This window comes from Lutjanus erythropterus, chromosome 21 (assembly GCF_056507025.1).
Source record: "Lutjanus erythropterus isolate fLutEry1 chromosome 21, fLutEry1.hap2, whole genome shotgun sequence".
In the NCBI taxonomy this organism is placed as follows: Eukaryota; Metazoa; Chordata; class Actinopteri; order Lutjaniformes; family Lutjanidae; genus Lutjanus; species Lutjanus erythropterus.
This window is the reverse complement of record NC_139337.1, coordinates 13,196,234-13,257,189: the sequence shown is the minus strand read 5'-3', so window position 1 is coordinate 13,257,189 and position 60,956 is coordinate 13,196,234. Positions and strand designations below refer to the sequence as shown.

At 39.0% G+C, this 60,956-nt stretch overlaps 1 protein-coding gene across 5 annotated transcripts; it reads right to left on the bottom strand.

Annotated features, from left to right (window-relative positions):
* Positions 1 to 2,912: 2,912 nt before the first annotated feature.
* phldb2b (pleckstrin homology-like domain, family B, member 2b) lies at positions 2,913 to 55,162 on the bottom strand. 5 transcript variants are annotated; one of them, XM_084746837.1, is made up of 25 exons: positions 55,112 to 55,162; positions 43,946 to 44,002; positions 43,605 to 43,728; positions 41,591 to 41,689; positions 40,738 to 40,821; positions 31,733 to 31,852; positions 28,356 to 28,540; positions 26,702 to 27,928; positions 21,370 to 21,747; positions 20,201 to 20,362; positions 19,917 to 20,054; positions 17,629 to 17,757; positions 15,576 to 15,731; positions 15,232 to 15,342; positions 15,034 to 15,108; positions 14,764 to 14,904; positions 13,493 to 13,648; positions 12,696 to 12,839; positions 12,341 to 12,440; positions 10,513 to 10,660; positions 6,605 to 6,695; positions 6,169 to 6,315; positions 5,558 to 5,777; positions 5,272 to 5,357; positions 2,913 to 4,631 (listed from the first exon to the last, which is right to left on the bottom strand). In XM_084746837.1, exons 1-25 carry the CDS (start codon positions 55,142 to 55,144, stop codon positions 4,491 to 4,493), a joined length of 4,452 nt encoding a protein of 1,483 aa, XP_084602963.1. In that variant the 5' UTR covers positions 55,145 to 55,162; the 3' UTR covers positions 2,913 to 4,490. The 5 variants fall into 5 exon arrangements, with proteins under 5 accessions (XP_084602963.1, XP_084602959.1, XP_084602961.1 ...); XM_084746833.1 differs by lacking the exon at positions 14,764 to 14,904; XM_084746835.1 differs by lacking the exons at positions 13,493 to 13,648; positions 14,764 to 14,904.
* Between the last annotated feature and the right edge of the window lie 5,794 nt (positions 55,163 to 60,956).

The following is a 60,956-nucleotide window of genomic DNA, read 5'->3' as shown; positions in this document are numbered from 1 at the left end:
ATCCCACCAGGCCCTTATTAACGTCTGTTACACATAATCAACATAGCATATGAAAACAGATACGTGCAGCATAATAATATCAATAAGATTGTGTTTCACTGTAAAAGAAGTGTAAGTTTTTCCCCTTGTACTCTTAACTTTAACTTCTTCACTAGTAGAAATCATTAACTTTGATTCGAGCATGAGTTAACAAACATCTGCCTTTAACACAAAGCCAACTTTTTGAGGTAAATGTCAGCAAAAGAGGCTCTTAATTTTACTTGAAAACATTTCCCACATTATGACTGAACATCGCCAACTTCAGCCACCCAAGTGAGACAACACCATCACCCTTTGGTCAAACAAAATATCAGGTGACTTTGGGGTACACATATGCCATTGTTGCCTGTTAAAATTTGACTTAGGCTCTCAAGTTTAGTGATTTGGTGGACAATTAAAATGTCAAGAATAATGTATCAAGGGTAAGTGTGATAAGCTCAGGGTTACATCGTTTTGTTTAGTGTAACATGCTTTGATTTGATTTATTTGCATGTGTATTTGAGTCTTAAGTTGCAAAATGATTAAATTAAACCAAGCTAAACTAAACTGGACGAGAGTTGTAAAATAGGCTGATTGCACATTTAGTTTTACTCAAAGCACACACATACACTTACACTTTAAAGATAAGATAAGATAAGATAAGATAAGATAAGATAAGATAAGATAAAATAAGATAAGATAAGATAAGATAAGATAAGATAAGATAAGATAAGATAAGATGATAGATGAAGATAGAATAACAATTTCAGTAATAAGATAAGATGATACATTAAATAAAAATGTAAGGTAAAATTGAAAAGCAGTATTGGCAGTGACAGTTAAAATATTGGCAGTGATATGAAAAAGTAATAAAATAATATTGTACATGTGAATGATAATAAAAAGCAATATTGTACTTTTTCAAAATAAAAGCATACTGTAAATGATCATGCCACATATTGTGAAAATGAATTGTCACAGTGAGCCTAACATGATGAAAAGGCTAGTCGAGGCCGACAGTGAGAGAGGGTTGAGTAACAGGAGTACTGTAACTGTCTGTAGCATTCATTTGGAACCCCACTGCCATCGGACCAACCAATAGTTTAACACTAAAACAAAAGCTATATAAAGGACTTTATGGACACATAAAGTTAAGTCAGGGTTTATGTTAATAAGTGTGTCTTTAGTGTGCCATAGCGGTCTGGAACGGTCTGTGTGATTGGCAATTATACTCGAACATCTTGCATCCGTATTTAACTCTCTAAATTCTTCGCCTTTCTGTCCTGTTTTGTACTCGCGTTGCATTCTGGGTAAAAGCAACACTCTGAGGACGTATCAAAGTAGAAACGCAAACGGTGCGTTCATGACTAATTAATGAGGTCAGCTGCTGAGGTAGCTGAGGTCAGTCATGAAATCAGTCGTGAAAGATGTACCCCCTCTTGTTCACATTTCCCCCTTCAAATGACTATTTTTATTTACTAAAACCGCAGGGCATTATGGGAGTCAGAATATGTGCAGGGCAGGGCATAATGGGAGTCCGCCCCATACAAGGAAGGATAACAAGTATTTTAATGACGCGTCTTTGTCATTCGTTTGATTGTAACACCGTATCTATTCATTACATTTCATAACAATATGTGTGGTCTGACTGCAGTGATTGTATCTGAGGAGGCTGTTTCAGTACCGACTTCTGCCACACAGCGGCGCTCCACCTTCATGTTACTCACACCAACTGACTGGACAGTTTGCATCTGTACTGTGGTCCTTTCAAAACACCCAACAAGCATATTATTCCAAATAATAAATAAAATTTAATATTACATATTAGACTTTCTTGTCAATATTGCATTGTGCTCTGGCAAAAATGGGTGAGATTTGATTCAGTCTGCTGATAAAACAAAGAAACAGTTCTTGATCAGTGCAGACTGTCAAAAATAAGTACTAAGTATTGCAAAAATTACAATATTACTAACATAATTCATGGAGAAAACATGCTTTTTGTTGCCTTTTGATGTTGGTCAAATTGGTTAATGTTGCTTTTTTTTTGCTTTGAGAACTTTTTAGTGTTTTTTTAAGTTGTTTTCTTTGTTACTCATGAAAGTTGCATCATCTAGTGTTACACATTGAACACAATAGTTAAAATGTAACAACCACCTCATTGTGGTATCACCTGGGGGTTGTGGTTTGAGAGCGTGTGATAGAATCAGGGTTCCTGCAACTTTTCCAAGGTCAAATTCAAGCACTTTTCAAGCATCTTGCAGCTGTTGTAAATCACATTTTTATATATGCAAAATGACCATTTTACTTCTTCATCACAGTAAACCAGGTGTTATTGTGCTACATATAAAAAGCAGTTTGTTGGAAAAGTAATGCATTTACAAATCTTAGTAATTCCAAGCACTATATTAAAGTGTTTTCAAGGATTTCCGACACCCATAAGAACCTTATAAAATGGACTCAACAGGTAACTTTTGTATTATTCTAAATCTCTCATTTCATTGATGTAATTATCAAATCATAACCATTATAAAAGGTAAAATATATAATTTTTATTATTCATAGTGGAAATACAAAATTAAGATACATGCATTGATAATGGCATAAATACAGTAGGATCAACATAAACATTTTAAAAAGTTAAGCCCATGGAAACTGTAACAGCTCCTGTAGTTGGTGGATTACAACCATGTGCTTGGCAAGTAAAAAAATCTTATCTTACTGTACTGAATGAAGAGAAGTCAAAGCAAAGAAACCACATATACATTATACCACATAAACATGTACTTTGGTCAATAAAACAAAAAACAATGCCAAGAGGCAAGGTGAAAAAAATGCACTGATCAGTGGACTGTATGTGATAAACCATATAAAAGCAGCTTTAGTGATAGTTTAATTAAAACATTGAATTAGTGGTAACAAAAGCAACGCATTGAAAGCTTGTGGACCAAAGCAGCACAATAATCAGTCAGTTTTCATGACTAAAGGCCTCTTAAATGAGTGTGTGTACCATAGTTGATAACTTAATCCTACAAGGATTCTTTCTCACAAAACCACTCAGGACCATATTTCCACATTTGTGTTTTCTCACCACAGACAGTTTGGTATTTAGTTAATAGATACATGTAGCTTTTACAAATATAGATAATATACAGTATATGACAAAATACTATCACACAAAATATAATAAAAAAAAGGCACAGGCAGAAGTCTTGAGTTGATAATGGACCATAACTGTCATAACTACTTTAAAACTAGCTTCGACTTAAAATCAAAATGTACAAATATCAAAGTTCTGTGCCTTTACTTAGTATTCCTCAGGCTTACTTAACTCCTTTTATTGAAAATAAGTCACCTGACAGTAACTACATTTTAACAGTTGTTTGCGTTTCATTTCTGAGCCTGTGGTGACACTATAGTAAACCCAGAACAGTAATCCTTTATAAAAATGACTGATAATCCCCACATGGGGTGTATAATTACACCTCAAATTAACTGTATTACATGAGGGGTGTGACTTGGCTTATTAGTGTCATCAATAGCACCTTGGAGCTACATTAGAAGCTCATAGTACATACAGTATGCACACAGAACAGGCACTTCTTTAGCACATATGTGAACAAATTCACACACGATCATAGGATGCATGTATGCACAAACACGCAGACACAGTTAAGACCTGAGAATGATACATTAATAATACAAGAAATTAAATCAACATGAAAAAGGAGAAAATTAAAATGCATTTGCTCAAACTATCTTTACTAAATGAATATGCATTATTTATTCTTTACATATGAAATGGTCTAAAAGTTATTAAACCCATAGCAAAACTGACCACAACATCCATGATATGTTGAAACTGTTCAGGCTTCGTATGCCACTTAACATTTCTAAAAACTGCCAACTGCCTATTAACTTGTGTATCTCTAATTAATGTTAATTAAACATCAATAGAACTCAAATGATGTTTTATCCACCAAAAAAAATGTTGTGAAAAGCTTGTTAAGGCTAAAAGGGGGCTGTTGAATCATTGTCTGCTCCTCTCTGAACAAAATGTGTTGCAATAAGGTCTTATAAAAGTCAAGTAAACATTTTTTTTTATTGCAATGTCCTTGAGGTGTTTCTGAGCTCACTCCATGGCACACTAGTGCATCATAGCACAGTTAAGATCTCCTGAACTTCATTATTTCTCTAGGATTGAACCAGTTTACCTAAAAACATTCAAATTATTAATTTGTCTCTGTCAATAAATTCACATGACTGCTCCACATGGTAATGCTAATGTTACAATATTATCTAGAGTAACTCCAGGCTGTTGTCGTTACGTAACAGAAACCATGTGCATTCTTCAGCATAGATGACAAAAACGTCCATCCAGACACTTAGAAAAGTCCAAGGAAAAAAACAAAAGGATAGAAAACGTAGTCTTTAGAGGCACAAAGAGTCGACATTTGGAAAATCCTGCCCCTTCACTACACCATGAACTGGGTGTATCCCTCAGCACCTGTGACGATCACATCCATCCAGATCCTCATGGCCTCAGGAGAAGGAGCCACCATGTAGTAGACCCTGTCATGAGTCTTTACACTGAAGGTGAGGGAGGGGTTTGGGCTCTGAGGGAGAGACGGGAAGGAGAGAGGAGGCAAGAGAAGAGAGAATAATTTTTACAGATGAGGATATTAAGTTAGCAGATACTACACCACAGTCTGCATGAATACGTACCAATGGCTCTGCGGGGTGTGAATTAACTCCTGACTAAACTCCTAACTACTGAGTAACACTGAGAGAATTAAGTGCATGATCCTCTGAACACTACAGATGTAAGAATTATTCAAATATCACAATAAAAATGCCGTACCGGACTGTGACAGTATCTTCTGATATTACAAGGTTAATTATTTTATTTTATAAAAGCACTGCTGTCAAATTATATTTACTGTTAATCAGCTGTACACAGTAAATCTTTCTAGCATTAATGTTAGTTAACAGCTAATAGCTGAGCAAACAATTCTATGAGCTGAGCAGACTGGTAGTATCTCCTGTTGCTAAGTCATAACTAAGTTGGTTCTATTCACTCCATCATGTGAACCTTATGGTAATGACTGTAACAGTTATTAGTCAAACCCTGAGGTGATACTAAGGAAATTTTGAAAAACTTCAGAATATAAAAGTTTAGACTTTGATTGCAAAACAAATGAAAATATAAATGAATGGTCTTCAGTTTTTGACAATGGCACACATGTGGACACATACCTTATGTGCATTCTTCAAGTGGTCATAATACACTTCTTCAATAGCTTGGAAGTAGATGACTCCTTTTAGCTTGGCTTCATGCTTATCTGCAGGAGATATAAGAGTAGCTATGAGTACAAATGTGTGTGAATATACTGCAGTATCTTCACTTTTTCTTCATAAACTCAAACATTTATGTAAAATTCCTCTGTGTGTACCACGATCTATGTATGTGGATGCTGTGTACACATATGCCATGTTTTCTGTGTATTTGTATCAGTCATGTGACAGTTTTCTTCTTCCCTACCTGCATAGTAGGAGAGTGTGCGTCGGTTGCGGTCGAAGACGAACCAACGTTTTTTCCAGGTTTTGATTTTGCCTCCCATTTTGACCAAGTAGCCACGGCACGTCTTTTCAGAGATGGACAAGTGGAAGCACGTGTCTGCACTGTGGCCCGCTGACTCAATGTGAGCCCGCAGGTCAAAGTCGTCCTTTCGCACCGGCAGGTACCGCGTCAGCGGCCGGGACTGTAGAGAGAAAAAAATGAATGGGTTCAATGAAAAAGAAAGGGAATGTGTTAATAATTTCTTCTATGTGGATATAATCATGCAGCTGTACATCATATGTTAAAATAGACTAAAGATTCTTTCTTCTGCTGCCAGATGTTCAAGGTCAAGGCAAGAGAACAAAAGATGATGGATGAAGCTTGTACTATGAACTGTCAGCACAGACATGATTGAAACCATGCATAAAGAAGGAAGTATGCATGAAATGTACAAAATTTAGCTATAGAAACAAGATGGTTCAAAAAAGGAAAAGGGTGATTCCCTAAAAAGGCGACATGGTCTTTTATATAAATATTACACCATAACAAATCATTCTCAATGTTGAGAGAAATCTTTTGTTTTTGTTTCCTACCTGTGCTCTCTGTTTTTCTCGCAGTTTCACCTCCCGCTCAATGAGTTTCTGGCGTCTGCTGGTCTCCTCTTGTAGCCTTTTCTCCAGGTCCTCCCTTCTTCTTCGCTCCTCCTCCAGCGCCTGCTTTCGCATGTCCATCTCTCGCTCCTGAGGAGTCATTTCAATTGTTACAAAGTTTTAAAACACACAAACACACACTCATAGAAATGTGTCTTGCCAGTTGCCAATGTCAGTTTTATCAGGTAAAGTTGTGTCTGTGTCTTTAAGCTTGGAGCAAATCACAAGACATCATTCATACTTTTATACATTTCACACTAGACTCTTCCATTGAGGGAATCTCACTTCAAATATTGCAAACTATCCCTTTAACAGACTGTAAAACCCTGAAAACAAAAGGAAGAAATCGTTGTGACGGTTATTATAATCTCATAGTGACCTTGTGTTCGAGGAGGGTTCTCTTCTCTGCCTGGGCTTCTCTCAGCAGACGCTCCATCTCCTCCAGCTTGGCCATATTTGAAGTACTGGCACTGCAGCACACAAACAAACATACAACATACATCAGAGGAAAAAAGAAGAAACAACTTTTTTTTCTATGCAATGAACCACCTGGCAGTCACAAGAAAACAAACAGTAGATCAACTGTCATGTGTCTGAACCTGAAACACACTGAAGATGTAATGAAAGTGAGCAGCTGCCAAGTTAATCAATTAAACCTGCTGCACCAGCAGCAAGCGTGACGAACTGAATCCATTCAGAGTTTTACATGTGTTTTCTGGTGTTTTCGTCACTGCCACGGTGTTAGACGTACAGACATATTTAATCTTGTATTAAAACTTTTTCAGGGTTTCGACAGGCTTCAACAAGTTAAATTTAAGATCTTTTAAGACCATTATGAATACAATTTAGGGTTGATTTCATGTACATACTGTCAAAAAAAATCTGAAGCATATGAAGGAAAATTAGAGCCCCAGAATTACAACATTCAGCTGAACATGACAACACAGAACTGTGTGTATGCAAGAGTAATGGGTTCTGGTTTCATGTTGGTTTCATTTTGTGGTTTAATTTTGAAGGCTCCTGCGGTAGCGTTCCCACAAAATAGAAAGAAAAAAATTATTTGAAGAAAAATGTCCTCATGTTTGTTTGAACTAGCTGATGTACAACTCACTGTAACTTCACCTTTGAAAATACAGACACAGGCTGTTTCATCTGAATTCAAGGACAATCCAACCTGGTGGCATCCATTAAGAATAACTATATAGAACTAGCCAATTTTCTAGTAAATGGTCTTTTTAACTAATGTAGGTCATATAGAGGCATAAGTAATAAATTGATTGTTTTATAACCAGTTAAAAACTCCTTGTTGTAGCTTTAATGCAACTTAACAACCAATATTAACTTCATAATTCAATTTTTGATTTGTTAAGGACCTGTGGAAACCCTGATATTGTCTTAACTCAGGACTGAGCGTACTCCATGTTTGAGAAAGTTAGTGCACACAGAGAAGATATGCACACAGTCATGGTTTAAAGCACTCTGTTTAGCATTCCTATAAAAAGGCTACACTCTCCTGAGGATTCTCCTGATTATACACTGTTTATGCGTGTGTGTGTGTGTGTGTGTGTGTGTGTGTGTGTGTGTGTGTGTGTGTGTGTGTGTGTGTGTGTGTGTGTGTGTGTGTGTGTGTGTATGTAGGGGGGTGTTGAATCAAAGAGGAAATGCATTAGGAAAGGAAGCCAATCTAAGGATCTGACCATCTCTTTCCTCTGTAAGACTTTCTAACTCTCTGCCTTGTCCTGCTTCAGGTCTCCCAGACTGCAGATGATCTAAACATGATATGCATTCTTGACTGACATCACAGGGAAGGGGTTTGTGTATGTTTGTCATGTTAAACAGCATTTTTCTCTCCCTCTCATTTTCTCTCTCTCTGCCATGCACACTAACACACACACACAAACGAACAAATTCTCTCTTATCTGGAGCCAGAAGGAAATGGATACCCAGCATTGATCTGTGATGATGTCACAACATTAAGATGAATGGTACACATTAGACTCAGTCTAAACAAATGAGAATGAAAGGGAGGGCGTGCGAGAGAAAAGTAGGGTACCCCAACAAGTAATTGAAAAGAAAAAAAAAATATTGGGAGGGAGGGTATGAAGAGATGAAAAACCAAGAGAAAGCAGAGAAAGGAAAATGCTTTCCCGCTCCACTATTTTTTCAAAGCCATTTGATAGTTTGTATGTAAAATCATCACTACAGCTGTCCCTCTGTATTCTCCCATCATTTTAACTGAATACGACCAATTTATTAGTGATGTATGAATGTGAATATTAATGCAAGTTTGTGATTGTTAAACAGGCAGTTAGTGTGTTCATCATCATCATTCACTTTCAACTACAAAAACAAGGCAGAGATTACCATTCATCATTCAATCATTAAGATGATTAAAATGTTTCATCACAATTTCTCAGAGCCCAAAGTGACATCCTCTTTGTCTTTGGTCCAACAAACAATCCAAAACCCAAAGGCTACTCATTTACTGTGATAAATGACAAAAAAGAGCAGCAAATCTTTAGTTTTAATAAGCTGGAACCAGCAAATATTTAACATTCTTCAGACTTGACTAAAATGATTAATCTATTATCAAAATATTTGGCAATTAAGTTTCTTTCATTTAACTAATCGATTATTCAACTATCATTGCAGCTATACATTATATTCCATATTTTAGTTTAGTGCTTGCACTTAGATTCCAACTAATCTCACCTCACGTTTCCCTGTCATTACTCACAGACACGATTCCAGCCTAGCTCCAACCTCACGATAACATCCATCCTTTCCTCTCTTCCTCCCATTCCCGCCTTGCCATTCCCTTACCTCAGTCGATGAGAGGGAATCGCACTCATCGTCATCGTTCAGTTCAAATCTATTTATTCAGGTAGGTGGATTACTTGAGAAGAATTTCATTTATCTTGCTCCAACAGTTGTATCTCCAGAATACAGGACACATCACTGACAGGATGACAAAAAATCCAGTTCTACTGTAAAACTGCTTTTGTCCAGCAGTGATCCATGTTCCACCGCACATATCTTCCAATCCAATCTGAGCTGGAACAACACAATCCTGCTGGATCCATGCTGAGGATTACAGAGGCAGCCTGTTCCAGGAAGACCTGCACTACAGAGAGGTCAATCTGCAAATGGTTTGGGACTGTGCAAAATCATTCTGCAGGAACAAGACCATACCATTCAGAGAAACAAGAAGAGGGGAGACAAAAGACAGATGCAACCACTGTAAGAAGGGGAGAAGGCAAGCTAGCACACATGGTTTTAGTCCAGACTGAGGGTGGACCCCCAAATGTACCTCCATGCTCAGACTCAGTTCATCTGAACCTGAGGGGGTTGACTGTGCACGCGCACACACACACCTTCCGTAACCTGACCCTTAGAACACTAATCAAGAGTCCCCCTTAACTCATATAACACACACAGTTCTACACATCTTATTCTCCAAGGAGGGACCATGAAAGGCGGGAAACCTCTGCGTTGCAGCTCCACACACTTTTCACATTAACTCACTTTCAACTCTCTTTGTTACCCCGTCCACGTCCCCTTCCTACAGTCCACGTTTCATATTATGAACACAAAGAGACATTTGTGTGTTTTGAAGTTTTTAAGTCTCTGTGTGTTGTTCCGTTTCCACTTTTCATCCTTTCTCTTGGTCTGTCACTTTTCTTTCTGTTTTTTTTTTTCATATCATTCTGAGGGAGTGATCAAAGACGCACTGAGCAATGTTCATCAGCACATACTTCACACAGAAATAACTCAAGCTAAGCCAACATTGCACTTCTAGTGGGCATACTTTGATGGTTCACAGTTGGCTATAAGGATTGCACTGCAGTCTGTTTCACTGCTGCAGCTGTCTTCCTCAATACTGGACCAATTTCAAAGATTGTTGTCACTTAAGCCCATTTAAAATATGGACAAAAAAAACACTAACACACATGATCATCTGACCTCTCCAGCTTGTTTTTTGTCAAGCAAACAAGCAAACATGAAACAGTAAAATAAAGCAGATACCTGAATGCACAGGGACACAGTAGAGAAAATAAACTTCAAACCACAGAGCTTCAGTTAGAAGCTACAAAAGTACAGAGAGCTGAACACACAGACTTTTAAGCAGACTTTCATATACATGCTGTTTTAAGGTAAAAACAGTATAAGACACAAAAACATAGGGTCCAGGTTGAAAAATACAGAAGTTAGACTTCAAGTCAGAAACACCTGAAACTGACATATGCGTATGTACATGCACAAACAGCACACACTGGTGATGCTTACCTGGAAACATTGTCAGGTGAACAAGCAGAGACACTGGTTTCAATAGAGTCGGTGCTATCCACACTCATCGTGTCAAAGGCCTGGTCACGGTACCCGAAGGCATCGAGGTAGACGTTTGTCTGGGAAGCTGCTCGTGAGCCTGGCTGACCTAAAAACACACAAACACAGAAAGAGAAAATTACTTCAATATCGACCAACATTACTTATTCTTCTTACCCATGTGCAACACACTTGTGTTGTACCTGTTTGTGTCACCGCATCTGGGACAACAGTTTGCCCAGATGGCTTCAGTTTTGGATCACAAAGCCCCGCCACCGTGAAACACTATTATACGATCAGTGAAAAATAAATCCACAGCTGTAACTGCTCTGAATAAAAGGGTTCTCGAACAAACAAAAACAGTGGTCAAAATGAGTACATGCAGGACAAAAAAGTAGTTTAACCAGTCCAGAGATGTCCTCAGAAGTAGAAAGAGGAATGTTGACAAAATTACAGTGCAGATACTTAACAGAGAGCCTAGCTGAGCTTCTGGGTACAGGAAGAAACACACACAAACACCTGATAGCATCTGCCCCATGCTGCAGACCCACCCATCTGATGAGCCAGATCAAGGGACCAAAGGGACTAAGGGACCAGATACACGTGCCAGTGTCTGCAAAAACAGCAGCACTATTACAACACAAGGCAAACCAGAGAATATAGAACAAATATGCGTTTTTTTTTTGGGGGGGGGGGGGGGTACCTGTCACGTAAAAGTGCAGCAATTCATTTATTCTACATGAAATATCAAAAGTAGTTGATGCACATAAATGCACACTTTTATTCAAAAAACTAACACCATATAAGATACCAAAACTGACATGGAAAAAAGGCACAGCATCCTTGAGGTGACAGACCATTCTTCATCTTTCAGCAGCTAAATGTGTGTTCAAAACCACATGTCAGCAAACACCCGAACAGAGGGCAAAGGGATTACAAAGTCTGTGGTGAGTGAACAGCAGGTTTTCTTAATGATGGGAAATGACTGGTTGATGTTGGCAGGAAGATGAAAAAATCTACCTCTAAGCAGCTTCTTTGGTAACAAGACACAACAACACAACACAACAAACACAGTGCAGCACATCTGCTAAATATTCACACACACCAACACACACATGAACAATACAGCACTCCACAGCACTTGATGGTGCAGCCTCCTCCACTTACATTCTTGCACGATCACCACACTCTGATAAACAAATAAGAAACTTTGCAGGGTGTCTACATCTATTATCAAGTTCAATCTAGGACTTTTAAAGACTTCTTAATACCACTGTATGATTAAAATTTAAGGCCGATTTTGCAATACAGCTTACTGTCAGACATGACAATAAAGACGTACTATTCTGAGTAAATACATCTATTGTCAGTTCAAAATTACAGGTATGGAAAAATGACAATAACTAGTTTTATTTAGAGAGCATTTGTCCTAATGCATTCATGGATTTTAAATAAATAGGAAGATGCCATCCTGTCTCATTTAACATACAGACAATCATAATGAGGATCTAGTCAGCTTCCTCTTGCAGACTGGACTAATGATAGCTCCACTTGGAGTGAATTTTAGACCATGCTTATATCATTCACTAAATAAATATCAAGGACCTTTCCAAACAGAATGTAAGACAATGTAATACTTTTAAAGACTTTTTAAGGACCTGTAGCCACACTGCTTTATAATCCAACAAAACACATTGAGGTGTCCACATACAAAAACCTTAATGATACTAGATGTTACCATAATGTGATTTTCGTGTCGAAAAACAGAAATTAGTGTGTTTGTTTGTACCTTTATGCAGACGTCGGGATTCAGTTTCCTTGTTGGATAAAGAGAGGATTCTTGGAAGAATGCTACCACAACTTGTGCTCTGTACCAGCGGCTGATGTGACTGTAAATGACCAACAAGGGACAAATCGTTTTAATCCCATGTTTCAGTAATTGAAAATAAATAAATAAATAAATAAATAAATAAACTTTCCTCTTCAAAATTACACAATATAGCGAGCATTTCTAATAAACAATAGAACTGAACATCAAATGCAAGAAAATAAGCCACAGATAGACAAGATAAAAGCATGAAAATAAATAATTTGTATTGATTTGTGTCACTGATTCATACATGACCATGTACATGTGTGCGTACCTTGTTAGGGAAGCTGCGTCCCAGCGTTGCACATGTGAACTGGGGCATCATGGTGGGTGTGGTTTTCTTCCTGGGTAATGTGTCACTTAAATGGGAGCCACTTTCTTTCTCAGACCTCTTCCTCTCTTCCAGCAAACGGAAATGCTGAACAAACACACACACACAAACGGCAACAGAGGGAAGGGATGTACATGGTTAATTGATTACCGGTTATTCATCGACTTAAAGTCTCTACTTTTCCTTTTTTCTTACTCATTATAAAAATAAGACACTGCAGCAAACAATATGAATAAACACTCATTTATTTATGCGGGTGATATCTGTTTTTTATTACAAACATCCATCAATCAAAGCAATTGTGTAAAATGAACACCTGGATTCTACACAATGTGTTTGTCGCTTAGAAATACACAGACAAACACACACACACACACACACATTACCTGCCTGTGTCGGTGATGGTGATTTTTGACAGGAAGGGGAGGTGGGGGAGAGTCAGGGAGGGGGGAGGGGTCTCGATATGACACCATGTTCTCTGGCCAATGCACAGAGGGTGTTTTGGGGAGAGGGCGGGGATTTACATGAGAAGACGAAGAAGAGGAGGAAGAGGAGTGACAGTCGGCAGGTGAGGAAGAATGACAGAGCTTTGAAAAGAAAAAAGGAACATTGTCAAAAAATTGAAATAGTACAAAAAGAAGGAGGGAAACTGGGGAAAATAACACTCACACACCCACATACTTTGCATCATGTCTGAGTGCTAAACCACACACGTAATCCCTTGACACCACTACACACACCTCATCCTCCTCTGGTGGTTTGGGGGTGTCGCCATCAGGGGAGGGGTTTGCCTCGGACTCAGGAGAGGCATTGGCCAGAACGGGGTGAGGGACGGGTTTAGGGTCTCCCCCAAGCTGTGAGTAAAGCTCATTGATTTCACTGACTGTGACATAGCCCTGGAAAGCAGCATGTGGAGAAACGAGGGAGAGAGATTGGGTGAGGCATAGCATGAAGTGAGTCAGCCATATTAAGTTGTTATGACAAACTTGAGCATAAGTTGTTAGAATGATGCAGAATCTGGTGATTTTAGTAATTTCAAAGCAAAAAAGTCATTTCAAAACAAGTTACAGTGTATTGAGTGGAATACACAAGACAACAGACATTCGTACAAGACCTCAGTGTTAATATACATCAGGGTAAGCAATGCACGGAATTAATGAATTAAAAGGATAGTTTGGATTATTTTAGTGAGGTTGTGTGAGGTACTTATCCATAGTCAGTGTATGATCTACCTTGGATTGTGGTCTGCACACCCCCACTTTGTAAAAGCAGCAGGAGTACCACTGTAGGAAGCTAAGCAATGCACTGTCGTGGACAGGGTCAGCAGCAAAATGTATTTTAGCCACCTAACAAAGTCAATCTCAGTTTAAATGCACACTATATTTAGAATATTTTCACCGCCATCACATAGCCTTTTCTGACAGGAAACCGCCGCTGTATCACTCTCTCCCAACTAACAAAACTACAAACTCGGTAATCCTACCTTGTAGAACATGGGAGCTTCTGTTGTCTGAATCTGTAAGAGTTTTGTCTTACTGTGTGACACTGATGTTTTAAAGGTTAGCTGGGATTCACTGAAGTCACACAATAACACAAACAAAGACAGACAGATTGAGGCAGCAGTAGACCAGCAACTGCCATGTTCTGTGAGATAAAATTACTGATTTTGCAAAAGGAGTCTGGTTTAGTGAGAAAGAGTAATATTTGAAATATGTTACACACACAGCAGTACATTGCTTATTTTCCATGCTGGATCTCTTTGTTTCTCTGAACTGGGGTGTGTGTAAACCACCATCTACTGATGAGTACCTCATATAACTCCAATTCAAATAATCCAACCTATCGCCTTAAAATCTCTGCTCAAATTCCTGTAAATTCTTCCTCTCATGCAATTGCAGCAATTGGCATTCACAACAAAAAACTAAGAAGTATTAAACAAAGGACAGTAAGGAGACAATAAGGATTAAATGGATTTAAACAAACTGTCTGGACAAAGGACAGAGAAAAGTACCTCAGAATTCTTGAGGAAAACAGAGGAAAGGAGGGAGGAGAGGGTGCATAAGTTGACTGCAGGAGGAGAAATTGTGGCAGGGGTGGAGTCACGGGAAAGGTCGCTAAAAGACTGACACACATCAGCCAGAGAGGCTGTGTCCTAGTAAGCAGAGAAGGAAACCCCAACGATTAAGAAATATGAGGGTGCTGCCCACTTTAAGAGTTTTAAGGAGTTCAAAGTGAAGGACAGTTCTCATGTTCTTGCCTGACAGCTGTCGATCAAACCTACCTCCCTCAGAGTGAAACCGCGGCCGCCGGTGAGGTCAGCATATTTTCTTTCCAGCATGGTGAGGTTTTCTTTCTCCTAGCACACAGAAAAAGAAAAAAAATGTTAAAACCACTCTTCATGATGAGTTTATCTTTACATCCACACAAAGAAGTAAGGTTTGTGGCATGCATACACATATAAACATGGATAACCACATACCCGTTGCAGCATTGCCTCGAGGTTGCTCCTCTCCTTCAAGAAGCTCTCCTTCTCTCGCTGAGCCTGCTGGTTAATCTGCCCTGCCTGCTTTTTCAGAGTTAAAAGTCGCTCCTGAAGGAAAAGCAAAACCAGATTATTAGTGTTTGTAGCTCAATTAGAAAGCATGAGAGTAGATAAATAAAATCAAGCAAATCTAGCGATAAAATATAAAGGAATCTAGCAAATAAATAAAACATACATGATTTTAACTTGTTCTGGGCTTGAAATCAAATGAGATGTGATATTGTACTACAGACATTTTCCCCAGGTTTGACTCATAAAACACTTTAACAGTCAGCTGTTACCTTGCGAGTAACAGTACTCCGCTGGTAGTCTGCGATCTCGCGGAGAAGGTGTTGTGTGTGGGTCTCCTTCTCCTCGTCCTGCCGGCTCTCTCGCTCCAGTTGCTGGAACTCCAGGTCCTCAAAGCGTTTTGTCTCCGTCTCAAGCACCTCACAGTCCTAACACACAAACACACACACACAAGACATAAAGCACAGTTAAACAGGCAGGACAAAGGAATAAATGCTTACCAGACAAATGTAACTACACATACTTTTCATAGTACAGACCCCTGAGAAAACATGCATGATGCAGACATGAAGGTAAAAAATACCAGTGCACAGATACATTGTGAACACTTGACTGATTGATGTTTTATTGCCATTCATTAAACAAACAATGCATAGAAAATATCTAACTGACCAAGTGAACATGCAAGTGTTCATGACCATTCTGACACATAAAATCTAATCTTGAAAAATTTGAAAGTTGAAGTGATGAGAATTTGGTGGTGTTGAATCATATTTTAGAAACTCAGAAATATGTAAGCATTCATGTATCAAAAGGCACTTTCTCATCCCACAGTACGCTGACACAGACGAAGCAAACCAGACACACAGATCTCTGTTTCATCAACACTTAACAGTCATGCACACTTCTACACCAAAGCATTGCCAGCATCAGAGAAAACATGCAACATATTGCACTGTCAGCATTTCCCCAAAATGCAGATGATTTTAAAGTCTCCTAAAGAAATCAAAATATTGTTATGAGGAAGGAAATCAAAGGATCCACAGAAAACCCATGCTGGCTAGGTTGATTCTAGTGTCTCTAGAGTTCCCAGAGGTGTGAATGGTTGTCTGTCTTAGCCCTGTGATTGACTGGTGACCTGTCCGGGGTGCACCCAGCCTCCCGCCCAATGTCCCATGGGATCAACTTCAGCCCTGTGTAACTCTTTAAAGCAGCAATTGTCATCCAGCGGGTTCAGAGCACCATCTAGTGGGCCAAAGAGCTACAGGAACTGCCAAATGATAAGAGTAAAATTATATTTCATTTTTTGGTTATTTCCAAATCGAGTTATTTTTAAATTTAAAGTTGTATGTATCATCTGGTGATATAAATGTATTGCTACTGTTAGCTAGCTAGCTGGAGTTAACCCCTTGCCAGTTAAAGGGCCAAAGCGTGTGGTGAGTAAAAATGGAATTCATTAAATGCATTCCGTAATTATTTTTCCTTTATTATTATATTATTCATGTATTTATTTATTTATTTTTTTTCTCATTTATTTGAGAAGGTGATCCTTTCAGTTTTATTTAACAGTCAGAACTGGGCTTTAAGCTGCCCCTGATCTATAGGATAAGGAGAGATATCTAATGAATGGATGGATGGATGTTGTTGGGTGTTTAACACAAAGGGTGAAGCCTAAGACCATACACCCAAATGTCAGTGCATACTATGAGAGGCAAACAGGCCAAACTCTTGAGATACTCTGACAGACTTAATCCTTCTAATGAAATAAATGGATGCGTAGACAAAGAGAAGAGTTAAATACAGAGAAGAGAAAACATGAACCAGGTAAAGATCAAAGGTGGCCGTGGGGCAGAGAGCAAGTTAGCTCAGGAAAGAGAATGTGTGCACATTCACATGCAAGTCCAAGTATGTGAGCATCATGTGTCTCTTTCTATATGAGTCTGTTCATGTGAATACCTACCCACACACTGTAAACTGCATGTTTTGAATGTCAATATGCACATACAGCTGCTTTTTCTCTGTATTTCTTCTATCAGTGTATGCATGCACTGCTTTTGCATTTCCCAGTTATGCTGAATATTCTTGTGTTGTGCTCGTCTACATGTTGCGCTATGAACTGAACTGAGTTCTTGAATGAGCTCTGAGATCTTAAAAAAAAAGATACTACAATAATTAATACTGTTTTGTTTTAAACATGTAGTATCAAAAATATAATAAGGTATTCATACTCATGACAACCTTACACTCGAGTACATACTGTATCTTCCTGTGCTTGTGCTTGTGTCTGTGAGGTGTGAGTGTGTATTTGTGTGTGTGTGTACTGACCCTGGCCAGCTGCTCCTGCAGGGGCTCCTTGGTGGCCTCAGGGCAGCTGTCCAGCTGGGAGCGCTGCTCACACACAATCTGAGCCAACCTCTCTACTCTGCCCCTTTCTGCCTGCAGCAACTCACACGCCTGGCATACACACATCGACATGTACATCGACATGGACGCACATACATGCCAACGCAAACACGCACGTACACATTTGTTTATGTGTACATACAAACAAAGAGACAAATGCACCCACGCACACACACAGGACAGAGAGAGGATGGCAGCGTTAGTGGGACTGGGGAGCCACAGTTAGTCACTACGGCGACCGGGTCAGCAAGATTAGCCTAGAGGGAGCGGGGGAGGAGGGAAAGCTGGAGAAAAAAAAACTACTGAAAAGGATGGAGAACTGGGGATGAATTAAGTAGAAATTGAGACATGGAGGTAGTATGAATAGTAGGGATGTAACAATATCTCAAATTTCGCATTTAAAAAAATGCCTCAGTGCCGTACTGGACTGTGATGATATCTAGTGTGATACTGCATGGTCAGTGATTTTATTTTATTAAAGACTCGCTGCTGTTTTTGTTCACTGTGCACTATTTTTGTTTGGCAATACAAAATTCAAACATTAATTGTCACAGAAAATTCATGCCATTTTTTTTTACAGCCTTGGCTGGCTGTTTTTAATGTTATTAACCCACTGATGTCCAACAATGGACATGTCAACATCTTTTTAAAAAAGTATTAATTACTTGAGTCTCTGGTCATTAAGTGTCGACATTTTTGAACACGTGATCAGAGGAACCTGTATTTCCACAAGTGTTTTTTTGAAAAAATTATAAAATAAGTAACCCCATGTGACTAACTACTAAATATAGTATGATACAGACACAGCTGTACCTCAAAAACTACAGTTTTATAAAATGTTTGGAAGAATCTGATACAAAGCAACTTCAATAATATGTGCTTTGATCCAGTGTAAACCTCATATTAACATGTCAAATGAATGTCAAACTTCTGATTTCTTTAAATCAACTTCGTCTATCAATTAAGGCTTGATAAATATGTGAATTTGAAATTTTTGATTTTCTTATGTGTTGCCACATGTCTTTACAGTTTTCCACAATAAAAAAATTCTGTGGGGTTTCTCCCCTAACGTAGTAAATATAGTCATTAGTCAGTGATTTGTTAAATTAGGAAAGCAGCAGCACTTTAAGTTAAAAATAAAAATAAATTTCATATGAACAAAAATGCTGCAGACATCAGTTTTATTATTTAATAAAGGACAATTTTTTCAAGTCATCATTTTTCTTGTTTTCTTGGTTTTATTGTACTGTGATTTTTTGGTATTGTTACATCCCTAATAAATAGTGTCATGAGTTACTTCCCCTTTTTATGTTTTTTATGTTTGTTTGAGTGGAAATGATTGAGTGAATGGGTGAGGAGGAATGGCTCAGTAGATGAATGGTTCTCTCTATAAATGCCACATCATATACAGATGCCCAAAATCTGTACAAGCTCTCAGCTTCACCTCTTCTTCAACAGAGGTTTTGAACACTTGGGGTGAGACTTATCTGACTGTTCTATCTCACTTTCCCTCTGTCTCACTCTCACTCAGTATCATATCATGTACAGTTCCTCCCTGCTGTGGGGGTCCATGGAAATCTTATAATCAGGCTACGACTGTGAGGATGCAAACACATACGTACACACAACAAATTCAATCATTTTACACTTTCTACCCTGGCCACAATACCATATATTAGTATAAATGTACACACACACACACACACACACACACAGACACAGACACACTTACCCACACCCACAGTCCTCCTGCAGGAGAGTGGTGACCGCTACACCCCAGGGAGCATTAACAGATATATATTTGGACCAGAGACAGCATGAGAAGGATTAACACCTACCAGTTAGTCACATGACCCCTAAATGTACAAGAGTCTCAGAGCAGCATGTGCATTTTCAAGACCACATGCACACACACACCTTCGGAAGGGAAATGCATGTCGCTGGCGAAACCTCCATTCAGTGAATATGTTTGAAGATGACATCATAAGAAGCGTTTAAGACACCACAATATGTTTCTCCCTTTTGCCCTATAACTATATCATTTACCAGCCCATCAGCAAAGAAATTCAGACAGTTTGCAGAGGATGAATCATCAGACCTCTTGGTTTCTGCATTACAAGTTTACTCTTTGTCTTTTAACCCCAAAGTATGTGTAAACAGGCTCTCAATTTCTGTCAGTCTTTTTTTTTACAAGTGTATCCTGATAATACCTTCTCTTTTTCCTGCTGGGACTTGGTCTCTAGGTCAGCCATCTTGGTGTGAAGTGCTTCCAGAGCATCTTTCTCCTGTTGGAGAGCAGCTACTTCTGAGTCCATCTCAGCTTCCACCAGAGCTCGCTCAACCTCCACCTTGGATAAATGCACACCAAAAGTAAACATTTTGTCTTTCTGTTTCTAAACAGAAGTGATTAAAAAAAAAAAAAAAAAGTAATCTGGACTATGAATTGTTAAGATTTTCACACATTTGTTGCTGTGTCTGTTTGTCTTCTCTTTACCTCTCGGGCAGATTCATCCATCTGGTTGTCCAGCTCTTTGATCTTTTGCTCCAGCTCCTCCATGTTGTTCAGCACCTGGATCCTCTCCTCCTCCACACGCCTCACTTCCTCCTCAGAAGGCCTCATTTCCTGTCCGTGGCGACGGGCTGCATCATCTAGAGGCTGGTAACAACACCATCACAGATTGACCCATTGTTAGGACAGAGTTAAAACTTGTAGCGGGGATTAACTTTCATCACTTCTTCCCTGCTGAACATGTTTATCTAAAAAACAAAATCAGAATCTTGTAGCTAAAAAAACATTGGTATGTGTGCATTTTTTTCTTTTACAGCAACAACATTTGTGCAGACACAAGCACACATACACCCACACACACAAACACCAGCTGTCAATTCTAAATGGTAACACACTTGGCCTGCTCTAATCTAATAAATGGGCTGTAAATATCTCCCATCTGTGTAGGTGAAGGATGTGTACGTCGATACTTTCCAAGTATTAAGCAGAGTGATCCTTGTCACTCTCATGTTTTCCGGAAAGAACAGGGAGCATAAACACTTGTCAAGTTAATCATGATTAATCTTTTTAGGAATTAGTAGTAGTGCTATAGTAGTCTTACACTCTTTTCACAGAGGTGTATGATGCTCAATTTACATTTAACATGCATTTGACCTATTGAGAAGAGGCTGATCTTACAGGATAATGTTTTGTCATCACTGTTCACAGAGACTTCAGTCAGCAACTGTAGATCCATATGCATTACTACTTAACCCCAGATTAACTACATAAATATCACTAAATTTAAATGTCAGTGCTCTCAGCACACATCCATCTTATTCACTGACACTCCAAGGCCTGTCTCTTCCCTCCTTTCTCTTGCTTTGTTTTAGCGACTCTGATGGTCTGTTGAAATTCATTTAATTGCCACAGACATGAAATTATCCTCCAAACCCAAACTCCAAGCATAGCCTGTTCACCACCAGCTGTGTTCAGATTACAACCCATGTTCAGGACTCTGTGTACATGTATGTTTTATACATCTGTGCATTGTAAAAGTGGTAAAGTGACTCTGAGTCAGTCCTGTTCAATGCTTGACAAAAGCGAAAGATGTGACATTAGTAGGAGAGTGCTCCATGTATACATATAAATGTGTTATGTCCCGTCTCTTGTACCTCATTCATCCTCTGTGCACGTGGAGAAGGTGAAGGGGCGAAGCTTCGCAGACTGACAGCAGGTGATTCAGCCCGGCTGTCTCGGTGACCACTGCTGCGCCTCCGTCGTACCTGTAGGTCATCATCATAGTAACCATTCTCAGATCCGGGCGAGGCCATGTGTCCATTGCCCGTCAGTCCATTGACAGCAGACGAGTCGGAGAAGACAGACGGTGTGTCGTCATCGTCGTCATTCAGTTGAAGCTTCTCGAGCTCCTGATTGATCTTCTGCAGATCTGCCACAGCTGAGGTGGGATTTGTAGCTGCGCCATCTCCATCTCTTTCAGCCCGGCCCAGCTCCGAACACAGAGACAGGATGGTCTCCAGCCGCTGTCGCTCCTGAGAAGAGCACACAGACACACACAGACACATATGGATGAGTTACAGCATGTGCAAATTCAGTGGTGACCTTCTTTATGATGCTTTAAAGGGTAAGTTATTTAAAAAGTGTAGTTAGGAGTAACTACTGACTTTAAGTTGTATTGTTATCAAGGGTGTCACAATTTCAATATTAAATCAAAAATGAGCTTTCACTTTCAAGAACTGAATCAAAAGGCATAATCCTACACTTGGTGCTATATAGACTTTTTAAACTCTCTTAAAAGAGAGATTTGAAAATGTATACAACATTTTTTAGGGCATAAAACAAACAATCAGTTGATCATTACAAATGAAAACTATAATATATATAAATAGTGGATTTGGAGAATTGTGACACCCCTAATTGTTATCTTTGCAAGCAGATTGTGATAATTTTACTTTAAAGGTAAAGGTATCAAGGAGACCACAAACAATTCATGACAGACCTTGCCTAATTTGAATTATATTTCTATTTGAGTCAGATGTTAACCAGTCAAAACCAGTAAACAACACATTTTGCACTTATTCATATGGATTCTGGGATTTTATTTCTTCATATACATGCATATATGTGTTTAAATTGGTTAAAATAAATGCACAAATTTAACACTCTGTTATGCTCCATATCATACAGTCACAACAGCTTAGCTGGTATTATTTCCTTCAATCATAAAATGTATTCAGTACTCTGGTTACCTGGGGAAGCATTGCAGAAGTCAGTCCCTCAAGTTAAAATGTCCTTGTTTAGTCCAAAATACTCTCAGTACCATCATTTCTTGTATTTGATTTTTATACTATAGCTTAGTATATCCTTTGCCTACTCTAGAAAGAACATTTCTTCTTACTGAGAATCCCTGGAGCAAGTTCCCTTTTCCACGGCTCTGCCTGCCCCAACACAGCTATATGGGGACTTACGGAAGCTGCAGAGAGTCAAAATACCTCCTCATAGGTCCAGCAGTGACTTTTCAGGAGGGAGAAGTATGTAAGCCACAGAGTAAGCCTGAGTAAGTAATATTAGAGGTGGAGAGTTAAAGAAAAAAAAAACGTGGCAGAGAGGTGCGTGTATAGGTTTGTGTGTGTGAGAGAGTGAGAGTAAGTTAAAGAGGAGGTGGACAGCTGTCAACTATGATCGGAAGTGTGCCCGAGAACAGGCCATGACTCCAAACACAGGAATGTGTCTGTGTGAACTGCCACTGAGGAAACAAGACACTTTCTAGGGAATTGTGCTCTAGGAAGGAATCTGAACCAGGTATAGCACTACACATGCATTATGTTTAGAAATTAAATACAAAAAAGTTATCTATTCACATTTCTATACATAATTATACAGTAAAAAAGATTTTACCAGTGGAATATGTGTGTGAATATACACAAACAAACAAACACCCTATTTGTAGTGTGTAATATGAACCAGGAGCTGAAGCAAAACAAGCCTGTGTCAGTTTGTCACCTTGTTCTATTCTAATGGACACAAGCCTCTGTGGAGCCCTTACAGTAATCAGCTGTCAACTAGAGAGAAACAGACAGAGGGACAGACAGAGAGGGGAAGACACACTGGAAGAAGAAATACAGAAGAAGAAATATGGAGAAAAAACAAAGACAGGAAACCAGTGGAAGAGAGTGTGAGGAAATAGAGGGGAAACAAGTAGGGAAATATGAGCTGGCGCTTTGGTCTGATACACTGTGGACAAAAACAAGAGTACTGGAATCAAAGTTTTCTGATCTCTCTATCTTTTAATTGTCATTACTTTTCCATGCTCTCCTATTATCAACTAGAGCTGAACAATTAATATGTTTTTTTTTTTCATCGAAATTGCATTGCATACTGAAAATTTAAAATCATAGGAGGCACAATATTTGGTAAAGGCAAAATGTGTGTTACAATATCTTTTCAAGTTAAATAGTGTCATGCTGCAGAGATGTCCCGGCCTACACATCATATTCTACAGACTTAAGAAAACGTCTTAAGACAAAAATACACCATAATCATTTTTGATGTTTTCAATGAAAATGAGAATAATGATGTAAAAATTATCACTCCCTCTAACACTACAAATCATGTCACAAATGTGACAATTAGATATTTTTTCCAAAATTGTTGCCAGTATCAATCTAATGGTATTGTGTGCACTAAAATTCAACTTAGATCTCTTTTTTAATAGTTGCGTCCCTTATCATTTGTGAATGACTGATTTAAAAAAACTGGGCTGGGGGCATGAACTTTTTTTGGCTTATGAGCATGCCAGAAAAAAGACTGAACCACTGCTTTAAAGTAACAAGACAACCTACTTTGCTAAATGCTAACTTGTACATATGGACTGATGGAACATTTATAACTTCAAAAGTATAATATGCAGCATTTTCCTATAAAAACAATGTACAGACTCAGATAAATGCAATCCCTTTCAATCATCACTTATGACCCACTAGAAGTGTGTGGTGTGTCTGTATCTGACCCTGTTTCTCATTATTTTGCTGTGCTCACGATGCTTTAAAGTATCCTGTTTAAAGTATTTAAAGTATTTGATGTCCTGACATTGAGACACAACAATAAATTTCTTTCTGGTGAGTTTACAAATGGCTCAGACAAATCCTACTGAGTCTGCCTTTAACCAAATCTCACCAAATGCATCTAAGCTGTAAATCCTGAAGACACAGTGGGTAATCATCTTAGCTATTGTTTTTATGTTTCTCTTCCTTTTGTTGCTGGAAACATCACCAAATAGCAGTTTATGCAACTACCTAATAGCCTCTTAGCTGGGCTAGAATGCAGGTTTCCTGTACTACCACTAGAGGGCAAACAAAGTCAAGATAAGGCTTTCTTGAGCTTGAGCCTTGGACTCAGTGGAACTGCTGCTGGCTTGCTAATAATGCTCAGCTACAAGCAGTTCATAGATTTATTATCTATTATTCAGAGTGCTTGTCCAAAACACATTTTAAAATAATAATCAGTCTGACAATTTGATTGTCAAAACTCAAATCACTCAAAAACTAAAAAGAGCTGGTTATAAATCAAACCACATCAAATACAACACTGATGGAGTTAAATGATCAAAAATGTTCCATGGTGATATTGGTCAAAGTGCATATCGGCTCTCTGATCAGAGCAGAAGAGGAAGGTCCACAAAATTCCATCTAGCAAATGTAACTGCAATCCAAAATATCTGGAGGCATGCTGAAAGCCACTGTGAGGCTTGTGAAACAGTTTGGTTTGTACATCATCCAGAAAACTATTTCTCACAGTTACACCACCAGCTCCCTTAGCAGAACATGGCTGTGTGAAAGAGAGAGAAAAATAAAGAGCGAAGGATTGTGGGATCATGAGTCCAGTTGTCATTATATGTTGAGCATCTGTGTGTTTATCCACCTGCTACACCAGAACTGTGCTCTCTAATCTTCCTGGCTTCGCTAACCCACGTCTGACTGATGTGTTCTGTGGCTCTTCAGCGGTCCGAACCACACTGGGCGGACCTCCAGATTACTGACATAAACACACACCACACATACACAAATATACACACACACAATCCAAGCACAAGGTTAAGAATAGTCCTGTTAGTATGGGCTAACTGCCAGAGGCATCTGCGAGATGGTGAACCTCACTTTGTGTGTGCATTAAGCTCCCTGAGAGAGCATGTTTGAGAGGACAAGGAGGAGGTTAATGTGAAGGGAGGCATTCCTAAACTCATTCCATGTCTTGTATGCCTTTGTGTTACTGTAAACAACAGCAACCTGCCACTGCAAATTTAAATCACTGTCTTCTTACTGTAATCATAATAGCAACAAACTGTTCACCTGTCAATAGTCTGCCTAATCATAAGCTTAGCTAATTTACACATTACACTACAGGATGTGGTCTGATTTGCAAGTTGTATCTACACTACTTCTCATCCTGACATCATGATTATGTCACAGTGTTAGCTAGAGGCAAAGCAAAGGAACAAATTCAGGCAATCAAGCATCTCCTCAGATTAGTGGACCATATGACCAAGCAAAAGTTTAAGTTTTAAGTTTTATCACATACCAGCTGCCATTGCTAGCTGGGAGATGTGTGCGAGCTCTAAAATAAACAAAATGAACTTGCAAAATGTCGAGAGAGGAAATATTCTATAACCGATCACCATCTGAATTTGAGTTTCACTCTTTCACCAAACTAAGCCAAGTTTCAAATGCCTTATTAACTCCATTAAACACCCATTATTTAAATCACCAACTCTGGTTTGGTTTGTTTGAAAGCAATCCTTAATTCACTGCTAGATGTGAATAATAACTGCTATTAGATGTCAGAATTATCTGGCTCTACAGGCTTTTTTCTTTTCATTCACTTTCTTCCAGCTCAGTGCAGCGCTGTTATACAAACTCAGTGTCACTCTCTCAAAACCAAACCAAAACTCTATATGCAAAATCAGTAAGTTTACCTCACAGAACACAGGAGTTGCTGGTCTACCGCTGCCTCAGTCTGTTAGTTTGTTTGTGTAATTGCATGACTTTGGTGTTTTAAAAGGATTGAGGCAGCAGTAGACCAGCAACTCCTGCGCTCTGCGTGGTAAAATGACTAGAGTTCACCTATGGAGTTTGGTTGGTTTGGAGAGAGCAATATTCAGCTCATATAACGAGGGTTTCCTATAGAAAAAGGCTGCCTGATGTTAAGGTAAAGTGGTGAAAATATGGTACTCCTCTCTGCTCCTCAAAACTGGGGTCACGCTGACCGTCATCTACTGTAGATTATACTCTGACTATGGATAAGTAATTCCCACAAGACCACTTCAAATAATCCCTTTACTATCCCTTATATGTTAATGTTAACACTCGCAATCCTGGAGAATGACCATACATATTCAGAAGAGTTTGTTTGTTTGACGTCCTCTGTCAGTCTGTTCAGAGGACATATTAAAACAAGGAAACCCGCATGTGCAAACACACTCAAACTCACCAGTCTCTCCACCTCCTGCTCACGGAGTCTCTCCTCTTTTTGGCGATGGTGGTAGTCGGTCAGTTCCTCCTTCCCACTCAGTGAACTGATACTCCCCCTTCGTTCCCTGAACCCCCCTGGTGGGGTCACTCCTGCCTTTCCGAATGACTGCCTCCTCTCACCCAGCCCCATCCCAGGTTCTAGCCCTGCCTTCCCAAACGAAGACCTCCTCTCTCCAAGTCCGAGCCCTGGGGCACTTGTGAGTTCTAGGCCTGCCCCTCGCTTCTCCTTCTCCCCCAAATATAGCTCCATTCCTGGGGAGACTCCACGGCCAGCCAGCCGTTCCAGTTCTGAAGGACTGGAGCTGGTGGAGCTGATGGAGCCCACAGAGCTGGTGGACGTTAGGCTGAGTTTTTTGGCCACTCGAGGAGAAGAGGAGCCCCCCGCCCTGGATGGGATGGTCACATCAGGTGGGGCGGTTGTGGAAGAGATGGTGGTGGATGGCAAGTTCTTAGGGGTGGAGAGGGAGATGGACACAACACCTTCTCCCTGTGTGGTGGTCTGTGTTTGATTCCTGCTGGCAGAAAGCTGGCTGGAGTTGTAGTTGAGGTCAGGGCTGGCATTCTGGCTGTTGTTGTAATGCTCTTTGCTATATCTGGATCCCCCAGCAACATCGGATCGCCGCGGGGGCAGCGTTGACAAAGTCAGGACTCCATTGTTGTTGTCCCGGGGAGATGGAGAGGGGCAGAGGCGCGGCAGCGAGCGGCTGTGCCCTCCTCCCAACATCCCACTCAAGGAGCCAGCTGAGTACTTCCTGGTTCGACTGTTGGGCAATGGCTCCTGGTTGCCATAGCTACGGCGGCCAAGACGGGGGCTTGATGGCATGCTAGCCGCACCTCCTGTTGATGGAGTGCGGGATGAGGAAGAGGACGGAGGAAGAGAGAGGTGCAAGCTATTACTGCCATCAACAGAAATGGAAGAGCCTCCGCCGTTCCACGTGGAGAGTAAAGTAGAGGAGCCCGAGCTGTGCAGCCGCCGACTATCATTGATGCCGTAGTTGTCCTGGTTTCGGCCGATGGAGGTGCGGGAGCCCAGAGAAGAGGAAGGGTCGGATCGGCGTCCGGGTGAAAGAGGGGGAGCTGATTTCAAAGACATGGGCGGACGATCGGAGCCATAGAAACGCCTTGCCTGCTCCTGATAGGCTGATGAGGAGGTGGCAGGACTCGTGATAGGTGTGGTCGGTGGAGACTGAAACACAGACAGGAAAAAAAAAAATATATTACAATGGGAAATACTAAAAAATTATATCTTATTGTATAATAAGATAAAAAATATAATATATAATACATATAAAATAAAATGACACAGGTAGATACAGAAATAGAAATATACAAAGAGGATAATGATGAGACTTTAGTATATAAGAATTCCTCCACTGAAGCTCTGTGACAGAACCAAGAGGCATGAGTGAATCTAATGTTGCTAGTTGAACTCTTTAGTAGCCAAGGATAATGAATAAGCCCTGGTTAAGGATGTGCTATCTTTTAGACAATGAGTAAGCCCCGATGAGCCATGTTTAACCCAAGACAATCAACCAGACTAACCATATATACTTTACAAGCCAACATAGAAAACAGAATAATAAATCCTGAAGTGGAGCTAACTGGTGGCTGACCTGTGTCACACTGAAGTAGGAGGGGTTGGCATTCCCGTTGGCTCTCAGGCTGTTCTCCAGGGCAATCTTCTTGCGCTGCAGGGTGTCCATCAAGTCGCGGAGCTCGGAGGCTGATCGCATGCCCCTAGCACTGCTGGTGCCACCCACCACTGCATGGCTATAGTCACTGCTAAACTTCAGGTAATCTGGCGGTGGGAGAGGGATAAAATGGAAGAGAAATTAAATGGATTCATTGAAGGCATGTTCTGCAGCATTTTCCTAACAAAAAAAAAAAAAAGAATCCTTTTGAGTCATCATTTAAAACCCACTACAAGCGTGTGGTGGTGTCTGGAGACTCACTCACTAATTTTTTGTCATTACAATTTTTTTCTGCTCAGTTTGTGGAAAATTATGAAAAAAGATCAGCAACAGGAAAAGAAGAGGAGAGACAAGGAGAAAAGGGTGGGGCAGAGAGTCATAAATAGTGGCAGAAGAGAGAAAGAAAAAGAGAAAGTATTTGTGTGTGTACCTGAAGCTGCAGCTATTCATAGATGGGGTCCTTGGCTGGACAAACCCAACCCAAACAATCCACAACTGGCAGCAAATCATCCAGAATAGGCTCCAACTCACACACCCACACACAAACTGCATGCAAATACACTTGTGCACAAAACCCTCCATTAGATCCAAGACAAACATTTTAACTTTAACTCGGTTTAGTTCCTCAAAGTAGGACTTTGGGAAATGAAAAAGACCACAGAATATTCTGGAATACCCTCAAGAGGCCCCCCGCCCTCCTTAAAGCCTTTTATTTACAGCAGTTTCAGCAGAGAGGGGGTCTTTTTCCAAACCTCAACCGAGTCAGTTTTTAGCTTCCTTCCTGCTAAATCTTACAAAGACAAATGAGCCAAAAAAACAGAAAAAAATTCCTTGGTAAAATATTGCTGAGGTTGGCACAAGTATTTTTGATGAATAGCACTAGTAGCACTAAATATCATCCTGTCATCAAAACTAAAGGTAAAAACACTTAAAAGAAGGTAACGTGTGAGAAACATGCCAGGTTTTTTTATTCATCTGTGGCTTTATGTGGAAAAGAAGCTATTACAATGTTAAAGCTTAGACCACCCAGTGTTTAACTGTCAAATACACCCACACACACTCAAAAGCTTTCCTACAACTGACAACTGCAGGCCTGCCCGAGAGAAACACACAAATGTGCACACATGCCAAGAGTGTACACATGTGTTAAAGAATTTAAGCATAGGTGAGAATATTCAGTTACGTTTGCTTATTTGAGTTATATTGTAAGAGAAACTAAAAGTGCACGTCATCGCTGAATATAAGCCTGTGTGAGCAAATGTCAAACCTTACATGGTGGAGAGAAATGGGGCAGAAAATTAAAGACATCATAAGATCCAGAGGCACACACACAGACACACACACGCAGGGTGTTTGTGTCCATACATGGGCAGATTTATACTGTAGGCCTGGCGTACATCAACTGACTATTCTCTTCTGTGCCGAGCTCACTTAGCTTTGTGTGGGAGTCTTCACTTTAGGTGCATGTGTCAGAGTGTGAGTCTTGGCAATCTGAAGGATAACGGTAAAGATTTTGGCTGTCCATTTGTTTGCCGTTGAGTTTCCTCTGTGTGTGTGTGTGTGTGTGTGAGAGTGTGTGTGTGTGAGAGAGAGAGAGAGAGAGAGAAGTTATTTCTATGAAAACATCAGAGAAAGTGGGAGAGATGTGAGTGCATTCCTTATGTCTAGGAGTTTATAGAGCAAGGATTCCTCTGATTACCACACACACACACACACACAGACACACCTTGCTCACAGCCCGATCAATCACTGAGGAGACAGAAGAGTCCAGCTGTATCACCATGGCAACAGAGGGCCACCAGATGACAAAAACATTCCAATATGCTTTGAATTTAAGTCTTAGCATGTGTGTGACAGTGAGACCGTATGTTTAGGAAAGACATGGCTGAAAGAAATACCTGCCCCCTTCCTAACCCTCACACACTCAGGACTAACAACCAAATCTCACACACCTGTCTGGGTTGTGTCTACCTGTAACTTTACCCTGAGATCCCCGTCAGCGGATAGGAGCAAATATTTTGGTGGGGACAGATGTTCCACCAGTAGTCCTATTACAGAAACTCCCTAACTATCCTATCTTATCTTACTTCACCCTGTTATATCTCAGGTTAGGAAATCCTAAATCCAACATTTCTTATCATCGTTAATGTCTGTTACCTGGCAACTGGCAGTACTTTTCTCATTTCTCTCTCTCAACTTTGCTACAGCTGTTTTTTGTAATCACTGAAACATACACTGAAATGATCAAAAAATTGAGCAAAAACATTGATGGGCACTTATGAGTTAGAAATTTTGGTAGCATCTGTAAAGAAATCCAGTGGTGTCCTTTTTTGGGATATTTACAACAATGCTACCTCAGGAGATAAAAGAAGAGAGTGGGCTGAGACAGTAGATAAAGGCTCTGTCAGATCTGTCATCTATTGTGTAAAAGCAGTATATGCGCAGGCACAGGGATTTAGACTACCATACTGTTAGAGAACATTAGCATTAGCAGGTTTGTAAGTTAGCTACTACTACAGGTGGAAAAGTTAAAGTTAGGACAGCTTAACAGATATTCAGTTTAACAGTTTATTTATAATTTTGTGAGGTTAGGATGCTTACGTAACACACTATTCCTATCTTAAAACTACTAAAAGTTTTTTACTGGTTATAAAAAAATCTAACTTTAATACTGATGCCTATATATGACCAACAAAAGTTAACAAGACCTTCTTCAACCATAGAAAAAATTGCTTTTTCATATTCTCCCTGAAATTAGATAAAAAGAGCCTGTGTTTATCCAGGCAAAGTTACAGTAAGTAGTATGTTAGCCAATTAGAAAGATGCAAGAGATTTTTACTTATATAATGCTATTATTGACATTGTATTTTATGATTATTATGGTGCAAACACTAGCATTTCCAAAATCAACAAAATATGAAAGTTCCTTGTAATAGCTTTGAGTTAGGTTAGGAATATTGATACTGGAACTGTTCATCTGTAAGTTTTTCCAATACCAGGTCCTAACCCTAATTACTATGGCTACCATCCAGTTAAGATAGAATCTGCAAGTAAGGAAGTTTCTGTAATACGGGCCCAGGAGAATAAGCGGATGATGAACTACAGGAGGAGAGTAGGTAAATAGTAGACAGAGGAGGGAGGGAGGGATGGAGGCGGAAGAGGACATGGTGATGTGGCAAAACAAAGGCAGAGAGGAGGAATAAAGAAAAAATGATGGGGATCAAGTGGAGTGCAGGGGTCAGGGGAGGGCTTTAGCAGGCCTCATCAGTGTGTGTGTGTGTGTGTGTGTGTGTGTATACCTGTGTTGTAGGCTAAAGCTGACACGGGGCTCTTTTGTGGAAGCATACTTTTCATTCTGCTGGCCTCCTCAGGATGGTTGAACCGGAAGAAATAGGACTTACCCAGACACAGTGAATAACCTGTAGAGAAAACACACAGAGACACAACATAAAATTAGAGATACACCCCAAAATTACTGCATCAGAGTGAGTGATCTACAATCAGATAGCGTGGTTTAAAGATAGTATAAAGACTCACTTATGGTGATGGTTAGCATGTAATTCCTAGTTAATTAGTGTGGTACAAAAATAAGAACTAGAGCAAAAAACCAACTAGACCATGGTGGTGACATAGGCGATATATTATTATTAACATCATACACTATGTGAGAGGAGGCAATTGTAAGTAAATTATAGCTTCAAATTGGTATGAGCCTGCAATATTTATTCACAGCCAGAGACACACTTGCACAAGCTTGTGCACAGCCAGACCAGTCCAGACCACAGTGTTTGCTCTGGCCATCAATTAGGCTGAGAGGGCCAGGTATTAAACAAGATGTCAGGGTCACAACCTCTGTAATACACACAGCCAGCCACAGCTGTCTAAATACCTCAGAAGGGAAAGGAGCAAGACGGCAGTGCTGCTGACACACACATACACACAGAGGACATCTAATGCAGAAAAAGAAATGAAAACACTACACTGATGCACTTTTGAGGAGTGAATGGAAGACAGAAAATCACAAGTAGACTGACTGAAAAACAAGTCCCCTCTCATTTGTCTGTCTCCTGACACGCACGTGTGATCTCTCCATTCCTTCAGCCTCCAATCCCTGAGGGTAGGAAGTTCAGATAAGCATTACCGTAAACCCCCACAATGTTAGCATGTGTGTGTGAAGGACTGAAAAAGCACCTCCTTAATAGCTCCATTACAGTTACATCAGATTCCTTGGACCTGAAGTCAGACAACCACTGAGGCAAGAGAGGGATAGCGAGAGGGTGAATGGAAAAAGACTGAATGGAAAAATGTCAAACGTGTTTTTCTTTCTTTTCCCTTCTCTCATTCTCATCTCTATTTTGCCCTTTTCTTCCTCACTCTCCACCTCAAGTCCAGTTTCACAAACATCTCCACTTAAAAGTGACACTAATAGACAAATTGGAGATTATAGTTTATCTAGAAGAGGTCACATCTGTCTAGACACTGCCTTAGAGTGCTTTGAGAGGTTTCTTTGCCTTCAAAGCTGTAATTTCTCAGCTCAGGGGGAGATCTGAGTGCAGTTGTGAGGTGGAGCTAACACCACACACATGAAAACAGTGTAAGAAATGTTTAGTCTACACAGCTGGACTTTGAACATCTCAAATATATACTCATGTAAACACTATCTTGCCGGTTTGAGCGCAAAGTGTGAAGCAGTGGCATGATGACAGTGAGATCCAAAAGGTGAGTCTGAAAGGCAGAGAAATACACACTCACAGGTCACCATGAGGGCTAGTGTAAGTAATATCTAATATGTGTTTTGCATTGCCAGACATGAGTAATGTGTGTGTGTGCCTTCAAAATACTGTGTATTCTCTGAGTATCTGTGAGTGTGTGTGTGCTGTGTTGTGTGTGGGGGAACATGTCCAGTAACAGTGTCTGCCTAATGACTCACAGTAACTCTCAGTATTTAGCACAACAGCAAACACAGAGGCACACACACACACACACAAACACAGACTTTGCCAGCAGTCAGCTCTCGTAAAAATCTAATTTCCTACCCCCAATAGCCTCACCATGTGCCACCTTTAAAGTGGAGGGCGAAGTGTGTCGCCCTGATTTGTTCACAGCCCCCCCACCCCTCCCCTTTTTCTAATTTCCTCTCAGGGCTCTTTAGCTAACAAATAACTACTACTAGCTAATCCTCTCCTCCATCCCATCCTCAGCATAAACAAATAGTAGTAGAATGTGTGTGTTTGTGACAGAGAAAAAGAAACAAAGATAGAGAACTTCAGAAACAGTGTTTGAAGATACAAAACATGATGATTCAACTTCCTTTCTCTTGCTCAACTGTCATTGTTATAAGCACAGGTGCCATCCAACAAACAAAACAGTTGTGAATCGCCATAGATTAATAAATTCCATTAGCGTTTGAAATGATGACAAATAAAGTCTTAGCATATGCTATATTATTCTTAATATTTCATTTAGCCTACATGAAGAGACGTAGTGTGTGTTTTGTTGTTCTTATTGAGATTATTTTCACTGAATTTGCAAAATAATCAGTTTAGTACTACAAGTTTCATGTTCACTGAGAAAAAATGGCTAAAACTGTGATGAAGTGATATTTATTGAGGATTTTTCAGCCAGGTCATCTATGCAACACTACAGAACATCATTATCATGCTGTTGTCTCACACATTTTTCCTTTTGCAAAAAATTGCAATTTGGCTCTGTGATTTGGATATTGCACTTTGCCATTTTATTGTGATTGTGATTAATTCTGCAACCGTACCAAGCACACCGAGTGCTTTAATTAACTGATCAACAAGTATGAAAGTGACCATGTGTGGAACCCACAATTCTCCTTGTTCTATGCAGCGCTGTCCTAAATATAGCACAACACCCCCCACAATCAAATAAAAAAATTCTAATCTTTACTGCTTGCACACAAACTAGTCTGCTGTCCTAAATAACTTGCACACAAACACATGCCCGCTCTCCTCTACACACACAGACCATCCACAACAAAAGATATTTAATCTCATTCACGTGTTTACTTGTTTAGCAAACTATGTTTGCCTCCCATGTCGAAGCATGTGCCCCCCAACACACACGGACAGCCCCTCTCCAACAACAACAAAAATGGAAATTAGTCTGTATATACATTTATGGGATAATTTAAAGTTTGCGATCTACAAAGTCAGACCTCAAAGTCTTTGAGGGCACAGATGTAAGAGCTGTATCGCGTCTGGAGCCAATTTCTGTTCCCATGTAGATCTGAGCGGACCAAACTACAGTCTTACCACAATGTTATGGAAGGGGAAACTCAAAACTGTTTCTCTATTTGGTTAACGTAAGTGGAGAAATTGACAAATTGAGACTGTTAGGTTAGAATGAAAAATAAACCAATTACAAGGATCCAGTGTCAATGAAACTCACTAATTGGTCAGCTTTGATGTGTTAAGTAATCGCTATCCACTCAGAAAAAAAATCCTCCATGTGTTTTATCAAAATGTGTAATGTATTGGAAAAATTTATTCAAAATGTTGCTATGATCTCTAAAATCGGCATGGTACTGAACTAGAGCTGAATTTACTCATTCATGAAAAGATGCATACACACACACACATCCCAGTGGGAGTGTAAATTGGCCTCAAAACCACAAATTAACCCTCTCTGGGGCACAAGGATCCAGCAGTAACATCATAAAAAACACAGACTGGTCTTTCTCAGGGGAGTTGGTGTAGATTAGCTCAGTCAGTCACACACACTTTCTCTTTCATTCACACACACACAAGCACATATGCATAATCTGGCTGCTCACCACAGGCTAAGTAGATATCCTCTCTCTGCTCTTTCTCAAATCTCATCCACATAGCATCAATCCAGCAACCCCAACCCCGCTTCTCTCAAGTGAAGGTTTGAGGCCACAGGTATAAACTATTAACAACCTCTAATCTATCAGGAAGAAAGGAACAAATGTAAACACAAACACCACATAAACTGATAACAAATGACATAATCCTATCTCTTATTTATATGATTTATAATGTAAGATTGGTTTAAAAAAAATCCCATATGTGCTTGAGGGAGACAGAAGAAAGACTTGCGAACACAATAACATCCAGGACAATGAAGCAGGTTTTGTTTTCAGGTGTAAGGTATCCTGAGTCAGTCCTCATAGCCAAGGGCGAACTCTTTCTGTCAATGCAATCACGTCGGTCTATGAACTTGCCAGCTAAATTGTGACCCTGAGGCATGCACACCAAGGTTATTTACATCAAAAGGTGCAGGCAATATGCTAAAACAAACAGGTTGGGCTGGAATGCCTCCAACATTTGGCAGCAAATAAAAAATCTAACTAACCACTCAGTGGCTTGGATTGCATTGAATAACAGCACTGATTCATTCACACCTGTTCTCCTGCTGAAACAATAACCCATGTGAAGCTGTGCTTTATGATCTTCTACAATTTAAAAAAAAGCAAAAAGACAAAGTTAAAGGTATACTAGACAGGATTTTCCTTTAAAAAACCTACTAATTTAAAAAGATTACCCCTCAACCATCACGTGACACACTAGAAGTGTGTGCTGGTGTCTGTATCTGCAAAGACCCTGCCAGTATTTTCTCATATTTTGCTGTGTTCAAAAGTTTTTACCAACCCAATACTTTGGTATTTGATTACTCTCAATCATCTTTCTGCAATGTTTACAAACACCAACTAACTAATCCTAATCAACCCCACTAATCCTGCATATTCTACCTTTAAAAAATAGACAGTTCAGTGATTTCATCCAAATGCATTAGTATTTCTATTGCTCTACAGTGACAGATGGCTTTCGTTCCAGCCAATCAAGAGAGACTTTTGATTTTTAAAGGAAAATCAATAATATCAGCTGTTGAGCAAATGCTGTTCATCCAAGCTGGCAAGTCACAAACTCCGCTCATTTAAGACCAAATGTCAAATAGGATGAAGCTTCAGACTGACTACAAAATCCATTCTAGAGAGCATTTCCCAACCTGTTCAAAAAGCATGTGAGAAGAAGAGTGTGTTCATAACAACACAAAAGAGCTGTAAATAACGCTGGTTTGAAAGTTTATAAGCCATCACTAGCATCAGAGTGAGACAGTGAAATATATGAGCTTCTCAGCCACACATAAATATATACAGATTCCCCTTAGCACATACACAAACATTAGATAGATAGATAGATAGATAGATAGATAGATAGATAGATAGATAGATAGATATTATCTCTGAGAAAACTACGTTACTATAGATGTAAGTTGTTGAGGGATAAACAGTAGCAAGTTAAGAAAACATTACGTAAATGTAACATTATTTTGGTTTTGTTAGCTTAAAGAGTTAGCTTAATAGAAATCCGTTAACTAACCTTTTGAGTCCCATTCAGTGAGCACTTATCACGACAAGAAAAACTATTTTCTTCCTTTTAACGTTTGACAAATTATCATGACAAGAACTTCTCCTAAACATGTAAAACTCAAAAAAATATTATACTGCATTTAAACCCCTGCCGGTCCCCGTGTTATTGTTTGCTTCCTCCTCAGTGAGCCGCCTCCTCTCTCCTCTTCTCTCCGTGTGGAAGAAAGTTGTCTGATTTACCATCCACAAGTCTGAGTCCCGGACTGTACCAACTTTCGGCCAAAAGGGGGACATAGAATCAAATTCTGGAGAGCAAACGATTTTTAAAGTCTGTCAAGAATCACAATATCACTACTGAAGGTTTGTGATTTTACAAGGGTAATAAAAAGCGAGGAAGCACATGTGTAAGTAATTAAAAAACATGTAAACCAAACACGTATATCACCATTATCCGTCTCTGCAGTTGGTAGGTTCAAAGGCCATTAGACAGTGAGGTATTTGGTAGACGCCCCCTTAGCTTTTCTTTGTCTACCTACCTATTTTCCTGCTCTTTTCTTTGAAATACCTTAGACCATTTAACCCCAAACTATCTGGGCTATAGAGGCTGACTTAAAAACAATGTAAAACTGATGTTTTTATTATATTGAAACGACAACTTAATTCATTTTTAGAGGTAATTAAATTGACTTCTGAGGAAACACAACAATGGAGAAAGGGCAGAGGGGAGATTTAAGGGAGAGAGGGTATGCCAGACAGACTGACTGGCTATAGAAGTACACTGTTAAAAAATCATATAGGAATTTATTGTAACCAATCTTTTCTTTTAAACTTAACATACATAATGTTTTATTTATTCTAGATAATTAAACTTAAAATGTATTTATTGTAAGAGCACTTGCATGAGTTCTTTTAACTTTAAGTCCTTTGACTTGAACTAATGAATTAAATGAATGTACTGTATGGAGCTCAATAAAGTAAAGAAACACGATCAGCATGTCAGCAGTCTAACATACATTGTTTGAGAAGTTAAAACTTCTGAGTTTGAAGAAAACTTGCTGTGTGTCTCCTAGATAAGTCATAGTGGCTTATTTTCACAAAAATGAAAACACTGAGAACCACGCTGAAGGTTAGCATTGAACTGATTCCCTACCTCCTTACTTTTAAAATCGAATAAATTCACCAGGAGAAATTTCACATATTGTCTTTGTGTCAAGTAGTTCCAACAGGAGCAGCTGCAGCTGTGAGTTCTTTGTGTGAAATAAAGAAGTGAGTCTACAAACTGATAAAGTCTAAACACAAATCAAATTTGTGACTGAAGAGTCATTGATTCATCTTATGGTTACTGAACATATTTTCTAATGTACAAAATAAATTAATTAGTTTATTTGTTTTTAATTATTACACAATTGCCTCAACTTATCTTTTCAAATCCAGTCAACTTAAAATTTTAGGGTAACCCAGATACTAACCTTTTTAAGATAAAACAAAAAGTTTATTTTTACAGTGTAGTCTCTCCAACTGCTTTTTTTCCTGATGTTTTTCTGAAAACTTTTTCAACACAACATGAACCCACTGACAGCTCTGACTTTTATCATGTGTGCAGATTGTGCAAGTAAGACACACATGCACACAGAGATGTGTTATGTAGCTGATGCAGCTAGATTTGCATTTGTTTCAGGGGTGAATGCTGGGACATTGAGTTTTACACAAAGACGAAATTAAAAGTGAACTGAAGTGCAGAGATCCCATTAATAGTTTCCCTAGGCACTGAAAAAAATAAATACGAGAGCCTGTTTTTGTTTTACTGCTTGTTTGTCATTGTTGTTATTGCCACACAATGATTTACAGTGTCACTGTTGCTGTTATTATGCTGTAAGAACATATTACTATTCAACAAGTGACTTCCAGATGCTCTGGTGAGTTACGAGTGACGCTGATGTGATTCCAGGTCAAGTCCCAAATACAGAACAGATCACTTCCTAAACATAGCTAATCATCTCCAGACTGCCCTACAGTGTGTGTGTGTGTGTGTGTGTGTGTACATATGTGTGTGTATGTGTGTGTCTGTATGTGTTTGTGTGTGTGGTTAGGCTAACTCAACCCAAAGCATCCAGGGCCAGCGGATATTCTTGAAAGATGTTAGCTCACTTTCTCTCGCTCCATAATTTTCCAAACCATGCCCTTTTGACTTTTTTTTAACCCCTTTTCCTCCTTCAGCTCTCTTTCTCCACCCCTGCTGCTTCACAATGCCCCGGCCTCGTGTGTGTAGACACACCAAAATGTTGTCAATATTTGAATCAGCCAGGCACAGCGGGAAGATAAATAGGCCTGTCAATATTTAACTTAAAATGGCCAGGCCACACAGGATACAATGAAAAGGAGAAAAGCGCACTCAGAGAAGGAATAAACCAGTGTACCGCATGTTCTAGAAAATAAGAGAGGGGAAGAAAAAGGAAGGAAAGCAGAGTGGAAATTGTTATATAAGGCAGAAACAGTGATACACAGAGGGCTCTGCAACTGAAAAAAGGGAATTTGGGAGAGGAGAGAAGAAGAAAGACAAGAGATAAACAGATCAAGATACTGGCAGACAAAGAGCAGACAGACACGTGGGCAGAGCAGGACAGAAAGATAAGAAAAGAAACACAATTTGGTAAGCTGCTCTGTTTGTCTGTGTGTCAGTTTTCTGCAGAAGTTTAGTGAATGCTCTGCAGTTGCTGGAAGCTCTGACTCACTAGCAGCTCTCTGTTCCAAAACCACTACGAATTAAACCAAACCAGAGGTGCACACATATGCACTTCATCATTCAAAACACATACACAAACATGTTGAAATGCTCACGAACACATGGGTCCATACATTTATGTGAAAAAGCGCGCGCGCGCACACACACACACACACACACACACACACATGCACAAACAACTGTACACCTCACTGTTTCCATGCAAAACGTCAGCACAATGTTAACTGTACCCATATGACTCATACACACACTGAAAGGAATGCAAGTTAACCAAACCATAAACTAACCACTCTTTCTCCTTAACACACACACACACAAACAGGAGTTATGAAATACAGAAAATATGCTCACTCCATTGCAATTAAGTCAACTTTTCCTGCACTTCTTTTGTTGACCAGTAGATGGCAATATATCAAAGCTTGTGTGTGTGTGGTGTGTGTGAGTAAGTGAATCACCTGATGTACAGTATATGGACAAACTAAGCTATACCGTGTGTGTGTGTGTGTATACACGGTACAAGATACAAGAATATTTATTTATCATTATACAGCAAGATTGTATAGCAATTTTTGGACATACACTGTAAAAAAAATAAAAAAAATTTGGTTGAATCAACTAATCTTTTCTCAGTAACATAATGTAAATGTACAGGTTTTATTTATTCAAGCTAATTAAATTTCAGAATTTAGTATTTATTTTCAGATCACTTCAGAACTTAATAAGCACGAGTTCTTCTAAGTCTTTTGGCTTGAATGAATGAACTCTACAGAGTTCAATCAACTCATTAAGTTTCTAAAGACACATGATCAGCATATTAGCAGAATTCCCAGCATGCATTGTATTAGTTAAAAGTCTCCTGAGACCCTCGTTTTTTTTAGTTTGAAGTTACAAACTGAGAAAATGTAAAAGGATGTTCGTTCTGACTGAAAAGTTGTTGGTTCAACTGAATATTTTCAGTGTAATGCACACAGTTTATCAAGTGCAACCAAATTAGTATCAAGTTTATTTGACTGGAAAAGTTTATCTGAATCATTGCAAAGCTACTGCCACTTGTCCTTTCAAATTCAGTCAACTTAAAATTATACAACAGCCCAGACACTGACTTTTTTTAAGATAAAATAAATAGTTTATATTTATGGTGTACTTTGATTGATTGATTAAAAAAATGATTTTAAAAAAGTATGGAAAAAATAACTTACCCTGTGTGAGTGGTGTGGGCACAGTGACCTGAACTCCATCCAGACTGCAGAGGTGACCACAGGGGTCCAGGGTCACCACCCCTCCTGTGTCACAGACAAGGATGAGAAAGAAGAGGCTCAGTTTATGCCTTCATTCCAAAAACTACAAATTACTACATAATCATCCGCTCAAAAGTATTTCCCAGCTGAAAGATGACTCCTAACTACACTAGCCATTTTAATCATAACATGCACATAAAGCCATGCTATTTCTATCTTCACAACAAGGCTTTGGTCTGAGCGCTTAGTGTAGTAATTATATAGACAGACTGTATCACACAGGAACAAAAACAACCTCAAGAGTGTAATCAATCACTCGGCTTCTCCCAGTGTCTTCAAAGGTAATTTTCTTTCATCCACACAATACGATGACAATGCACCGAAGAATTTCTGGTCTAATAGTTCACTCAATCCCATATTTATCTTGGAACATTATTTTTATTTGAACAAATTAAAGATTGTGGCCAGTGTAATGTGGTAACTCTAAAACAGATACTGCTGACATTTCATTATGATAATCCTTTTAAAACAAGAAAAGAAGCTTGTGTTTATTACCAACTAAGATGGTTTTTAGCAGATCATCTCTTCATGAGTTTTAAAAATATCTTCAAACATTATAATCTCACTTTAGCAGCAGATTTGTTCTCAGTAGATTGTTTTTTTAACAAAAAAGATTTTAAGATTGCACACTAAACTAACATTAAAAACCTTGTTTATTAAATAAGGTGGAGTCACTGGCCCTTGCACACTTAGTTCATAGACAACTGTGGCTTATATTCTGAAATCATTTTGTAGAAAGTGAACTGACATCAACCTTCATTGATGATGAGACAGTGCTCTGCCTCAATGCCAGGCCCCTGGATCGTGATATCTTGAGGAATTGGAGCATCTTCTCGGCCAATGCGGGTCACTCCTGGAATATCAAGCAATACACAGTGATCATAAGTAAAATAAAAAGGAGAACATATATAATTACATATAATTAGGCTTGACAGTGTCAGTCATCATGTATATCTGTAAATCTTTGTGAAAACAAAGACAAACAAAGATGCATGCATTACTAATAGACAACATCTGATGCATAAATACTTGTCTTGGACCATATGTGTGGTCCGTGATCCACACTTTAAATGGCTATGAATTTTAGCTGGTTATTCTTATTCTGACACGTTTTGGAGAAAAATAGAGCCCCAGTTCTCCTAAAAAGGCTTGTTCACATTGTTGGCATTCCTCACTGAAATGGAAGGGCAGATTGTAAAACTGTGTGGCAATGAGCTCAGGGTTTTGCAAAGAATAATAATAATGTAAAATATGAAATATCACAATGGTTACTTAAAGTAGGTTAAACGCTGTCTGCTGTTATATTTAGCTGGTGTTGGCTAATTAGCTTGGCCTTTGCGCTAGTTGCCTAATTGGCTGACTCTGACCCTGTGGTACCAGGAACCAGATCTCGGTACTGTACTGTACAAACTTTGGTAAATTAAATTTACCAACCACATTATGTCACATGTTTTGTTGCTGTGATCGTTTGTATGCCAGTTCTGTCCACAGGCATTTTGGTCAACACCAATGCGGTAATCCCAGAATACTTTAGGCTAACTGAGTGTAGCCTCGTGTAAAACGTGAATAAATCCATCCATTTAAAAACTTGTACAATTTGTCACTGCACTGTTCTCATGGTTGAGAGGAGAGAAAACAAAAAGTGTCTGTCTTTCTGCATAATAAGAGCTTTGTGGTCCACATAGGACATGTTAACTCTACAAGTGTATGTGAGAGTCGCCAGTGTTTTCCTAATGAGGACAGATATTCATCAACTTGTAATGCTGTTAATCTAATGTCAGTCAGTTTGTATTAGTATTCCTTCTACTATCTGCAGGCTATTGAATTATAATATGTTGTACAAGAATATTACTCACTTTAATATGTTGTAGATCTCTATCTTTGCTCCCATCTCTTCTCTATCATGTGTTTGGCCAACTAACTGGAATAATAATTAAGCTATGGTGCCTGTGGCTTGCTGATCTGATAAATGTATGTGTGTGTGTGTGCATGTGTTTAAGGGTGAGATTGATTGAGGGAGGAGTGCAAGACACCTGTGGAAGGCTGATGATAGAGAGACTATAAATAACTCTGCCACCATCATAATAATCACCATAATCATTGTGTGTGCGTGTCTCTGTGTGTGTGTGTCATTTCTGCCAATATTTGCAGGGTGCAATTTGTTGAATGAAAAAAACATCTTGAACTGATTTGAATACTACTTCTCTAAGGAATAGTGTGTTTTTCAGTTTAATAGAATGGATGCTTTCTCTCTGTTGTAGTGGAGTGTAGCATGAAACCATGTAGCGTGAGTCATGTCTATTGTTTTATAGCTGTTTGAACTGGCGCACTGTTGTCCTCATTTTTGTATGGTTAACTGTGGGTTCAGCCTGTGCATTAACCAACGAGGGGGATAATTTCCGTCCCCAGTCACAATAAAAATAAATAACCAGAAATGTGGATTTATTAACTTGTGTAAATATGTGTTTTCAGTCTGAAGGAGTCCTGTGGGAGGAAACAGTGTTGGCTCCTTGTCTTGACCTTATTGCAACCCAGCACAGACTATCACTTTCCCCTATCATACTCCCCCACCTCTCCAGTAACCATGGAAACGAAGCGATGGGTGGGCAGGAAAAGTGTAAAAAAAAATTGGAGAAGTAAAGCGGGGAAAGGCAGAGGAACAAAGCAATGAGGGCAATATGAGGAAGATGAATAGTTACTGTGTGACCTGGTAATTCTAGCCCGTGGCGTGTGTGTTTCTTTGCTGTACATGTGTGTGTGTGTGTTACCTTCTTTCAGTGGCAGCAGGGTGATTGCCACACTCAGCCTCCCGCTGCCTAGGCTCACCAGATGAGGCGTGGCTGTCTGGACCTTTAGCCCTTTCCCTGTGTCAATCAGGTCCAGAGGTGGAGACTGCAAGCATCAGTCAGAGAGGAAAGGTTATTTCCACACATCCTCTATTATCGTACATTTTCCCTTCTGATAAAACTTGGGAAAGCTGACGAAAAAGCATTCTGCACAATGATTGCGAATTGCTCTGGGCAGGGTTTTGAAATACCGTGCATACTTTGTTGATAAATGAGACGAAACATGTGGTAATGTGTGTGTTTGTGTGTGTGTTTTCTCTCACCTTGGGTTCAACTGGAGACATCTGATCTGACTCTGGTTGGAACATCATGTCAGAGTCCTGCAGTAAAGATTGAGAGAAAGGAAAGTCAGCTCGGACCACACACACACAATATATATATTTTTAAATTAATTTGATTGTATTTCATATTGTGTTTTGAATCATGCTTTTATATTATTGTTTTTCAGTATCTTGTATTAATTCAGATGTACTCAGGTCTCCCTTGAAAATCTCTTCATCTATGCTAAAAATGTAAATACATACATCCAGGTAAACAAATATTCTCTTCATGTAAGCAACCATTATAGAGACATGTCAGTACATCGGAATTATACACATCTGCCCAAATGACTATGCCCATACATACAGCTACACTTACACACACACCAAGAAAAAAAAAGAGCAGCTGTGCATCGCATGCCCAGCTGCTGCCACATGAGAGGAACTCTCCGTGTGAAAGTGTTCCAAGGGGAAAATACCACTTGGGAGGAAAAAAAATACACACACACATACACACACACACACAAAAGCTGGTCTGCAGTGGGAGGAACTGGTAGAAATGTTCCATGAAAACAGAGTTCCCACGACTTTCTGGTTACGGTCTGCCAACATACTGCCTGGTGCTTTGAAGGTGTGTGTGTGTTTCAGCCAACCAGCAGCAGAGTCAAATGATAGTGATGTCCATCAGTTGCATGACCTGTATGTAGGACTCCTTTACTTCTATTAACAGAACTTAAATATGCAAAACATGTACAAAGGCAGCAAAAGAGAGAAAATATATAAAAGAGAGAGGAGCAATAGGAGGGTGTGTCCAACACCATGGTCCAAAGCAAGAGACTTGGCATATATTCCATACCCTGAAATTAGTATACACACTCATGGTACCCAGATGGTGGTTTCTAATGTTTTGGTAACCTATTGACTTCTCCTCTAGTGTCACTGTGGGGTTAAAATTTCAATCTGCACACACTGTAAAAAACAAAAATAACTGTGTCACCTTAAAAAGTGTAGTGTCTGGGCTGCCTTGAAATTTTAAGTTGACTGAATTTGAAAGGAAAAGTTTGAGGTAAATTTGTAATGACTCAAAGCAAACAAACCTTCTCTAATCAAATAAACTTGACATTAATTCAGATGTTCTTGAGAAAACATGGTCAGTACGCTTAAGATATTTACTTCAACCAACAACTCTTCACTGATGAACGTTACAAATAAATTTAATTTCCTTTTACATGTTCTGAGTTTGAATTTGCAGCCGCAGCTGCTCCTGTTGCAGGTACGTTGTTCCTGCATTGGCCAAAAGACAATATGTGAAACTGCTCCCAGTGAATTAATTAAATTTTAAGAGTGAGGGGACTGAATTTAATACTGACCTTATTTTTGTTTAACAATTTTTTAATTTTGTGAAAACGAGCAACCATAACTTACCTCAAAGGGCATAGATGTTTTCTTCAAACTATAAAAAAAGGAGGGTCCCAGGGAGAGATTTAACTCAAACAATGCATGCTGGGAAAGTCTGCTAATGTGCTGGTCATGTTTTTTTTATTAGAAACTTCATTTAATGAGTTGATTGAACTCTATGTGATGTATCCAACTCATCTTTTCAAGTCAAAAGACTTCAAGTTACAAGAACTCATGTTTTTATGTTCTGAAGCATTCTGAAATTAGAACTTTTAAGTTTAATTAACTTGGACAAATAAAACTTATGTATAAAGTTAAGAGAAAGATGAGTTGATTCCACTAAATTACTGTGTGTTAGCTTTCATTCTGGAGGTGTAGATGGAACACTGAGCTCATTGATCCAAAGATGATGTGCTTTTTTCATTCTGGAGACTCTTCCCTCTGGTGCCATAGGTCAAATATGTCATAATACCAAAAGCAGACAATGGTGATCACATTTCTGATCTCAGAGGAATTAGGCCATTTGATTTCACAGTTTTTTACAAAGCATCCACTGGACAAACCTCAGAATAGCAAACTCATCAGTGTTTGTTTCATCCAACACATCCATCAATTAAATGAACACGTCAGACTCTAGGGGTCAGTAGTGGAGCTTCAGTGTGATGACTATTCTTAATTTGTTCTAATTTACACTCTGAGGTAAATAAAAAATCAAGTCAAAATGTTTTAAGGGTGGGAATAAGCGGGAAGCCTGAGAAAACTAAAACAGCAGGGCAGGATTAGACTTGCATAAAAGGAAGAGAAAGCAGAGTGAGATAAAAAGGAAACAAAATCAAAAATGCATCAAAGATATGTGTGTGTTTGAATAAACACACTCAGATCCAGTGCCAAGGACAACCCCTGCAGTACCCTACAATTCAATACAGGAAAAACAGTCTTGTTTCTATTTATGTGCATGCACACACATTCAAAGACACAAACGCATGCACACACACCCAGATGGATGAGTGAAATGCTTCTCACCAAAGCAGCGTTGATTGCACTATATGGGAAACCACCCCAACCACATTTCCTTTTCCACCTTCTGTCATCTCCATCCTCTCTTCTTCCCCTCTCTCCTTGTTATACACCCCTTCACACCCATGTTATCCTGTAATAATCCTATAATAATAAAAATTATGATCTTCCAACAAGTATCTTATGTTTTTAGTCCTTTTTTCTTACTTTCGCTAAATTGTTCTCCTCTGTTTCCTCACTGTTTTTACAATGATCTTGTCTTCTCCTCTTCCTCCTTCCCTCTCTTCCTTGCTCCTCTTTCCTTCATTTCTCCTTTCCCATCCTCTCGTCTTTTTAATCTCACTCTCCTCTCTTTTCCTTTCTTTCCTCCAATCACCAGAAGAGGAAGCGCAAATCAAGTCCAGCTCCATACGGTTTCCTCTTATTCAGCGCCAGCTTCCCCACTGAGGTCACTTCCTTTGCTGCTTTGACACCCTTACTGCCTTTAAACACACTCCCACGAACACACACTTGCTATTTTTTGCAATTCAGCCATCCTTGTAACCCCTATGGGCTGCACACACAAACATCCACAAATAAAGTCACACATCAGCTCTTTTTGTTATCGCATGAAGGACCCACATTCCACTGATTTTTTTCATCACTTGTGTAGACAAAGCAAACACATGCTGTATGATGGCAACATCAGCTGGACAGCTTAGGTGCAACAGAAACCAAATGAGGTCAAACTTTTATGTTGAAAGAGGCTGTCTGGAGTATAATGACAAGAATATTCTCTCTTTTTTTCTACTTTCTCCTCTTGCTTCCTTCCTCTATGTCCTCTCCCACCTCCTTGACTCTCCCTCTCCATCATATGGACCTTTTAGGGCTGTGACGATAACTGCTTACGGTAATTCTGCAGGTCTGAACTCATTAGCGTCATCATCACACATTTTACTTTGTACGCTCAGTCTCGTGTTGTTGCATTGTTTTTGAGACCAGAGCCCTTAAATGGCTGACAACATGTCTAACAACATGTAATATATGATCCTAAATAGGGCACTACCACCCAGTCTTGCTGCAAATTTTTCCCAGTGGCCACTCAAAGTATTGCAGGGAAAATCCCCAAAGACACCATTACAAAAGAGACACCTGAAAAACTTTTGACAGGACACCTAAAACTGCAAAAAAGCTTGTGACTCTTTCCATGATGGATTTTTTTATTCGTGGACTTGTTACATCTATAAAACTTTCCAAGAGCAGAGAAATCTGTGACATCATCACAATGTAAAGTCTATGGGCTGTGTGGGAACTTGTGAGAGGAGGCAAGGAGGAAAAATACTGCACATAATCATTGGGCTGTTTAAGCAGGAAGTAAACCAATAACAATTTTGGCTCATGTGCCAGATGAGCGATTCTCATTATCCTGTATCGGGTTCATTATAATACATCTGTGGCTTACAACAACAAAAACAGTATTTAATATGAAAAACTGATGAATAACAATAATAACAATAAGAATACATTCATCGTTGAATTTATGGCATTATATTAGGAGCATCTTACAGTTCAAGGATGGATTACAAAGCTTCTGAGAGGGATACGATCTGACCGGAGCTAATGTTGTAGGCACACAGGTACCGCTATTGTTAACCTTTCCTGCTCAGTTTACTTTGGAGCTAACCGCTTTCATGTTCAGTCTCAGTTTTATATTGTTTACAACATGCCTGGAGATGGATGTAAATGGCATCCGTCAATAAAATCCAGTAAATCATAATTATTTGGGCAGACATGGTAAACCACTGTCCCACAAGGATATGTTGCTTTTATACCGTGGTAAGAAAAAGTCCGTACTGTCACAGCCCTATAATATATGGCCTACACACAGTTTCTCTTTTCTTAACTCCATCATTCTTCCTCTATCTCTTGCCCCTTTTCTTCCATAGCCCCCCTTCTTCTTCTTTCACCAGGTGAGCTTCAGTCTGGGCAGGTCAAGACAAGTCTTTGGCCTTGTTGTGCTCTAGTTCAAGCAGAGCACTGAAGTGTATCAGCCCCCCTTCTAGATTTTCAGATTCCAGCTGGTATCCTGAGGGGCCTCAACAATCTCCAATCACCAAACCTGATGCTATCAAGGCCTCTGGACTAGAAAGCTCGAGGATGAGATTACTGGATGGTCTAGGTATTTTCAGATTTGAGTTGAAGTAAAAAATTTAGGACTTCTTCCACACACATAAAAGGTGTACTTCTCTCAAATTTGATCACAACTTTGTTAAGTCTGTGTGAGTGGTGTATGGTATGTTTGCAGCCTAACATTAACTGAATAGGGTGCCACGTTTCCCTCACAGCTGTTACTTTGATGGCAGAATATATCATAATCTATATGAATGATTGGTGTTTTAAGTGTCAGCCTGCACAGAAAACAGACTGTACTGATGTGTAAAACTAAAACTGCAAAAAATACAAAAAAAAGCTCCTAACAGAATAGTAAAATTCTCTGGCCTTCCTGTGCTGGGACATTTTCTGTCACAGTGCAGTCTGGGAAATAAAGGTAATCAATGAATGACATATGAGGCTGACTGAGTGAAAGAGATGAAAGGATATGAGAGACTGGGAGAGTTTTCAAAATGATTTCTTTTCCTTTTATGGGACAGCTGACCAATGGCAAAACATCCTAAACCCACTGCCCCGACCTACTTCTTCAATCTTAAATCTGGTGTGCACCTGCACTGGCCCTTTAAACAATTGAAGACCAGCTAAAACAACGTCATGAATACACAACGTTTTTAAAATCACAAGGACACAAGAACAAGAAAGTGCATGAACACACAATCTTTCTTTGATCACATCTGTAGAACAGCTGAGTCTCCCCAAAATGCTCAGTGTGCCCTGCATCTGGAGGCAGAGACAGAGAGAGGGGGAGAGAAATGTGGGGTGAGGAGAAGAGAGAAAGTGATGGAAGATGTAGAGAGAGGACTCATAAAACCAGAGGAACAGATTCCGCATTCTCGGATTGTTTCATCTCATCCTTTTGTTTTCTTCACCCACTGTTTTCATCCCTCTGTTGAGTCCCTTCTCTTTTTGTATTTCCTCTACATCTGTTTTGTCTTTCTCTCTGTTTCAATTACCTACTGCTGCATTCTTGTTTCTCTGTGTTGCAGTCTGCAGTCTCATAACCACATCTCAGGACAGTCCAACTGTTGTTAATGTTGCTGATGCAGAACAGATTTTTTAGAGTACTAAAGGGGATGGTTAAGTCACTTACATGTGTCTCTTTTTTTGTACAACAAAGCTTGGGTTAAATCATCAATGTGGCATTTTTTTTCAGAATAAAGTTTGGACTGTAATTGTCTGAATATGTATGGATGGGTGTAAATTATACAATGCAAAGCTTACTGAGATGGCTGGGAACACATCAAACTTCAATCACCACTTACTTTGTAGAAAAGAAGCATAGAGAGAAATAAGCTAAGTGTAAGTGATGCTAGCTAGGTATGTTTTTGCCTGACAACGACGAGGATGTCATATATGTAGCGCAAATAGTCATATCAGCTCCTTCATTAATCAATAATCCTGTTTCCAAACTAAGTAACAGAATAAAACAAAGCCCTTCAAAATATGACTAAATGAAGTCACTTGTTCATCACATGATCTCATTTCCCTTTATGTTTGTCTCTTCACGTGAAGCCAAACCTCTCCATTTTCTCATTTGCTCTCCCATCTCCCTCCCATCTTTAATTCTGAATTTTACTTGTACTTATTTGCTTGAAAAACATCAGTAATTGTCTTCCCACCTGGCTTCCTATCTTACGTTCTCAATATGTTTCATCTATTTAAGTCTTAAATTCTGTCTTTGCCCGTTTCTCTGCTTTGCCTTGCTGTTCTCCTCTTTATCTGTCTTTCTCCATCCCTCTGTCTCTCACTAACATCCCCTCCCCTTACATTCCAGCGTTACCCTCTCCTCCTCCCACCTGACAAAGCCAGCATTGTATCACAGATGCTGTTTAATATGGAGTCCCTCTCTCTGTGTCCCTCTTATAGAGCAACTCATAGGGCTAAATGGGGTTATCTTTCTCCCCTCTCTTCACTACACTCAGTGCTTTCTGTGCAGTAATGTCTTCAACAGTACTTTAATTACTTTATTGTATACCTTGAGGATGCAGGCTATCTTTCAACACATAGACTACTGTTCTTCACTGCCACTAATCCACATAAGAAACAAGGGTGTGTGTTTCTGTGTGTGTGTGTGTGTGTGTGTGTATGTTTTGGTGAAAACTCTGCAAGCTGATTAACACAACTTGACCCTGAAAACCTTGCTAAATTACAACAAACACCCAGCAGCATTGTTCTCTAGCTCTAACTCTCTCACACTCCGCTTTTTTTTTTCTTTTCATTTACCGAAATACAAGATCCTCACAGGAAAGAAAGTCTATTGTTATTGCAGCTGACTCAAAGTTGGAGGAAATCTAACTTGAATTTCTATCGCGGGTGTGTGTGTCTTTGGAAAAGCCCAGATTACCTTCACTGCCATATGCCGGGGATCAACTGATGTTTGGGTTTCTGAGGGGCCGGATATGACAGAGAGACAAGGAGGGACAGTGAATTGTTAGAGGGACATAAAACCCACATTAGTAACATAGCTCACAGGGTGAAGTGAACTGTGACTGCTGGATAGAAAAGAAAAGAGGAAGGCAGAAAGATGGACTTTGAGATAACAAGAGAGACAAACTGAGCATGTGTGCGGGAGACAGGGAGACAAAAAGAAAGGAAATGGATAAAAACACAGACTTAAGAATCCAGAGATGAAAGAAAAGAGATAAATGGTAGACCAAAAAAAAGTTACCCCCAGTGTCATCACTAGTCTCCAAACAAACATGTTCCTACACGCTGGAAAATATAAACTATTTGTTTTAACTAAAGATCTTTTCCACTCAAATAAACTTGATATGAATTCAGCTGTCCTTGAAAAACATTTTCAATAAGTTCATGATATTATGTTCAGTCACACTAGTGAACATGACAAACAAATCTGATTTCTATGCTGTGAAGTCTCCTAATAATCACTGTAAAAAGGAAAATGTTGAGAAAATGTGGCTTACTTTCTCATTTTTCTTTTTAGTTTAGTTTTAGTTTTAACATTTTCAATTTCAATCAGGTTCACAGATCACTATGAACAATTTCTGAAGTACATTTTTTAGGTTTCTTTAACTTAAAGACTTAAGTTTATCTAAAAAGAAATGGAAATTATCTTAACAAAAGATTATAGGTCCGCAAAACTTTGTTTGGTTTGTTTCAAAACTCAAAAATCCATCCAGTTAGAATAACTCTTCTTTATGAGTTCACAAATACTAGAAATTTTGAGTTTCATCAAGTGGAATAAATAAAAGATATTTAGGTTAAGTTAATAGGAAAAGATTAGCTGATTCCACTAAATTCCTGCGTGATTTCTTTTACTGTGAATACTGCACTGATGACATGTTTTTAGCTATTTGATTACAATGCTCTCTTGAACGCTCTCTTGAAAGCCAGATATCACTCTGTTCTGTTCTGTTCTTTTACCTTTTCCAGCTGACATATACCTGGTAAACCTATAAACAGTACTCTGAGGGGGATTGCTACGATGGACTTCTACACAACACAGAATTTAAATCAAATTTACTTCTGCGCAGTGGAAAAAAATCCCTTTAAGTGCTTAACTGTATCTAGTTTCTATGTGCACATACAGCATAATGTTTTGAGTCTGGTATGAGTCTAATAGCTGATAACAGTATTGGTATGTTGAGTCCTCGTGAGAGAACAGTCATATCCTCCTGGTTTCCACATCATGGCTGGAGCCAACTTGACAGATATAATGGTTTTAACATTAGCTTAGCATTCTGATGCTGCTGTGTGGTGAGTATGAATTTCTCTTAAATCTCTGATGTAATGCTCTCTGTGGTAAGGGTTCACTTTTCTAAAGATACTAGAGACACAGATGTCTTGCTATCTGGGTAAAGTGCTGTGGTTGGACCCACCAAAGGCAAATCCACAACCCAATAATTACGCTAAGATACAGAACCATAATATGAGGCATACGGCTTGTTTCAACACAAGTGACAGGACCAACTCCTCAACAGTCGACTGTTACACTGTATATATTTCTTCAGTGGGAAATCAAAGGTAGTAAGGAGTCAAATTATTACCTGATGCCTAACCATGCCACCCATTTACGCCCCCGCACTACCACAGTCATACATACCATTTATCCATACTTAGAAATCTGTGATGTTGTGGGAGGTGGTACAGCTTAAATTTTTGAAGTTGCCCCTTGGCCTAGTTTCTTAAATGTGTTGGTTGTGTTCCAAGTTGCACTGGAGGGGCTTCATTTGACTCATAGCAACTATACATAGATTCCTCATCTGAGTCATGGAATAATTTAGGTGTACATAAATCAGCTTGTTCTGGACTGATCCACTAACATTCTGTTTGTTTGTGATAAATAAGGGATGAGGCTTGACCTTACTCACACACAAACATACAACACTCTACAAACCATTTGTAATCACTCAAAAAAACAAACACCTCTGAATTGTTGTCTTATAGGCCTTATAATATCCATGTGATGCTGACCATGGTGGTATTTTAACAATAAACAGTAAAATAAGTCTAAAATACTCAAAATTGTTGTTGTAGATGATTACCAGTGAATATCTGAGCAGTGATAATAATTTGATAAGTAACAAGGCAATAAAACATGTTTTGAGTTAAATTAAGTTAATAATAATTTTTTATCTCAGTCAGCATTACCACACTAAATTGCCTCCACATAGTGATACAGTCCACCAGAGGTGGTACCAGGTCACTGTTTTTGCATGTCACAAGTAGTCTTCGCACGCAAGTCCCAAGTCAAGTCCTAAACTTTAAATTTTGCGTCCTAAAAAAGTCATGATGCTCCTTTCACCAAATTCCATTTTGACAACAAAGCCTTAACTTGTTTTTTGTTGTGCAACTTATGATGTCGAATGAAGTTGGAAGTTAAAAGAAGTTAAATCATCTGTTCTATAACATGTTTGTTCTTCAACGTTCTCTCATGCAACTTGATTAGATGCTGGATTGGCTCAAACAAAGTGGATCTGGAGAATTAAGTGTTGACTTGCTATGCAAAAATAGTGTTAACATTAATTGATACAGGAAATGAAAGTTAATCGATTGATTCGTGGCACACTTTTTTAGAATTACTTTAGTTTGGGTAAGGTGTCAAGTATTCTCAAGTCAAGAGGCTCAAGTCCAAGTGAAGCCATGAGTAATTTATATTAAAGTCCAAGTTGAGTTGACTTGAGTCCAAATCACGTGACTTCATGTGAGTCCACACCCCTGCAGTCCACAATTATAAAATTTTTTTAAAGAAAACAAACAAAATTTTTCATTCACAATGCTGCAAAGCAAACTGGGCTCTCTTGAGTTCCGTAGCTTAATTATCAGTTTAGCTCCTTTAAATTTGTTTTGCTTGCCAAAAGCTAGCTATCCTGAATTGTCAGAAACCAAAACACCAGCCTGAACGTCATGATGCTGTGATATCGGACACTGCATCCCTCTTTACATGGGGAAGAGTGATCTTTATAAATTAAAACTTTACTTGTTAAAGGTAAAGTGTGTAACATTTGGGAAGGTCAGGTGCAGAAATGGAATATAATATTCAAAAACTATGTTTTCAGTAGTGTATAATCATCTGAAAATAAGAAGCAGTGTGTTTTTGTTACCTTAGCATGAGCTGTTTATATCTACATAAACTGTGGGTCTCCTTCCATGGAGGCCGCCATGTTTCACTGCCCTGTTTCTACAGAAGCCCAGAGAAGACAAACCAAACTGGTTTTTGATACGGCCTTGCTCGAAATCTGCTATTTCATCACTAAACACCACAAAATCCTACACACTGCTCCAAAAACTTAGTAATTTAGTGCTGCGCTAACTGAATAACCTATAATGTTTTACACTGTTGAATCTATATGCTTATACGGTTTCAGTTAAGTGTGCAGTGGTCTAATAAATAGGCCAATAATGAAAAGTTGATTGTTTAAATCATTAACAATCATGTGTCTTTATTTTGTGTGTTTATCTTCGAGGGGATTACTTATAATATTTCTATTAAGGCTGGGTAATACATAATTATGATCATTACTGTGATATGAGATATGAGAAGATGCAGACTATTTTAACTGTCCTATTATGTGCCTTTACCCACTTAGTCCTTATATCCGCATGACTGATGAACAAAAATCACATTGTGTTAAATATTTTGTGAAAGTATCGATAATCATCAATACCACAATATCGCATTATCGACAAAGGTATTTGGTCAAAAATATGTATTTGATTTGACTGTCGTATGTTTACACCATTTGAGAATTTACGGTATGTTATTTTAGAGAAGATGTGCACTTTAACACAAAATATATTATTTTTAAACATGACATATGGCTCAGCCCTGATTCTTGTACTGGGGACTTAACAGTAGCCCAGAAACAAACAAGACTTACACTATACTGACTTACACAATTGCTTAAGTACAGAGGAAAATCTGGGAATTAAAGTCGGATTAGATTTAGTTTGTCGTTACACAGCTCACTAAAGACACAAACACTGTAAAGTCCTCTGAGCTGTGCAGATTAGAAATTAGTGACTATTGAAACACCATGAACGTCTTTAAAATAGCTTTCAACTTTAGAAACACAGACTGACCTCATTAATGGATGTTATCCTATAATTTCCGCATCTTTAGGAAATCAGAAACGCGCTTACCATTATTGAAGCGGGACCGGCCACTTCTGTCATGGTGCAGGACGGAGTTTGGTACAAGATCCAGATATTATTCTCCTGACAGAAGTCCCGGAAATATTCTGTCACTTTTCCCTCTGTTGTAATCACAGTCTCTGTCCTGACAGCGAATATATTCCCTGAGCAACATGTGCAACCTGTGGGAAAGACTTTTAACCCTCTTGTCACATTCACGCACTCCAAACGCACACAGACGCAAAAAAGCCGGCGGCCTCAGCCAATCGCGACGTGCGGAGGAATGCAGCAACAGCTGGAAGTGGAGCCGGAGAAGAGAGGAGAGGGAGAAAAAAACAGAGGGGGAGGGAGTCGCTCTCTTTCTCTCTCTATTCACTCACTGTCAAACACACAGAGCATAATGTGCAGGTGTTAACAGACCACCTACACTTGACCTCTCATTCTCACTGGCTCAAAGAGAGAAACCTTCAGGCTGAAAAAGAGGGGGAGAAAAAGGGAGAGGGGGAGACAAAGAGAGGGTCAAACAGAGAGAAAGAGCATTCTTTCAGACCTACTTGGCAGGGATGATAAGAAACCACGACTAGAAGCATGTTTAGCTAATGATATTACAACAAGAATGCAGTCCAGTCTGCCTTCACAGGACACAATCCAGACCTGATACTGTAGGTTTTGAATTATTCAGTCTTTGGAAAAAAAACATCCAGACTGGTGCACAGACAAACTGGCATTACTCATATTATACAGCAGGGACTCAGTGCTAAAATGTTTATAATTTATCTTCCCTTGTGAATAAAAAAACTATAACCCCAACCAGGGATTCTAGTAACACTTTTGTTTGATCATCGCAGTGGTTTTTCATGCTAGACCTCTAAAACTTTAATACATGGTACCATATGTTTCATGCAAATACATCTCACCTGGATGTCTACTACACAATCCCAGATTATGAGAGTTAATGTTAAATACAGAGTTCCATTGTTACAATGCACCCCCTACCAGGGGTGGAAGGAACTAAATATAAATACTCAAATTACTGTAGTTCAGTAGTTTTTGGGGATACTTTGCTTACTTTTATAAGTATACTGTCAAGGTTGTACTTTGTAGTCAAACTAATAGTAATAAAACTATCCTTGGTAATTTATTTAATAAGGAATTAATAAACTTGCAGCCAGCAGTCAACTTGTAGTGAAAAGAACACCTGATTTCATTCTGTTGAGAACAACCTACAAATAAAACACAACAAAGAAGAAAACAAAACCCCCACATATTCCCCAGAATGGTGAATTATCATTTCTCCAGTAACCATTAGAAACATTCGAGGCCTTCAATAAACATTTATTGTGAAACTGATGTGGCTTTTAAGTTCATCACACATAGCCTTTATATGTCTGCAGAGAAGAATAATTATGTCCCACTGATACCCAAGAGAGCTCGCAGTTAATGAGCTAAGTTTATTGGCTGCATCAAATCTTAATTTTCACCAACACATCTGTGTTCCCATCATGAAAACACATTGTGTTACTTAATGCAATAACAAACGTGCTTAACTCATTTTTCAAATTGTTAATCCACAATAATAACAACAATCATTGCAGGCCTGGGCATTATAACATGAAATACAGATGAATATTCAACAATAATAAGAAAACAAACAAAAAAGTTTCTTCCACACCACTGCTCACGGACAAATCATCCATGAAGTGATTTCTAGAAGGACCTCTGGAGAGTTTCAATCCATTATGCTACTTTGAATTAAGTCACTGAGATCATTCTCACTGGCTGTCATACACTGAAGATGCTCTCATTTCCTTTTATTTTGGCACAGATGGGAAGTACTCTGAAGATTTCTCTATATCATTGCATTACCTTCTTGAATGCATTAAAATAGTATGCATTTTCCAGCCAGGGGAAGAGGTTTGTGCTTAATGTAATTTATCCTTAAAAATCTAATGCTACACATGGGGAATTGTGGATATCCATAAGCAGTGGCAGGCTGCTCTCTGCATAAGTTATGTGCACCATCTGAAAAATCTCAGCTACATGCTCAGTCATGCATCAGTCTGAAGACATCGTGGAGGCATGAGAAGATGCCAGCAGCAGTTTTGTATCAGTGGGTAATTTTATTTGGCAGAACTTTGTGCATTCTCCACAGTTCATAACAGAGGTTACATAAAACAACAACAGACATTATGCAGAACTATAATACAACCAAATTCATGTGGAATTTTGTTTAGGCTTTGCACACTGACCACAACTGAAGTGTAACGAAAGATGAGTTCTTATGGCTGGAAAATGATAAATGTGGCCTTGAAAATGGTCCGCTGGTTAAGATTAAGGCCAAGGAGTGTGTTTTGTGTGTACACACACAAACACACACACACAAAAGCGCATGCATACACATGCATATCCATGGCAGCAGGATTATCTTATCTCTCAGGCACCGCAAGGATCTCTTTGTGGATAAACAGGAAGGGAGCTTGTGCACGGCCAGCCCTGCTCCACTTTCTCCACTGCTCCTCAGCTCTCCATGACACCTGGTATGTATAGATATCTACTGGCCAAGACAGAAAGTCAATAAAGGTTATGAACCCACAGATTCACATATATTGAGTCAACATATATTCTCAGAGGTGCGAATCTTCAAATTACATAAAATTCACAAATCAAACTGTCTCTGTTATCATAAGGATCAACGTTCAAGCTAGGCGGGAATGGAAAAGAAGATGGTTTGCATTATAAGCCAAAGCCATAGTGGAGTAAGTTGAATGAATGCAGTCAATTACAGTACTGTTTCCCAATCCGGGGCTCTCAACCCCCACTAAGGATCGTGAGGCCTTCTTGATTTTAAGGGGTGTAAGAAAACCTATGTCTTAGCATTTCATCCATTTCTGTAAAGGAAACTAAAGTAAGTTGTTTTTAAATTCCTTGTTAATATTTAAGATACTTAAACTTGAAAAAAATGAGTGAAGTCCTGAGCACAAGCAATTTTCATAGAGCCCTCACTGTCTGCTAAGCTTTGTCTTACATTAGAAAAATATGTGGTTAAAACAACCGAACAGCTAATAGAACAATGGTCAAGCATTACAGAGAAGAAAACACAGAATTTGTCAAAGAAGTACGTATGTGTAATTTGTTAAAAAATACATTTTACAGACAGAACTGTATAAAAATTTGGTGAAATATCAGAAAAACTCATCTTCAATGCAGTATTCACAGAGATAATATGCTCAAAATTCATCCAAGTTTCTTGTTTTACACAAACAAAAATGAAACGAACCAAAAAGCAGGAAAGAGTTCAATGTGGCTTTTTGCTCATTTTAGGTCTTGACTCAGCATTTAAAGATGCATCTCTGGAGCCAAAAGTCTTTAAAGGGGAACCGCTAAATGTTATCAGGATAATGCTCACTGAAAAATTTGGTGCAGTTCCTTTTAACTTTCTTTCTTGTCAAGTGTTTCCAGAAGCTACAAAGCTATTATGCCTCCATGGTTGCTTGCTAGCATGAGAGCTGCTGAGCTTTTCCCAGTGACGTCATCCCAGAGCCAGTGGGTTTGAGAGGACACAGCGAAGGTTTGACAGCATTCCCGAGTGAATTCCACAACTCCCATGTGATCCCAAGAGGCCGAGCAGGAACTCTGGAGCTGTTTGGATAGGGATTTCACCCGGTGTTTGAAGACCCTCACTGTAAAAAAAAAGACAAAAACACAATAATTTAGTGGAATCAATTAATCTTTTCTCATTAACATAAAATACATGTGCGAGTTTTATTTCCTCAACCTAATTAAAGAGTGAAAATTAATTTTCAGAACAGAACAGAACAATTATACACGTGAGTTTTTCTAACTTGAAGTCTTCTGGCTTGAAATGAACTGAATCAATGTACTACAGAATTCAATTAACCTTTTTAAAGAAACATGATGTATACATATTAGCAGACTTCCCAGCATGAAATATTTAAGAGGTAAAACTCTCCCTCCTCTTAATAGTTTGAAGAGAAAACATATAGGTCATACAGTAAAGCTCCTTCAGGAGCAGCTGAAGCTCCAACATGAAGAACTTTTTCAACTAAGAAAATGCAAATGTATTAATGTTTTGTCAGAGTAACTGAGGAGTTGTTGGTTCAACTTAATATATTAGTTATTGAACATGTGTTCTCTACTGAATTACTATCAAGTTTATTTATTGACTAGAAGTGTTTTTAACCATTACACAATTACCTCAACTTGTCTTTTCAGTCAACTTAGAAGTTTAAGGCAGCTCGGATACCAATTTTTTTTTAACTTTTGAAATAAGTTTTTTGAGTCTATCGCACAAAAAAGCCAGTGAAACAGTAACTGAGCCACTCAATGCCAACACTGTAAATTGAAACAACTATAAATTAAGCTGACAGCCCATTTAATCCCAGGGGAATCACCAGTATGATTATTAATGTCGGCTTTGAGGATTTTAATGGATACATCTTGAAACCCACACGCTTTTAATAACATCTTAATGACAGATAATTGGATGACACTGATTCTGTTTGTTGCTTAAGGGTTAGCAAGGTGCACTCTCTGGTCTGGTGCAGTGTCTCTACATGTTTTGTCAAGTGTCTTTCTTTACTCACCACACCATTCTGTCAGAAGCAGGATAGTCATGAGATTCAATGTCATTTGTTTTTGCAGCTGTTCCAATACTGTAGTCATTATGGCCTAAAAGACAACACTAATCTGTGTGAAATGGATGTTACCGACCTAGTTGCCTGTGGTCACTGACATCACGTAACACCAGGGATATAGCAGTGGTTAAACAAACTCAGACTCAATTTACTCACCAGTATATTTGCAGGATAGTGATTAACCACTTTTTCAGCTGACATAATGTCTCCAAGAATAGTTGTGAAGTATTTTATAGTATCTTTATTTGAGTAGAATAGTATCTTTATTTAACAAACACACCATGCAACTGAAGCATGTAAGTGTGATGATATTACACTTTTTAATGCCCATAGGCATAAGCCGGCAAACGCTTCTGGGTGAGTGTGTGCATGGACTGATGAGTAGTAATAAAACATAAGAAAATGAGATTTTACGTCAAAAAGTTTGACTTCACTGTGACATCAAAATGTTCAGCTCTATATCAGTCCTCTGTTCTGTGATGAGACATGAAAACAAACTACGAGTTGGAGGGATTCGCGACAACTTCTCTGTAAAAATGGTCTCTAAGTGAAGACCCACTGGAAAATTATTTGCTGCAGTCATATAGTGATAACTTCCATTGTGCCAAAAAAATACACAGCTTTTGCTAAATTCCTTCATAGTTACAGGTCTATATTAACACATTAATACATTCCATATTAAACTTGTGGTGGTGTGAGGCTGTGGCCTTTAGTTGTTTGTAGTTATATTTTTGATTGTTATGTTTTGAACTGCATCTTTATTGTATTTTACTTTGATTTGCCATGTTTTCAGTTGCATCCATTATCCTGCATTTGCATAGTTCTGTTTTGCACATAGTTATGATTATTTACATCGCTTTGCTTTAATTACTGCATGTATTCTGATGATTTGTGTGTTGTTTCTGTGTCTGTGACTTTGATTTGGCCACAGCCAGCAATCGCTTCAACCGCTTACATCCAGCAGGGCCAGACGCCTTCACAAAGGCCAAGTTGTACCAGGAAAACAACACACAGTCTGGACAGCCATGTGAGTAGAATAGAGCAAAGCGTGGGTGAGAAGTGGCCCTGGGTTGTCGTACAGAGCTCTCTCTCCTGTCCTCCTCAGGTGACAGAAGTAAAGTGCATGTGGAGCAGTGGTGGAAAGGACAGCATCGTGGAAGAAGACAGAGGTAAGATGGTGGCAGCAGGACTGACAGGAA

What these genes read in the sequence shown, in the direction of transcription:
- phldb2b (XM_084746837.1), bottom strand. Translation starts at nt 55,144, where the DNA reads ATGACAGAAGTGGCCGGTCCCGCTTCAATAATG. An exon ending in AGCAGGAGGTGGAGAGACTG is followed by an intron (nt 21,748 to 26,701) that starts GTGAGTTTGAGT and finishes TGCTCTTCTCAG; the next exon opens with GAGCGACAGCGGCTGGAGAC. An exon ending in TGGATGAATCTGCCCGAGAG is followed by an intron (nt 20,055 to 20,200) that starts GTAAAGAGAAGA and finishes CATTTATCCAAG; the next exon opens with GTGGAGGTTGAGCGAGCTCT.